General features: G+C 46.6%; 5 protein-coding genes across 7 annotated transcripts; 4 read left to right on the top strand and 1 right to left on the bottom strand.

Annotated features, from left to right (window-relative positions):
- Window positions 1-5,922: 5,922 nt before the first annotated feature.
- LOC311610273 (eukaryotic translation initiation factor 3 subunit K-like) lies at window positions 5,923-8,028 on the top strand. Its single transcript, XM_084861334.1, has one exon. The coding sequence runs from the start codon at window positions 7,321-7,323 to the stop codon at window positions 7,975-7,977; it is 657 nt and encodes a 218-aa protein (XP_084717460.1). The 5' UTR covers window positions 5,923-7,320; the 3' UTR covers window positions 7,978-8,028.
- A 3,206-nt stretch (window positions 8,029-11,234) lies between these two features.
- On the top strand, window positions 11,235-24,259 carry CLIP3 (CAP-Gly domain containing linker protein 3). Its single transcript, XM_084905207.1, has 14 exons — window positions 11,235-11,362; window positions 11,670-11,876; window positions 15,607-15,746; window positions 15,834-15,927; window positions 16,118-16,279; window positions 16,878-16,996; window positions 17,895-18,131; window positions 20,158-20,293; window positions 20,447-20,575; window positions 21,177-21,320; window positions 21,390-21,513; window positions 21,673-21,737; window positions 22,074-22,146; window positions 22,690-24,259. Exons 2-14 carry the CDS (start codon window positions 11,711-11,713, stop codon window positions 22,742-22,744), a joined length of 1,644 nt encoding a protein of 547 aa, XP_084761333.1. The 5' UTR covers window positions 11,235-11,362; window positions 11,670-11,710; the 3' UTR covers window positions 22,745-24,259.
- A 396-nt stretch (window positions 24,260-24,655) lies between these two features.
- Window positions 24,656-29,818, top strand: ALKBH6 (alkB homolog 6; the record flags this gene model as incomplete). The annotated part of the gene is given in 8 exon segments (XM_084861327.1): window positions 24,656-24,665; window positions 24,668-24,713; window positions 25,676-25,751; window positions 26,051-26,119; window positions 27,472-27,532; window positions 27,870-28,021; window positions 28,197-28,313; window positions 29,389-29,818. Coding segments are annotated over 8 exon segments (795 nt in total). The 3' UTR covers window positions 29,653-29,818.
- Window positions 29,819-29,954: 136 nt separating this feature from the next.
- Window positions 29,955-35,317, top strand: SYNE4 (spectrin repeat containing nuclear envelope family member 4). Of its 3 annotated transcripts, none has more exons than XM_084861325.1 (8): window positions 29,955-30,573; window positions 30,760-30,910; window positions 31,442-31,585; window positions 31,782-31,961; window positions 32,051-32,299; window positions 33,061-33,138; window positions 33,770-33,828; window positions 33,922-35,317. In XM_084861325.1, the coding sequence occupies exons 1-8, from the start codon at window positions 30,449-30,451 to the stop codon at window positions 34,091-34,093; spliced, it is 1,158 nt and encodes a 385-aa protein (XP_084717451.1). In that variant the 5' UTR covers window positions 29,955-30,448; the 3' UTR covers window positions 34,094-35,317. The 3 variants fall into 3 exon arrangements, with proteins under 3 accessions (XP_084717451.1, XP_084717450.1, XP_084717452.1); XM_084861324.1 differs by having other exon boundaries at window positions 31,782-31,976; XM_084861326.1 differs by lacking the exon at window positions 31,782-31,961.
- A 4,348-nt stretch (window positions 35,318-39,665) lies between these two features.
- On the bottom strand, window positions 39,666-41,914 carry SDHAF1 (succinate dehydrogenase complex assembly factor 1). The gene has a single exon (XM_084905238.1). It carries the CDS (start codon window positions 40,694-40,696, stop codon window positions 40,292-40,294), a length of 405 nt encoding a protein of 134 aa, XP_084761364.1. The 5' UTR covers window positions 40,697-41,914; the 3' UTR covers window positions 39,666-40,291.
- Window positions 41,915-69,946: the final 28,032 nt, after the last annotated feature.

The raw sequence follows: 69,946 nt of genomic DNA, 5'->3' as shown, positions 1-69,946 counted from the left end.
ATGAACTCCTTTAGCTTTTTAAAAAAATTTGTGAAGCTCTTTATCTGGCCTTCAATTCTGAGTGATAGCTTTGCTGGGTAGAGTATTTTTGGCTGTAGGTTCTTGCTATTCATCACCTTGAATATTTCTTGCCATTCCCGTCTGGTCTGCATGGTTTCTGTTGAGAAATCAGCTGACAATCGTATGGGTGCTTCTTTATAGGTAACTACCTGCTTTGCTCTTGCTGCTTTTAATATTCTCTCTTTGTCTTTTGCTCTTGGCATTTTATTTTTTTTTATTTTTTTTTTAATATATTTTATTGATTTTGTACAGAGAGGAAGGGAGAGAGATAGAGAGTTAGAAACATCGATGAGAGAGAGTCATCGATCAGTTGCCTCTTGCACACCCCCCATTGGGGATATGCCCGCAACCAAGGTACATGCCCCTGACCGGAATCGAACCCGGGTCCCCTCAGTCCCCAAGCCGACGCTCTATCCATTGAGCTAAACCAGTCCCGGCTGCTCTTGGCATTTTAATTATGATGTGTCTTGGTGTAGTCCTCTTTGGATTCCTTTTGTTTGGGGTTCTGTGCGCTTCCTGGACTTGTAAGTCTAATTCTTTCACCAGGTGGGGGAAGTTTTCTGTCACTATTTTTTTCAATATGTTTTCGGTATCTTGCTCTCTCTCATCTTCTGGGAAACCCATAATTCTGATGTTGGTTCTTTTGAAGTTGTCCCAGAGGTTTCTTACACTATCTTCAACTTTCTGGATTCTCTTGTCTTCTTGCTTCTGCGGAGGAGTGTCTTCTGGCTCTGTGATCCAAGTCTTTGACTTGATTCTTGCAATCTTCCATTCTGTTTTTAGGACTCTGTATAATATTTTTTTTTTTATTTCAGAGAATGTATTCTTTATTTCTAGTTGATCCTTTATTATTTCTAGTTGATCCCTTTTCATATCTTCATAAGTCTTGTTTATTTTATTGGCCTTTTCTAGGAAATTCTTGAAAAACCTTATAAGCGTGGTTTTGAACTCTATATCCAGTCGCTTTTTGTCCTCCATTTCTTTCGTTTGTGATTTGTTTCCTTGTCTCAGCATTTTTACTGCTTCCCTGAGTTGGTAGGGTGGGAGGATCAGCTATATCTATGCTAGGAGACAGCCTTATTCGACTAGACTTGGAAAACTGCAAGAGCCTCTGTGCTCAGCTTGGATGGGGCAGAATTTCAGGGTGGAGCCTACAGCCTTGGCTTCTGGTTAGCCCCACCCTATGAGGTTCCTGAGTCTCAGTGTTCCTCAGTGTCCTTTGGTACTCGCTGCAAGAACCCCTGAGAGAAAGGTGCCCTAGAGTTTCGCCCTCTACAAGACAGTCTAGTCTCTCCCCCAACGAGCCCACAATTGGGGTTCAGTGCAGTTGGAAGTGGGGTTAAGAGCAGTCCGGAGCTTGTGTCTTCTTCCCACTAGGGAAATCCAGTGGCTTAATCAACAGTCTGTCCTCTGCATGAAATGTGCGCGACTCGAGGGCTCTGCCTTTCGCATCTCCCCTGAGCTTCCGCCTTACAGCCCAGATTCCCTCTGTATGAGCCTGGGACCCGAGGGTCTCACCCAGAACTGGGGTTCAGTGCAGTCAGAACTGGGGTTCAGTACAGTCCGGAGCTTTTGTCTCCTTCCCACTAGGGCAATCTAGCAGCACAGACAACAGTCAGTCCTCTGCGCGCAATGTGTGCGACTCAGGTGCTCTGCCTTTTGCTGTTCTCCTGAGCTTCCGTCTTACAGCCCAGATTCCCTCTGTATGTGTCTGGGTCCCCAGGGTCTCGCTCAGAACTGGGGATCAGTGCTGTCGGAACTGGGGTTTAGCACAGTTCGGAACTTTTATCTCCTTCCCGCTAGGGAACTCCAGCCAGGCACTCAGCCGCCCCTCCTCTCTGGCTCCGTCCTCTCCAAGCATGCAATGTGTCTCCGTACTTTAGGCTTTTACAGCTCCTCTGATTTTCCTTCTGGTTTTCTCTTTCCTTCTTGTTGTAGAATTTCCAGTCAGTCAACTTTCCTGTAGTTCTGGATAATGTCCACTTTATATTTTAGTTGTATTTTTTGAAATTGTTGTGTGAGGCTGCAGTTAGGCGTTTACCTATGTCGCCATCTTGGTTTCTCCAGCCTATTTGCCGCTTTCTTCTATTATTAATATTAATAAACTAGCTAATCATGGGAGTTGAAACTAGTTTGACTGGGAGTTTAAAAGATGGAATGGTAGAATGCAATATGGGTAGGAGGAGGCAAAGAGAGCCTGAGGTGGGGGAGAGAGGTTTGGAACTGGGAGTAAGTGTTCTCAGAGAGGGTGGGGTTGGACCTAATATCACTGACCCTACCATCCCATTGACGGATGGCCCCTGGCTGTAGAACAAGGGCCACCAGCACATGTGCAGGTTGCACTCCACATCCTACTGCTTCCAGTGGTGCTGGGGTGTGTGTTATGGACAAAAATGGGCCATATATAAAATCTGGCAAGCCAGAGGGGCCTGTATGATGGCTTTGCAAACTCAGAGATTTAAAATAAACACATAGGCCGAAACCGGTTTGGCTCAGTGGTAGAGTGTTGGTCTGCGAACTGAGGGGTCCTGGGTTCGATTCCCGTCAGGGACATGTGCTTGGGTTGCGGGCACATCCCCAGTGGGGGGTGTGCAAGAGGCAGCTGATCAATGTATCTCTATCATATGGATGTTTTGATTTCTCTAAAATCAATTAAAGAAAAAAAAACACATATCCTCAGGTGAGAATTAAAAAACAAAAACTTCCCCTAATTAAAACCAGTTCATGGGGAGACAAAATGGTGGAAGAATAGATGGGCGGATTCTGAGCCCTGTCCCGAAGTGGAAAGAGAGAGCAGCTGAAGGTCTAGTGCTGTGAGTGTTTATCAGCAAGCTGGGAGACAGCGAACACCAGAAGAAATTACTGGGGGGCTGCTGACAGGGGTACCCCTCACAGGGTAGCACCTATGTGGGGCTACGTCCCTTCATGGAGCTACCTGCCGGCTTGGACTGGGAAACCTCGCCATCTTGAGAGGAAGATTGGATCATGTCAGAGGCCTGAATATCCACAGCCGCAGCGACCACCAAGCAGCTGTGACCTCCAGAACGCTGATCCCAGGTGGCGCGAACACTTGGGCTCACAGGAGTGCCCCACCGCTCGGCGAAAAGGTCAGATTTCTCGGTGAGAGAGGGTGGTGAGTGCTTGCGGCGAAGACAAAGACTGGCAAGCACAGAGCACGGAAGCTGGAGGACAGGGGAGGTGATTACAAGCAGAAGCCCCGGCTGTTGGGCGGGTGTCACCCGTGAAAGTGGACGGGGCTCCTAACAGGGGAGATATCTAAAGAGCAACACATTTGGATCTGGCTCGTAGGGATATCGGAGAGTTGCGGGAGATTGCAGTTGACTCGGACTTGCCCCCTCCCCGCCTCCATAGATCCTGCCCCAGGGGGGGAAAAAAGCTGGAGAGGCTTTAGAGCAGTGTTTCCCAAACTTCTCTCATGATGAGAATCACCTGGTGGAGTTGTTAAAACACAGATTCCTGAATCCCAACGAAGAAGTGCTAAACTAGAATTTTTGAGAACATATAGGTAAAATTGCATACCTAACTTAGTGCTCTGTATATAACATCTGTCTTAGAGCACTGGTTAAGTATACAATTTTACCTATATGTTCCCAAAAATTCTAGTTTAGCACTTCTTAGTTGGGATTCAGGAATCTGTGTTTTAACAACTCCACCAGGTGATTCTCATCATGAGAGAAGTTTGGGAAACACTGCTTTAGAGCTTGGGAAGTCAACCTAGAAACACTGCCACCTAGAGGATAATTCACAAATTGACTCTAGTGTAATAAAAACAAAGCAAAACCTGCTTAAAAATCAAGACTGGATCAATAGAGGAAGCGAATGACCTTCATTACTGCAAATTTTATTTAAATTTTTAAAATTTTATTATCTTTTTAAAAATTTTTAATTTTTGTTTTTTATTTTTGTTTTCTTTATTTGCAACGTTTACTCAAGAAACTATTTTTTCTTCTTTTTCCTCACTTGATTTTATCTTTATAATTATTACATTGTATACGTAATCAATATTATTACTACTACTATTTTACCTTTTTTATCTTATTTTCTTTTGTTTATTTTTATTATTTTTATTTTATTTTATATTTTTTATTTTTTTTATTTCAGGATTACTGTTCTACGGTCTATATCTATCTTTCCTTCTCCAACACTTTATTCTATCTCAACCCTACCTTTATGCCTTCACTCTCTTTCCAACCTTTGCCTTTGGTACCCTGTTTATCTTAACCCTTTCCTGCTCTAGATTTTCCCCATTCTTTCTGTCTACCCTCTCCTAAAATTTCACCCTAATTGTATATATCTAACTTCCAACCCCCTGCTCCAAGCCCATTCACACCTCCCTCGCCTCTGTCCTAAAAACAAAACAAAACAAAACAAAAAAAACAGTCTTTCTCTCTAACTCTTTGAAGTTGTATGTTGAATGTTAACTATACTGAAGTTGTATGCTTTTTTTTTTTTTATAAGATTGATTTGCCTATTCTTTTTGTTTGATTGTATGTTTTTGTTAGCTGGGTTCTAGTCACCTTTATTGGTGGTTGTTAATATCGCAAACACATTTCTATTCAGTGCCTTGTGTGTTTACCTGGTTGTGTTGTATTTTGTGCCTTTAAATCAAAAGCAGGAGAGAGAGAACTACACAACCAGACATCCTAAAAAGAGAGATCATGGGGAGACAAAGAAACAGCCCGCATATGAAAGAAAAGCAGGTTTCACCAGAAAAGGAAGTAAACGAGATAGAGGCAAGCAACCTACCAGAACAAGAATTCAGAGTAATGATCATAAGATGGCTAAAAAGAATGGAAGACAAATTTGACAATATGAGTAAGAACCAAGAGAAAATGAAGAAGAACCAAGAAGAAATGAAAAATGACATTGCTATTGTAAAGAACTCAATAGAAAGCATCAAGAGTAGACTAGAAGAAGCAGAGGACCGCATCAGTGAGCTAGAAGAAAAAAATACCCAATTAGAACAGCTTCTGGAAAAAAAAAAATTAAAAAGCAGGAGGAAAGTCTAAGGGAACTTTGGGACAATACAAAACAAAACAATATGAGAATAATAGGGGTTCCAGAAGGAAAGGAAATTGAGGAAGACATGGAAAACGTATTTCAAGAAATAATGACAGAAAACTTTCCTGAGATAGAGAAGAAAAAACCCACACAAATCCAAGATGCTTGCAGAGTCCCAAGCAAAATGAACCCCAGAAGACCAACCCCAAGGCACATTATAATTAAACTGGCAAACACCAACGACAAAGTAAGAATCTTAAAAGCAGCCAGAGAGAGACAGAAAGTTACATATAAAGGAACTCCCATCAGACTAGCAACTGATTTCTCCTCAGAATCTTATCAGGCCAGAAGGGAATGGGATGAAATATACAAAGTCATGCAAAGGAAGGGTCTGAATCCAAGAATACTGTACCCAGCAAGGCTATCAATCAAAATTGAAGGTGAAATCAGGAGCTTCACAGACAAAAACAGACTACGGGAATTTATCTCCACAAAACCAGCAATGCAAGAAATGCTAAAGGGTCTACTGTAAAATTAAAGAAATAGAAAGCAAAGAAGGAACACAGGGGTATAGAATAAAAATGGTGTCAAATAAGTACCTATCAATAATAACTTTAAATGTAAATGGATTAAATGCTTCAATCAAAAGACATAGGGTAACGGATTGGATAAGAAAACAAGACCCATATATCTGTTGTTTACAAGAAACCCACTTCAGAAAAAAAGATGCACACAGACTGAGGGTGAAGGGATAGAAAAAGGTTTTCCAGGCGAATGGAAATGAAAAAAAAGCTGGGGTAGCAATACTTATATCTGACAAATTAGATCTCAAAGTGAAGGACATAACAAGAGATAATGAAGGCCACTTCATAATACTAAAGGGAGCAATCCAACAAGAAGAAATAACCCTGGTAAATATATATGCACCCAATACAGGAGCACCCAAATACATAAAAAAAAAAAAAAATGCTGGAGGACATTAAGGGAGAGATTAATAGCAATACAATCATAGTAGGAGATTTTAATACCCCACTGCCACCCTTCGACAAATCATCTAAACAAAAAATCAGCAAAGAAATATTAATCCTAAATGACTCACTAGACCAGATGGAATTAATCAACATCTTCAGAACATTCCATCCCAAAGCCACAGAATATACATTTTTCTCAAGCGTACATGGGACATTCTCAAAGATAGACCACATTTTGGGACACAGGCAAAGTCTCTTCAAATTCAAGAAGATAGAAATCATATCAAGCATCTTCTCAGATTATAGTGGCATAAAACTGGAAATTAACTACAATAAAAATAATCCAAATAAATCAAACACATGGAGACTAAACAGCATGCTATTAAACAAGGACTGGGTTACCAGAGAAATCAAGGAAGAAATTAAAAACATCCTGGAAACAAATGACAATGAAAACACAACTATTCAAAATCTATGGGACACAGCAAAAGCAGTTTTGAGAGGGAAGTTCATATCCCTACAAGCCTATTGCAAAAAACAAGAAAAAATGGTAACAAATTATCTAACTCTACAGCTCAAAGAGTTAGAAAAAGAGCAACAAGAAAAGCCCAGTGTAAGCAGAAGGAAGGAAATAACAAAAATCAGAGCGGAGATTAACTACATAGAGACCAAAGAAACAATACATAAGATCAACAAAACCAAGAGCTGGTTCTTTGAAAGGATAAACAAGATTGATGAACCTCTAGCCAGGCTAACCAAGAAACAAAGAGAGAGGACTCAAATAAACAAAATTAGAAACGAAAGAGGTGAAATAACAGACCCCGCCAAAATACAAAGGATTGTTACAAAATACTATGAACAACTCTATTCCAACAAACTGAACAACCTGGAGGAAATGGACATATTCCTGGAAAAATACAACCTTTCAAAACTCAACCAGGAAGAATCTAAAAATCTCAATAGAGCAGTGACTTGGGAAGAAATTGAAACAGTCATCAAAAAGCTTCCAGCAAACAAAAGCCTGGGGCCAGATGGCTTCACAGGAGAGTTTTACCAAACATTCAAGGAAGAACTCAAACCTATCCTCCTCAGACTATTCCAAAAAAATTCAAGAGGAAGGAACACTTCTAAACTCCTTCTATGAAGCCAGCATCACCCTAATACCAAAACCAGATAAAGACAACTCGCTCTTCCTTTTCTGGTCCCCTAGGATGCCGCACTGGCCGGTACCGCGGCTCCATCCCCCAGGTGGGAAGCGACCGCAGGCATGGCCATGTTCGAGCAGATGAAAGCGAATGTGGGCAAGCTGCTCAAGGGCATCGACAGATACAATCCTGAGAATCTGGCCACCCTGGAGCGCTATGTGGAGACACAGGCCAAGGAGAATGCCTATGACCTGGAAGCCAACCTGGCTGTCCTGAAGCTGTACCAGTTCAACCCAGCCTTCTTTCAGACCACTGTCACCGCTCAGATCCTGCTAAAGGCCCTCACCAACCTGCCCCACACGGACTTCACCCTTTGCAAGTGCATGATCGACCAGGCCCATCAAGAAGAACGGCCCATCCGACAGATTTTATACCTTGGAGACCTGCTAGAGACCTGCCACTTCCAGGCCTTCTGGCAAGCCCTGGGTGAAAACATGGACCTTTTGGAAGGTGTAACTGGTTTTGAAGATTCTGTCCGAAAATTTATCTGCCATGTCGTGGGTATCACTTATCAGTACATTGATCGCTGGCTGCTGGTCAAGATGCTCGGGGACCTGACTGACAGCCAGCTGAAGTTGTGGATGAGCAAGTGCGGCTGGAGCATTGACGAGGTGGGACAGATCTTCATCTGTAGCCAGGAAGAGAGCATTAAGCCCAAGAACATTGTGGAGAAGATCGACTTTGACAGTGTGTCCAGCATCATGGCCTCCTCCCAGTAACTACAGGTGCTTAATAAAGATTTATTGCCTTAAAAAAAAAAAAAAAGACAACTCAATGAAAGAGAATTACAGGCCAATATCCCTCATGAACATAGATGCCAAAATCCTCAACAAAATTCTAGCAAATTGGCTCCAGCAGAGCATCACAAAGATCATACACCATGACCAAGTAGGATTTATTCCAGAAATGCAAGGATGGTACAATATCCGCAAATCAATAAACGTGATACATCACATAAACAAACTGAAAGATAAAAATCATATAGTCATATCAATTGATGCAGAAAAAGCATTTGATAAAATCCAACACCCTTTCCTGATAAAAACTCTCAACAAGGTGGGAGTACAAGGATCATACCTCAACATAATAAAAGCTATATATGATAAAAACCACAGCCAACATCATACTCAATGGGCAAAAACTAAAGCCATTCCCTCTAAGAACAGGAACAAGACAGGGATGCCCATTATCGCCACTCCTCTTTGACATAGTACTGGAAGTACTAGCCATCACAATTAGACAAGAAGAGGAAATAAAAGGCATACAAATTGGAAAAGAAGAAGTAAAGTTATCCTTATTTGCAGATGACATGATATTGTACATTAAAAAACCAAAAGACTCCATTAAAAAACTAATTGACTTAATAAATGAATTTGGCAAAGTAGCAGGATACAAAATTAACGCCAAGAAATCTATGGCATTTCTATACACCAACAGCGAACTTATAGAAACAGAGACTAAAAAAGCAATTCCATTTACCATCACACCAAAAAAATTAAGATACCTAGGAATAAACTTAACTAAGGAAGTAAAGGACCTATATGCGGAAAACTACACGACACTGAGAAAAGAGATAGAGGAAGATGTAAACAGATGGAAGAACATACCATTTTCATGGATTGGTAGAATCAACATCATCAAAATGCCCATACTTCGCCGAAACCGGTTTGGCTCAGTGGATAGAGCGTCAGCCTGTGGACTGAAAGGTCCTGGGTTCGATTCCGGTCAAGGGCATGTACCTTGGTTGTGGGTACATCCCCAGTAGGGGGTGTACAAGAGGCAGCTGATCGATGAATCTCTTTCATTGATGTTTCTAACTCTCTCTCCCTCTCTCTTCCTCTCTGTGAAAAATCAATAAAATATATATTTATTAAAAAAAAAGTCCATACTTCCTAAAGCAATCTATAGGTTCAATGCACTCCCCATTAAAATACCAACAGCACTGACCACCAGGGGACAGATGTTCAATGCAGGAGCTGCCCCCTGGTGTCAGTGTGCTCCAACCAGGGGAGTGCCACTTAGCCAGAAGCCTGGCTCACGGCTGGCAAGTACAGCAGCAGTGATGGGAGCCTCTCCTGCCTCTGTGGAGTGGGCCCAAGCCATCAGCTGGACATTCCCTGAGGGCTTCCAGACTATGAGAGGGCACAGGTGGAGCTCAGGGACCCCCTCCCAGGGCATGAATTTTGTGCACTGGGCCTCTAGTTATTAATAACTAGCTAATTACAATGGTATCAGTGGGCTCTGGGAAATGGCAGTTTTACCACTTTTTTATACATCAGAATCAAAAGTGAAGATGTATTGTACTAGTAAGGGGGTTACATGAAATCCATTGGTGATACATTAGGGAGGCAGGAGAAAGTAAAATGGGGAAATCTCTGAGACTGGATAAAAAGTAAAGCAAATAGACACATACCTTTTTGGTTTGTTTTCTAAATCTTCACCTAAGGACATGTTTATTTTAAAGAAGAGAGAGGAACATCAATCAGTTGCCTCCCATACACTCCCAATCAAGGAACAAACCTGCAACCTAGGTACGTGCCCTGAATGGGAATCGAACCTGCAACATTTTGGTGTGCAGCATTACACTCCAACCAACTAAGCCACCCAGCCAGGGCAGACACATGCTTCTTTACACAAGTAGGTATAGGATAGTTAACAGTTAACAACATGATATAATAACAATGAGGGGGATTTGTGGTCTGTCCTCTGGTGTGGTGGTTGCACTTTGGGGAGTGAGAGGTGGAGGAAGGAAATTACTTTGATATCTCAAAGGTATGTTATCTTAGATGCAAAAGACAACAGACAGGCTGGGGTTAAGGTGAATACTGACCTTTGTTAGAGAAAAATACCATCCTAGGACATAACTACCCACCATGAACTGATTTTATTTTATTTTTTAAATACTTTTTAAATTAAATTATTATCTGTGTACATATTTTAACATTGCCCCCCTCCCATACATACCCTCCCTCCCCAGAGTTTTGTGTCCATTGGTTGTACTTATGTGCATGTATACAAGTCCTTCAGTTGATCTCTTATCTCCCCCAGATCTCCCTACCCTCCCAGCTGTAATTTGAGTCTGCTTGTTGCTTTACTGTCTTTATATTTGACTTTTGATTCATCAGTTTATAATGTTCTTTAATATCCATAAACGAGAGAGGTCATATGGTATTTCTCTTCCCCATATCTCTCTTTATCTGCATCTTTCTGTGTCCTCCATATCTATGTCCCTGTCTCTCTGCTCCTACATTTCTTCTATCCCTATAACTGTCTCTCCATGTCTCTGTGTGACAGGCTAGTAACTGGCTTGATTCCTCATTCATTGTACACTGCTTCTGAATATCTAATTATTTTTACTTGTCTAAATAAAATGCATCTAAAAACCAACAAACTAACTAAATAAATAAGCTTTAAAAGATACAGGTTCTGAGAGGGTTGACAGATATATAGCAAGGTAATTAAAAGCCCAGGCTGTCTGTTTTCAAGTCTTCTCTCCAAAACCTACTTGCTGTGTGCCCTTGGGCAAGTGACTTAACCTCTCTGGGCCTGCTAAGGGCTGTGTGAACTCTCTGATGAGGATGATGATGATGATGATGATGATGATAATGATAGAAATCATATCTCTGAAACACCCGATATAGATGTCAGTTCTCAGATCTCACAGAGAAAACATCCATCACCACCAACACTGCCTGGTGTGGCCTGGTGTGCAGGCTTACAGGAAAGCTCCATCATGAGGGTGGGGTCAAAAAGCATTGAGTCCGCTTTCCCATTACCCTTGCCTCTGTTTCATATCTCTCCGTCTCCATGTCTCGCTCCCTTCTTCGTGTTCACTTCTTTCCTTTCTCTCCCCATCCTCTGTGTCAGTCCCCCTGCCATCGCCCGCATCCAGCCTTTCCAGCAGTGTGAGGAGCCTCCCAGCATCTCCTCCCCCTCGCCGGGTTGTAGGTAACAGTGCGCATGCGCCTTCAGCGCCCCTCCCTCTCTACCCCCCATCAACCCCCGGCTTGTTTCTCCTTCTCACCCATCACTTCCCCTGGAACTGACACCCATTTCTCCAGTCCCCCCAGTCTCAGCTTTGGTCTCCAGCCCCGTCTGCCCAAGGTAAGATGCGTAGAGGTGAGGCCCGCGGAGAAGGGGAGGGGCGAAGCACCCAGCATCCAGCATCCAGAGATAAACAAGCCCGGGGAGGGGGCGGCCTAGACCGAGGGCCCTGGCGCGATAAAAGAATGAGGGGCTGGGCCTGCAGGAAGTGGTAGACACTGGCCCACATATTAGGGTCCTCTGGTGGGTACGAGTATCCTTACGATTGCTCCACATCCAGAGCTGGGAATGCGAGGCCCTTGGAGCTTCTGTGGACTGGGATGCGGGAGCCTGTGGGGTGCCCTCTCTAGCTGACCTCTGCTTCCAGGATTTGCCTGAAGGCTGTCCCGCTGAGGGTCACCGAGGATAATGACTAAGACAGATCCTACCCCTATGGCTCCCCCGCCCCTGGACAAGGAGGAAGAAGAGGATGCGGAGGATGAGGAGGTTCCCCAGGTCCCCAGCCCCACCCAGGAGCGCCGACAGAAGCCTGTTGTGCACCCCTCAGCACCTGCCCCCCTTCCCAAGGACTACGGTAACCATTCTTCCACCCTAGAATCTAGCCCGGAGCCTTAGATGGAGTCTCTTAGCTGCTGAATCCTTGTATTCCAAACGCCTCCCTCCCTCACTCATTCATTCATTGGAGAATGGAATTGGAATAATTCAAAACTGGTTCATGATACATCATTTAGTCATTCAACAAACATTTGTTGAAAGTCTGCTGTGGACCTGGCTCTGTTCTAGAAGCTGGTAGCATAGCATGGAGCAAGATAGATAGAGCCTTTGCCCTGAGAGAACTCACAGACCTCTGTAACAAGTATAATATAATATAAATATGTAATTACATGACATGATGAGAAATTGTGCTTGCCAAGAACAGAATACTGAAAGAGTTTAAGACATTGTTTCTCTGAGGAAGTAACATTTGAGGGAGACCTAAGGATGAGTTGGGGGTTAATCAGGAAAGGGCTAGGGAGAGGGAATCCCAGGAGAGGTAACTATAGGAGGAACTGCTGGAGTGAAGGTTCTGAGGAAGGAGGGTGTGGAGCTGAGAGGGTGCTTCCTAGAGAAACTGGAAATATCTAATCATCAAACAATATTTATCTATTGCTACTACTCTGTGACAAACATTATGTTGGGTGACAGAGATTTAATGATGAGCAATCTAGGCATGATCCCTTCTCTCAGGAGAAAAAGAGAGACTGAATGATGAACAGATCAATAAATCAGGTAAGTTCAGATTAGAGTAAGTGCTATGAAAGAAATAAAAGATAGAGATACATAGAGCCCTAGTCGGTTTGGTTCAGTGGATAGTGTCAGCCTGTGGACTGAAGGGTCCCAGGTTAGATTCCCATCAAGGGCATGTACCATGTTGCAGGCTTAATCCCTGGTATGTGTCTCCCTCACATCAATGTTTCTCTCTGTGTCTCTCCCCTGTCTTCCACTCTCTCCAAAAATCAATGGGAAAATATCCTTGGGCGAGTATTAACAAAAACAAAAAAACAACAACAGCAAAAGAAAGAAAGAAGGGAAGGAAGAAAGGAAGAAAATAGAGAATGGCTAGGGAAGCAACTTGAGGCAGAGAGGTCAGAGTGGGTCTTGCTGTTGAGGTAGCATTTAGGCTGAGACCCAGAGCATGAGGAGAATCAATGGAGAAAGAGTTCCAGGCAGAGAGCAGGAAGTGCAGAGCCCTGGGTTTGGAACAGGACTGAGTTAGGAACAGAAAGCAGCTCATGGAGCTGTAGTTGGGGAGAAATCGGAGTTGAGGTGAGAGGTTGGCAATGGGGCTTAAAGGCCACAGTGAAGACTTCAGATACATTCTAAGTATGATTGGGAGAGAGCATTAGAGGGATTGTTTAAAATCAGAGAAGTGATGGGTCTCATTTATATGTTTAAAAGGTAGAGAGGGTGGGGCTCAGCTGGAGTTGAATATAAAGAGTTTTTAGAAGACATTGGCTGTGAGGGTCAGAAACTAGAGGGACATGTCACCCACTAGAGGTGGATCAGAGAGGCAACAGGTTAACCTCAGTTTGGTAGAAAAATAAGGAAGTTATCTGTATGTCTGGGACAAGGGTTCCACTTCAGGAAACTGGAAAGTCTCTTTGGAAATGCAGCTGGATACGGCCAGGGCGTTTGGTCTGGTGGGAAGTGAGAGGGTCTGGGCTGAAAACAAGCAGGATTGGTCACAGGTGAAGGAATCTGGAAATGTGGTGTAGGACAGAGAGAGGGCTACTGTGGACTCCAAGAGGAACTTATATATTTGTTTATTAAATTTGTACATTACTTCAGAGAGATTGACTGAACACCTACTCTGTGCCAGGTTTTGTGTTGGGCTTTGGGGATAAAGAGTGTGTGGGAGGATATAGGGTGGCCAAGGCAGATTGGAACATAGACTTATATCCTAATGAGGGATACTAGTGAGAAAGTAAGGAAGAAGGAAAAAGAGGAGAATAGGAAAAGAGGGAGGAAGATGTAAACAAGTTAAGTAGTGATATGTGCTGTGATTAAAGAAATAAAAATGGGTAGGAGATGAGAGAAGGGCAGAAGTGCTGATTTCAACAGGGTGATGGGGAAGCCTCTCTGAAGAGGTGATATTTGAGCAAAGACCTGCAAAGCCTTGAGAAGATCTTAGAGATGACTGCCCCAAGTAAGAAAAACAGCAAGCACAAAATCCTTAAGACAGAATTTGGTGTGTTGGAAGGACAGGAGGCCAGTGTGGAAGTTGAGAATAGAGAACAGCCAGGCCAGTTTGTGCAGGTCCTGTAGGCAGAGTTTCGGACTGTGGTCTATATTCTGAATGTAATGGGAGCAAGGTCAGGATTCTGAGCCATAGAATGCTGTTACTGGGGTTTTAAAAAAAAGCACAGGTATGATTCCTGGAGACGCTTTCTGTGCTGCACTTCTCCGGGCTTTATATCTGATGTTTCATTCACTCACCCAACATGTACTGAGTTTCTTCCATGTGCTTGGTCCTAAGCTGGGTGCTGATGTTACTACAGAGAGTAATACTCATCAGTCTAATAGGGAAGATGGAAGTTCCTCTGGGCACCACCCTGGCTGGCCACATATTGGATCCTAACCATGCATACATTTTATGTGGATTGCACAGCATTTGAAAACTTGGGGAGATTTTTCTTAAAAACCAGCATTTATGATTTAAATTATTTTATTCTTTTTAAAAATTTCTTCATTGATTAAGGTATCACATATTTGTCCTCAACCCCCCATTCCAAACCCCCACCCCACCCCCCACTCATGCCCCCATCCCCCTATTGTCCTTGACTACTGGTTAGGCTCATATGTATGCACATAAGTCCTTTGGTTGATCTCTCCCTTTTATCCCCACCCTCCCTTTGAGGTCCAACAGTCTGACCCATGGCTCCTTATCTCTGGGTCTGTTCTTGTTCATTAGTCTATGTTGTTCACCATTTCCCCTAGATGAGTGAGATCATGTCCTACTGGAAATATAAGAATCAAAAATGAGACAAACAATAACCGTTATGCTGAAAGGCATATGAATCAGTCTGTAGTGAGTTTCTTTCTGGGCCACCAGTTCTTTTGAGTCCCAATTTCAATGTCAAACAGTTCCTTATGTATACATGTCAGCAATGATATTTCAGTTCTGGATGGTGGGCAAATGGTGGTATTAAATTATTATTATTATTATTATTATTGAAATTTGTCCAAACTGTCCCCATGTTCTGTTAGGCAACAGTGCACTAACAGCCTCCTTGGGCACGCAGACATGAGGGTGCTACACTCCTTACCACACTCTTGTTTCAAGAGGTGGTGCTTGCTGCTCCATGGGGATTGCTCAGTCTTCCAGTTTTTATTTTTTTATTTATTTTTTATTTTTAAAAAAATATATATTTTATTGATTTTGTACAGAGAGGAAGGGAGAGAGATAGAGAGTTAGAAACATCAATGAGAGAGAGTCATTGATCAGCTGTCTCTTGCACACCCCCTACTGGGGATATGCCCGCAACCAAGGTACATGCCCTTGACCGGAATCGAACCCAGGACCTTTCAGTCTCCAAGCCGACGCTCTATCCATTGAGCCAAACCGGTTTCGGCAGTCTTCCAGTTTTTTAAGACATAGTGGGCATCCAGATTTTTATGTGAAACCTCCTGACTTTGAAACCTCATGGTCTATGCACCACTACTTTGAGACCCTAGTTAGGGAGGGTCTTAAAAGCAAAATCCTAAGCTCCTCTGGAGGAGGGGTCAGCTTGCCTTGGATGACTTTAGACCTCTCACCACCTCAGCTTTCACCTTCTTCGACCCCAATGACCCGGCATGCCAGGAGATTCTGGTTGACCCGCAGACTACCATCCCTGAGCTGTTTGCCATTGTGCGCCAGTGGGTACCCCAAGTACAGCACAAGATTGATGTCATTGGCAATGAGGTAAGAACACTGGGGAAGCCAAGGAGGGAGAGGATTGGGGTCCCTTGCTTGTTTGGGTAACCTTCCTTGGTCCTCTGGTACTCCCAGATTCTGCGTCGAGGCTGCCATGTGAATGATCGTGATGGGCTGACTGACATGACACTGCTTCATTATGCCTGCAAGGCTGGGGCCCATGGAGTCGGTGAGGGTCCAAACCCCAAACCACATGGCCCAAAACCCAGGCCCCAGACCCGACACCTTCAAAATCACCCAGAACTCTGGTTTTCAGATCCCCACCCTAAATCTGCAGCCTAAGATCCCAAATTGCCATCCCCGAAGCCCAGGAAATTCCTCATGCCCTGCACCCATGACTGACCCGGGCTGTTATGCAGGAGACCCCGCTGCAGCAGTGCGCCTCTCACAGCAGCTGCTGGCGCTGGGCGCAGACGTGACCCTGCGCAGCCGCTGGACCAACATGAACGCGCTGCACTATGCAGCCTATTTTGATGTGCCCGACCTCGTGCGTGTGCTGCTGAAGGGTGCTCGGCCTCGAGGTGAGGGGTGAAGTCCAGGCTGGGGTGGGAGGCCAGGACCCAGTGAGGGAAGAGGCCCTGGGAGCAGACGGAGGGTGCCCAGGGTTTTGGGGATGGGATGTGGTATGAAGAAGGAGGGATGCCAAATGATGGTGCCAAACTGAGTCCTGGGCTTGGCAGAAAGGAAGGAATAAACTGAGAGATAGTAGGAGACTGGAGACTAGAGGCATTGAAGCCGGGACCGGTTTGGCTCAGTGGATGGAGCGTCGGCCTGCGGACTGAAGGGTCCCGGGTTCGATTCCGGTCAAGGGCATGTACCTTGGTTGCGGGCACATCCCTAGTAGGGTGTATGCAAGAGGCAGCTGATCGATGATTCTCTCTCATCGATGTTTCTAACTCTCTATCCCTCTCTCTTCCTCTCTGTGAAAAATAAATAAAATATATATTAGAGGCATTGGAGATGGGGTTCAGTGGTTCATACCCTCGGACAGGGCTCGACCTTGCAGGGAAGGGCCAATTTTATGGAAGGCACTGGGGTTGGGAGGTTAAGAGCCTGTTAAGAGATGGAGGCTGGAAGGTAAAACACTTACCAAAATCTCTCCTCTCGCCCACCTCCCAGTGGTGAACTCCACATGCAGTGATTTCAACCATGGCTCAGCTCTACACATCGCCGCCTCTAACCTGTGCCTGGGTGCAGCCAAATGTTTGCTGGAGCACGGTGCCAACCCGGCGCTGCGGGTACTGCCACCTTGGCTCAGCACTTTTATCTTCCTTCTCTTTCCTCCCCCATTCCTTTCTGGCAGCGGGCCTCTGCGGAAGATGAGGGGGGCCCTGACCACCTGCATCTCTGGAAGCTCTCAAAACATTATAAAGATCATCTGTACATTCAACAAACGACATAATAGCTGACATTTAGTTAGTGTTCATGATATGGCAGTTGAACTATATTAGGAGTACTGTTTTACAATGGGGAAACTGAGGCAGGGTCACCCAGCAAGGACTTCTTTCAGTCCTGGCTGATGTTGTCACCTTGAGTAGACAGTATTTAGAGATCATGAAAAAAGTTGAATGAGACTCTTGGTGAATGAGAGGGTTGGGCCCAGCTTAAGCCCTCAATATGATCTTTGACCCAACCCATCCATTTTTAGGTCCTATCTTTAATATGAGTTACTCTGCAGCATCCCAGGAACATATATCTTGGGTTGTTACCTGTGCCCCTAAGATTTTGCCTCACCTGCTTTCCCAATGGCTCAATTGGAAAACTGACTCAGTATTATAGGAGTCTATTTTTAGTGTTCATTTCTCACATGGCCCCATTCCTGACCTGTGGTCTCTGGGAGCATGGCCTCCCTAAAGGTGTGACCCTACAACACTTGACCATAACCTTCAGTCCCTAGCAGCTCCACCCTAGTCCCACTCACAATTACTTGACATCTCTAGCCTGAGATCTCATGGATGGATTCCCTGGAACGTGGTCTGTACCTTAATGTCCCACCCCTTCTTAGTGCCATGTTGACCCAAAGTGTGACCTAGTCCCACCTCTGTTTCACCTGACCCAGGGTCTTGGGGCATGGGTTCAGTGGGGGTGCAGCCTGTGCCACTGAGTCCTCGTCCCTATTTTTCCATTGGTCCTCAGAACCGAAAGGGACAGGTGCCAGCGGAGGTGGTCCCAGACCCCATGGACATGTCCCTGGACAAGGCAGAGGCAGCACTGGTGGCCAAGGAGCTACGGACACTGCTGGAGGAGGCCGTGCCACTCTCCTGCGCCCTCCCCAAGGTCACGTTACCCAACTATGACAACGTCCCAGGCAATCTCATGCTCAGCACATTGGGCCTGCGCCTGGGAGACCGCGTGCTGCTGGATGGCCAGAAGGTCAGGGACTAGACCGGGTAGGGAAGGGCAGGACTCAGCCCTCATCCCTCAGGACTGGGTCACTGGGCAGTGTGCAGACTTTCCCTTTGTTGGCCCACCCTCTAATGATCCGCAGTTATTTCTTTCACCTAACAGTTGTTCTGTGAGTGCTTCTTTTGTGTTCCAATCTGGGCTGAAGTCTCAGTCCAGTGAGAAACAGATGCATCAACTGCCAGTGACAGTCCAGAGCAGTGGTGGCATCATGGGGAAGCACAATCAGAGTGGTCAGTGAAGCTCTGCTCCATCTGGGTCCCCTGAGCTTTGTGGTCTCCAATCAGGGCCCCCCTGCTCCCAGAGTAGTCAGTACTTTGGAAGAACAGTCAGGGGTGTGACACAAGGTGTACTTACTTGAGGATGAGGAGTGAAAAGAGGGTCTCAGGTAGGGGAGCAGGTAAAAAGGTCCAGAGAACAGAGAGAATCCTCATCCAGGCATTCCAACTTTGATTCATTTACCGTACTGGTGTCTCGTAAGCCCTTTGCTGGACCAAGCCCATTCTTGGGGATAAACTGCTCTGTCAGATCCAGCCCTACTCTCATGGAGCTTCATTTCTAATGAGAGAGAGTCAATAAAGTAAACAAGTTAAGATCATTTCTGATGGCAACGAGGGCTTTGGGAACCAGTAAATGCTTGGATTTAGTAAATTATCCCTGCATGAGGGTAGAGGTGGTTTTAGCTGGGAGTTCTAAGAGGGCTTCTCTAAGGAGGTGATGTATGAATTGAGATGAAAAAGAACTCATCCTGCAAAAATATGAAGACATAGCAGGTACGGAGGCCCCAGGGAAGATGAGGTGGAGAGGTCAGCAGGGACTGATCTTACTAGACCTGCATGCCATTGGAAGGAATCTGGATTTTATTTCTTGAGAAACCACAAGGGTTACATTTTGTTCCCTATCTTTCTGTATGCATCAGCCCCATCTGAAAAGCTTTCTGTGTGTGATCTAGTTAAATTCATGTGACAATTCTGAAAACAAGATGAGTTCACTTACCCCATCTTGCAATCCAGAAGACTCTAGGAAGCTCAGAGAGATGAAACCCTTTGTTTGAGGATATACAATAATCATCCCTGCCCCTTAGAAAATCAGCATAACACAGTAGTTATGAGTTTAGGCTCAGGGATTTACTCAGGCAAATCTTACCAACTCAGAGGCTTGGAGTCAGTGATCCTGCCTCACTGGGCATCAGTTGCTCCATCTGTACAATAGAGCTGATAACTACCCATGTCAGGGAGAAGTATGAGGTTTAAATTAGTTAAATGTATAAATTCCTTAGAACAGGGCTTGGTGCATCTGAGTGCTCTCTGTGCCAGGTACTGCTCAGATCCCCACACTAACCCTCCAAAGCGGCACTTGTTATTAGCCCATCCTATAGACAAGAACTGAGATTTAAGTAAAGGGGCCTCATGCTGTTATAATAACCACACTCCCTGAAGCTAAACAACTTTACATATTAGAAGTTTTCAACCAGTCAAAGCCTAGGAGGTGGATTGTTATCCCAATTTTTCAGATGAAATTGACCCAGGAGGTCCCAGGACCAAAGTTACATGATAATAGTAGTCAACACTCACTAATCCCTTACTCAGCACCTGGCCAATCTACGAACTTTAAATGTTGCTATAACTATGCTGTCCCATGAAGTAACCACAAGGCACATGTGGCTATTAAGCACTTGAAATGTGGTTGGTGTAATTGGGGAAATGAATTTTTAATTTAATTTTAAATTGTCATATATTGGCTAGTGGCTCTTTATTGTATTGAACAGGGTAGTTCTATAACAATCCTCTAAGGTAGGCACAGTTTCTGCTCCTATTTTGCAGAAGAGCACATTAAGGCACAGTGAGGTTATGTCATATAGCCAGTAAATGGTGATGTCTGAGCTGAGGTTTGAGTCTGGGGCTCCTTCACTTCCCCCTCCACGCTGCCTGTGAAACAGTGGCCTATCGAGGCCTCCTAAGGCCTCCCCACGCCACACCCTTCCTTGTTCTTCCAGACAGGCACACTGCGGTTCTGCGGGACCACCGAGTTCGCCAGCGGCCAATGGGTGGGCGTGGAGCTGGACGAACCTGAGGGCAAGAACGATGGCAGTGTTGGTGGTGTCCGGTACTTCATCTGCCCTCCCAAGCAGGGTCAGTCCCACCAGAGACCCAAAAGGAGTGGTGGGTGGGGTCCACTCTGTAGTTCTTACGTGGTGACTGGGTAATGGGGGTTGGAGGGTGATATGGAGCAGAGGCATTGGGCAGAGACTTGGACAGCTCTCAGCCCAGGCTCTATCCCTCCAGGTCTCTTTGCCTCTGTGTCCAAGATCTCCAAAGCAGTGGACGCACCTCCTTCATCTGTCACCTCCACACCTCGCACTCCCCGGATGGACTTCTCCCGTGTTACTGGCAAAGGCCGAAGGGAACACAAAGGTCAGAGGGGGAACCCGAGGAGTGAGGACAGCCAGTCTTGGACATAATCTGTGTATAACCTAGCTTCTGTGACTCAGTTTCTCCTGTCCAAACTCCCTAATTTTAGGAGATGACCTTTAGTTCTTTTAATTAAAATTTTTTTTTTATTGATTTCAGAGAGAAAAAGAGAGGGAGAGAAAGAAACATCAATGATGAGAAAGATCATTGATCAGCTGCCACCGGTACACCCTCCACTGGGGAATCTAGCATGCAACCTGGGCATGTACCCTGATGGGGAATTGAACCATGACCTCCTGGTTCATAGTTCAACGCTCAACCACTGAGTCACGCTGGTCGGGTTGGGTTCCTGACTTCTGTGACTGTTTTTTTCTATTGGCCCAAATATCCTCAGCTTTGAGAAAGGTTTTGGGGTCCTCCCAGTTCTTAACTTGGTTGGGACTGTTTCTCTCCACACCAAAGCCCTACAGTTCTAGGGAAGGTTCAAGTTCCTGATTAGAGCCAGGAGAGAATTTCTGCCTTTGGGCTTTCTGGTGCCATGGGGTCCCCAGGGCAGGTGCCTGGAGCCCCATCCTACCCTCACCCCTGCACACTCTATCCCCAGGCAAGAAGAAGCCCCCATCATCTCCATCTCTGGGTAACCTGCAGCAGCGAGAGGGAGCCAAGGCTGCGGTTGGAGACCAAGTCCTTGTAGCAGGCCAGAAGCAAGGGGTTGTGCGCTTCTACGGGAAGACAGACTTTGCCCCAGGTGAGTACAGGGATCTGGGCTGTGAGGCAGGTATGCAGGGCCTCAAGGTCTGACACTCTTCTGTTTCAGGTTACTGGTATGGAATTGAGCTAGACCAGCCCACAGGCAAGCATGATGGCTCCGTCTTCGGTGTCGGATACTTCACCTGCCCCCCAAAGCATGGAGTCTTTGCACCAGCATCCCGAATTCAGAGGTGATTCCCTCTTCAGGTGTCTCCTCTTCTTGGACTAGCAAGACAGTGTGGATATCCATGCCCACACCCGAGCTCTTTCCACATAGGCCCCTTGACCCATCTCCGGGTCAGACCCTGGCTTCTGAGGCTCTGACTCCTCCCCCTCTTCATGTCTCCTAGGATTGGTGGATCCACTGACCCCTCTGGGGACAATGTCGGAGCCAAAAAAGTACATCAAGTGACAAGTGAGTTGGGGGCTGGAGTGTGGGGAGGAGAGTTTGGGGACAGGAGGAAGTTTACAGAATCTTCAATATTAAACTGGGAACACAAAGTCCAGGAAAATGATGTAGCAGGAACCCCAAGAAGATAGGTGCTATGGGATATGGGGATGATGACAACAAGCTCTGGGCAGGCACCCGAGACATGGGTAGATATTGGAGGACACAGATTATTGACAAAAAAAGGTTCAGATGGATATTGGGAATGTGGGGTCCAGGAGGCTGGGTGGGTAGTCTGAGTGGGTATTGAGGGCACAAGTGGGTCTGTGATCCCCTCCCCTGAGACCTTGCCCTCCCCTTCAGTGACGCAGCCCAAACGCACCTTTACAACAGTCCGGACTCCAAAGGACATCGCATCAGAGAACTCAATCTCCAGGTGCGTAGCCAGGCCATTGGACACAGGGGTCTGGGGCTCTGGTTGGGGCCAGAAATAGAGGTTAGGAAAACTTGTGACTAGCTTATCAAGAAAAGTCTTTAGGGCGTGAGGCCCTGCACTAAATTCTGGAGACTTCAATTTAAAAAATATATATATTTTATTGATTTTTTACAGAGAGGAAGGGAGATGGATAGAAAGCTAGAAATATCAATGAGAGAGAAACATCGATCAGCTGCTTCCTGCACACCCCATACTGGGGATGTGCCTGCAACCAAGGTACATGCCCTTGACTGGAATGGAACCTGGGATCTTTCAGCCCACAGGCTGACACTCTATCCACTGAGCCAAACCGGTTTTGGCTAGACTTCAATTTTTAAGGGGCACTTAGGGGAGGCAGAACACCCTCCACAGGAGCCTGGGAAGGCACAGCCAAACAGGTAGAGGCAGAATCCAGCAAGGCCAAACATTTGGGGAAGAGCTGAGGGAGATAGATCCAGATGTTCCCATCCCTGCATTATGGAGTGACATGGTTCTCCTTTCCAGATTGCTCTTCTGCTGCTGGTTTCCTTGGATGCTGAGGGCGGAGATGCAGTCCTAGAGACCCTGGACATCTGACAAAGAGACAGCCCCTCTAGCATCTCCTGACACAAGGAGCCCCCAAGTCACCCTGAGATAGATATTCCTAGTAACACATCCAGAATAGAGATCCCCATTAGCCAACCCTTATTAATCACTGAGGCTCTATCATTAACAGATTCCCCCATGATAAATGCCCAAATACAGATCCCATGTTACCCAGAAAGATTTCCTGAGTGTAGCTCCTTCAGGCTAGTCCCTATCCTTAACCACTCAGAGCAGTACTCCCAATAACAGATTTCCACATCACCCCAAATGGTGACCTTCTCCACATAATGCTCCACAACAGAACATTCCTCAGTCACTCATCCCAGAACCTTCCCCCATTAAAAAAGACCCCATCAAATCCCCTTGAAATAAACACAAGTCACGCCTCCAGAGCTGCAGTTACAGACCTTTATGTCACTATGCTACATTTAACATCAGTCCCCTCAAGATGTAATTACCTATAGTTACCTGAAAACTCTTATACTGCAATCAGAGACTCCCTCCATTTACAAAGACCCCTGCTCTTACTCCTGAAGAAGAGACACTGACATCTCCAATTTACAGTTACCACAATAGTCCTGGAACTACGAATTACAGAACCCCCAAGTGTTCCTATCCTCTTCACCCTCAAGAATCCCCCAGTGCCTTGTATGAAGCCCACCCAACATGGCCCCAGTGCCTTGTATGAAGCCCACCCAACATGGCCCACAGCCACCCAACATGTATGAAGGCCAGATTCCCAGAAAATTCTCTATTTTTAAAGTAATGACTTTCCCTTTTGGGGGAACCAAAAATTTGGAGCCCCTATTTTGAGACTGGGGATCCTAAATTTTCCTGTGCTCCCAAGTCCTACAGCCTCTGGAATAACCCTAAGCCCTAGTTTCCAGGACCTCCAAACCATGGGATCTCCAAATTCCTAGGGAGTCCTAAATGTAAAAATCCAATCCCAAGCTCCCAGGAAACCCTAATCATGGAAGTCCTTGTGCCTGGAATGAAGGTGACTGCAGTCAGGACATGTATCCCAGGCTACGATGGCACCTTAAGCTCTATTCATAGGCATCAGGAGATTCCAAATAGGAACGCTCATCCTTGAAAACTAGAGGACTTCAATGCCCTGAGTCATAGATCTCAAGATACCCAAATCCTAAGAGTCCCAGCCCAGTCCCAACCCCAAAGAACCCCAAATCCTAAAGCCTCCATCTCATACATGAAGGGCACCCCAAGGCCTTGAGGGGATCCCAAATCCTGGAGCCCCCATTTCAACCCACCTTCTGGTCATAGGTCCAAAACACCAAATCTGAGTCACTGACCCAAATGACCTCACAGCACCCAGGCCAGACTAACAGCGTGAAAGAGACCCTGAGAGCTCAGAGTCTAGGACAGACCTGGGGGCCATCCTACCAAGGACAGCTCAGACTACCCCTTAACTGCATGTCCCAGAACTCAGCATGACCCCTCCGCCCCCTTCAATAAAGACGTTTCTATGGCTTCTCTGTGTCGGACCTGAGTTTGGGGATTACAGCCCTAACCCTGCACCGCTGTCGGGGAGGAAGAGAGAGGAAGTCCAGATTTCGATCTCGCCTCCCGCAGGCAGACCTGGACTGCGGGGAGTCCTGACAGCCCTTTCTTCTTCCGGTGGTTGCCATGGCTGGCCCTCCCACGGGCCCACTCCGCAGTGTGGGCCGGTTCGGTTCAGGAGCTGATTGGTCGGTGCCAGACGAAGACGGGTAACCGCAGGGCCGGGCGGCGCAGCCTATCACTGGACGAGGGTGAGGGGGCGGGATCACATTGGGCGAGAGCGCCAATTGGGTGGAAGGCGGACCCTGAAGGCCTGTGAGAGTTCCTATTGGCCTCAGGACTCTGCGTCGGAAATGAGGGGGCGGAAATGGCTGGGAAAGGAAAAGCGTGTTGAATTTGGATATTGGTGGGGACGTTGTTGGACGGTCAGTTTTGCGGGTGGCGGAGGGCGTGAAGAGGGGTCCGAGGGAGCTGAGGGTGGGGGCCGGGAAGCTCACATAGGAGTCCGAAGTGTGTGTGTGAGAGTGTGTGTGTGTGAGTGTGTGTGTGTGTGTGTGTGTGTGAGAGAGAGTGTGTGTGTGTGTGTGTGTGAGAGTGTGTGTGTGTGAGTGTGTGTGTGTGAGAGTGTGTGTGTGTGAGAGTGTGTGTGAGAGTGTGTGTGTGTGTGAGTGTGTGTGTATGTGAGAGTGTGTGTGTATGTGAGAGAGAGTGTGTGTGTGTGTGTGTGTGAAGGGGGCGCGGGGGCGGGCGGCTCAGGGATGCTGGGTAGAAAGAAGGCTTGAGAGGAGTCAGGCTCAGGGCTTTAGGTTCAAGAGCGCTGCAGTGAAGGGGTGCGCGGGAAGGGAAATCTGAGGGAGTCCAGAATGGTGGAATCCAAGGAGACAGCATGGATGTGTCAGAGGAGATTCGGTTTGAGGGTACAGGGCGTTCAGAATGTGGCATCTAAAAGGGCCTGAGGCAGGAGGAGTCCATAGGGACCCTTAATGTTGTTAGAGAGCGAGGCTCAAGGTTGCAAATCTGGTTGTTAGAAAGGGGTCTCAAGTTAAGATGTTTAAAGGGGTTCTGGGGTGCAGCCCTAGAAGCTGTGAAGCTCTTGAGAAAGGCTCCCAGTGGGGTCAGGATGTTCTCTGGGAGAGAGTGCTCTCTCTTGAAAGAACAAATATGTGTAGTTTGATAGGCTCTTGGTAGATGGAGTTTGCATGTTCTGGGTGCTTACTGTGTCCAGGCAAAGAGCCTGGGGACTCACTGGGTGGCTTTTGAGAGGCTGAGGATGCAGGTTTTAGAAACCCAGTGAGCTTGGTTAGAGCGCTGAGCTGAGGCCCTGACCCATGATAGAGCCTGAGGGTAGGAGGCTTGGTGACTTGAGCATATTCTCCCCTTCTCACAGGATCGTGTGCATGGAGTTGGTGTCGGAGGATCAGGACTCCAGGGTCCCAGCCCTGGAACCATTCAGGGTGGAGCAGGTTGTCAGGACTGGGGGTGCAGAGGGTGAAGGTGGGAGGACTGAGGGTGGAAGATAGAGTGGTGATAAAGCAGGCTGACTCCTGGGTTTGTGAGCTGGGCCGGCCCCCTCCAGATTCATTCTTCCCCTATCTCACTTCCACTTTCTATCCCTCAGATGGACATTGGTCCCTCAACTTCAGGCCCTGGCCTGTCTAGGGACATCCTGAGCCTCACTACAGAGGGTGGGGGTGCTTATCATTGCTAGGGTCCCCATGTAGATCAAAGGGCACCAGTTTCAAGAGGGATCTCTCCATCCTAGGCACCATCTGTAATCTACTATGTCCCTGACTTCATCTCCAAGGAAGAGGAAGAGTATTTGCTTCGACAGGTGATCTCAATGCCCTTCTGGTCTGTTTTTCCCATCTTTCCAGATCCTTCCCCAAACCCTGGTTCCTGCTTGAGAGCCCTGAGGCTATAATGGAGATTCTGGCAGGAAAAGAGTGCCACATGGCACCCATCCCTCACTCTCGGGACTTACTGGACCTGTCAGAAAGAGCTTTTCCCAGGAAGATAGGGAAAACCAAACTGATTCTTAGAAATAAAGTGATTATGGAGCTCAGACTTCCTGTGCTGAGATAGGCCAGTCCAGCTTCCAAAACAAAGATGTTATTGAGATCAGATTCCTTGTGCTGGAATAGGCTGGTACAAGCCCAGAGCCTCAGAAATAAGGACATTACAGAGCCCATATTCTCTGTGCTGACAGAGCCCAATCTTGCTATTTTAGAGAAAAGGAGATTATAAATATAGGCTGAGATAGCCCAGTTCAGGTCTTTGATGTTTGGGGAATGAAGGATTTCCAGTGCTGAGGTAGCCCAGGCCTCACAATGTTACAGAGTATACTCTTTCCTCTGCTTAAATAGCTCAGCTTAGACCTAGATTCTTGGGAACAAGATTTCTAAACACAGACCACTGTGCTGAGATAATCTAGTCTGTATTCTATTTAAGGTTTGGGGAAATAGACTACAAAGGTCAGTCCTTGCACTGGGATAATCCTTATTGGCCTTAATAATAGAGTGTGCACTCGCACACTAATATAGCACAGTTCTTTCTTGTGCTATTCCAACTAATCTAGGTTGAGTCTCAGGAAAAAGTTAGCCACAGAGCACAGACTCTTGTGATGAGATAGCCCATTCCAGCCCCATAACCATAAAGGGAACAAGGAGATTATTGAGTATAGACTTCTTGAAGATGGCCCATTCTAGAACTTTGGTATCTTGGCAGTGGAGACTTTTCAAAGTACTCTCTTTGCTATGCTGATATAGCCTAGTGTAGCACGTCTTCCCCAACTCCCCCTCTCCCCCTAACCCTCAGGTGATAGAAACAAGGAGGTCCCAGAAGTTAGACTATTCTGAGATAGCCCAGGAAATTACAGGGTGCAGACTATTTACTGGGCTAAAAGAGCCCAGTGCAGACCAGAGTTCTAAGTAGATTCAGAGCGCAGTTGTGTAGCCCTGGTTCATTTTCTTGATCCCAATAGACATAGGGTGGGCTTTGCGGCTAGCAGCAGCTGCCACAGGGGAAAGAGCAAACATAAAAATCTTGAGAACATCTCAGAAAACCATTCCCACAGATACTGAGAGAACCCATTTCCACCCCAGGTAAAGACCTCTATATTGGCCTGGGTGGGAGAATCAGAGAGGACAGTCCTGAAAAATGAGTAACCACCTCCCCACTTCCTAGGTCTTCAATGCCCCAAAGCCAAAGTGGACTCAGCTCTCGGGGAGGAAGTTACAGAATTGGGGTGAGTATTCCTGCCTGGGGGTACGGGTGGCTTAAGGATGTGGGTTAGGGCAGGTGCTTCAGGTTGGTTAGTTCAAGGAGTCCCAAGGACCAGAGGATTCAGAAGTGTCAGCAGAGGTTCTATGGGATTAGGAATTTCCATATAAGTTGGGAGTCTCAAAGGTTCCAGGAAACCTTTGAGGCATTAGGAAACCTTTGGAGGGTTGGGTGGTGATCTCCAAAGAATCAGGCATCCCTGAGAAGGTCAGCATGCTACCAAACCTGGTATCAGTAATGAGGGCTCGAGGTGTGAGGGTTCCTTGGTTAGGTGCTCTCAGGACCCCATTGCCCTCCTCCAGGTGGGCTCCCACATCCCAGAGGGATGGTTCCTGAGCGGCTTCCTCTGTGGCTTCAGCGCTACGTGGACAAAGTATCTGATCTCAATCTTTTTGGGGGTCTCCCAGCCAACCATGTCCTTGTGAACCAGTATCTGCCTGGGGAGGGCATCATGGTAACTACACATCCTTACCCCAATCCCCAGACCTCTGATCCATCATGGGGCAGGCCATTGCTACATACCCCACCAGGCATTCATCTCCCTGTCCCCAGCTGGGAGACCCCCTTGGACCTTGGAGGGTGGGGGGTGTGAACTCCTGCCCTGTCCAGCCCTGATGCCAACTCCCCAGCCCCACAAGGACGGGCCACTGTACTACCCGACCGTCAGCACCATCAGCCTGGGCTCCCACACCATGCTGGATCTCTACGAGCCGCGGCAGCCAAAGGATGATGACCCTACAGAGCAGGTGGGCCCTGGGATACTGCCCCAGTCATTTGTGGGCACTCTCACATCCACATCATCTAAGAAGCCCCAATCCCACCTGCCTGCAAAATACCTGTGATAACCTCCCAGAATCCTTCCCCTGCTCCTCATAGAATGCAACCCATCTGCTTGCCGGGTGCCCTAGAAAGCTTGGTATCCACAGATCCTCCAATATCCCTACCTGCTGATTGGAATGTCCTGACACCCTAAAGATCCCTTAGCCCACACGTTCAGAGTGCTCCAATAACTCATGCAGGGTTTCCCAATACTCCAGCAGACACTGATATCTTCAGATACTCCAACACCATTCATTTGTGAGTGTTCTTGATATCCTTCCAGATATCCTATTTCTCTGCCTACTGTACAGAGCACCCCAATACTGACCTCCTGCCTGTCACCACATTATGTGATCTGTCAGGGCACACGTTGGCACCTGGCTTGCTCAAAGACTCCTAGGATAGCCTGACTGTCCTCCTAGGGCTGCTCATGACAGCAGCTTCCCTGACCTCTTTCTCTGAGTGATGCATTTCTGACTCTACAGTGCTCACAGAAGCCCCTGGACATCCTGGCCCAGCTGTTTCTTAGGTCCTTTTTTAGTGCTGCATGCTCCTGGTTACCCCCATATCCTGCCTGTCATGCCAGTTACCTCAGAAATCGTGATGTCTGCAGATGCTCCCAGACTATACCAGATCATCTCTGCCTCATTCTGCCACCCCCTTCCTGCCCACCCCAACTCCTGACTTCTGTCAAGCCCTCAACCTAGTTCTCCCCAGTTCCCTGTGACCACTGATACCTTGGTCCCGCTTCAGCCCCTTGGAGATCCCAGCTGCAGCCTAGTTCCTCCCTTTCTGGAGGGACTGCTGACCCTACCCTCACCCTGTTCCCTGTAGCCCTGACTCTGGGACCCGCTGATTTTCAGTCCGAAGTGAGGGGCACACTTGCCCCTCAGTCTTTGTCTCTAGGGGCACACTGACCCTCGCTCCCCGACTCTCGAAGTCTGCTAACTGCTCCCACCCTCCTATTTTTGGGGACCCACTGACCATTTATATTCCTTACAGCCCCGGCCCCCGCCCCGGCCGGTCACTTCGCTGTTGCTGGAACCCCGCAGCCTCCTGGTACTTCGTGATATTGCCTACACGCGCCTCCTCCACGGCATCGCAGCGGCCTGTGTAGATCCACTTGACACCGCCTCCCTACCGCTCAATGCTGCTGCCTGCCCATCGGCAAGACCTGGAGCCCACCTGGTCCGTGGCACCCGTGTCTCGCTGACCATCCGCCGGGTGCCCCGTGTGCTAAGGACTGGACTGCTCCTTAGCAAGTGATGCCTGGCCCCAGGACCTGCTGGGCTTCCCAGACTATCAAGTCCTGGACAGCTGCAACCTTGCAGCCTTGAAGTCCTGGGCAAAGGCGGCTCCCATGAGTCATTTTCCCTATAACTTTATGGGAACCACAGAAAAAGGCTTCATTTCAAATAAACCAACAAAAATCTTTCTTTGGTTTTAGATTGGGGGTGGGAGGACAGATGCTTGTGTTCTTGAGGGGTGCTAAGTCTGAGACCCTAAATGGTGTGGGTTCTGGGGGTCAGAAGAATGGTTCAGATGAGCTATGCAGAATCCAGGACTCTTGAGGGGGCAGGATTATACCCCATTGGGTGGGTTGGGGTGAGCTTAGGAAGTTCAGTTACTTGTTTGCTAGGGAGTTAAAGTAGTGCCACTGTCACCTGAGCTGGCATCAAGTTACCTGGGCCCAGGTTTCACTTAAAAGGAGGTAAAGCTGAGCCTGCTCCTGGGCCTCCTTCTGCCTGGGGCCTGGGTGAGTCCTGTGGATGTCGGAGGGGACACCATTGTCTAGGAAAAGGCTGGATACCTTGAAATTAGCTGATTTTGGGAGTCAGGGAGCAAGGGTCAGTGTGTCCCTAGAGACAAAGACTGAGGGGCAAGTGTGCCCCTCACTTTGGACTGAAAATCAGCGGGTCCCAGAGTCAGGGCTACAGGGAACAGGGTGAGGGTAGGGTCAGCAGTCCCTCCAGAAAGGGAAGAACTAGGCTGCAGCTGGGATCTCCAAGGGACTGGGGCTGGGACCAAAGTATTCTCACTGACTATTCCCAGGCCCCCAGCTATGGCCCTCCCCCCATCTCTGGACCCTGGACCCCGCTCAGAGCCCCTCAATCATCCCCCTGGAGCTCCTAGGGAACTGGATATTGCTGAATGCACCATCTGCCCTTCTGAAGAGGAAAGAATCAGGTAGGAGCTGGGCTTTTGGAACTTGGGTCCTAAAGGGGTGGTGGCAGTAACGGGCACTATGAGGGTAAGAGGTACTGTAGCTATGATCACCTGGGGATGTGGGAGAGGAAGCTGGGATGGGTAGGCTAAAGTGGATAATGGGCACCTAGGTTCACCCAAGGTCTGCCAATGCCTCCTCCCTCTCAGGCCAGAGCAAGCCCAGACACCGGGGCAGGACTCTTTGTGCCCTTCTGAGCACTTACAGGGTGGGCCGAAGAACACTGAGCCTACATCTGGTCACCCCAGATTGCCAACGCCTTATTCCCATGAGGACTCCACTGGGGGCAAACACCGTGAGGTGAGCTGAGGTAACCCAGGCCCCTTGTGCCCCACCTCCTCTCTTTCCCCTAGAATCTGGCCTCCACTCTGGGGATGAATTGATGATTCAGGAAAAGTGTTGGGCACCTGTGGCAGGAGGGACACTATAAATGATTCTTTGTCAATCATTATAGAAGTATTTCAAACTGAGAGAATTATTTCATGATTGGCCGTGGTGCAGCCTCATTCCTTGTAGGGGTATCCAGCTCTATCACCCCCTTCCAGTAGATGCACTGCTGGTGTTCAGTGAGGGGCTGGCACAGCAGAGTGATCCTCAGACCTCCATGTCCTGCATGTCCCAGGTTTTTAGGAGCTTTGAAAACCTTGAGACTTTGAATTAGAGGTCCCCAGGCCTTCCACTGGGAAGGACCTTAGGTGCAGAGCCAGAGATAGACTCTGCTTCAGAGAAGCATCCAGAAAGCAGGAGTCTGCAAAAGAGGGGTGGCAATGAGAGTGGGAACAAGGTCTTCGTTGGCCCATTGGCACTGACTCAGCCCTTTGTGTTTCCCAGAGCCCTCTCTCTGGCTGGGAGGTCCTGGAGGCTGAGCAGGATCGCCTGCACCTTTGCCTATTGGGCCTGGGTCGCCGGCTGCAGGACCTAGAGCGAGGCCTGGGGCCCAGGACATTGGCCCAGAATGGGATGGTCCAGCTGCAGGTGGGCAATGGGAGGCCAGGCTGTGGGAAGGGGGGCAGGGCCTCAGGAGGGATACCAGCTCCTTTGGGTGAAAAATGGGTTTACTCAATGTTCTAGGTATCTGGGTAGGAAAGGGGGCCATGTAATTCCAGGTCCTAGGTTTCTGGTTTCCTGGTGTATGTGGGGATAGTGGTGGTGTCCAATCATGTGTTCCCAGACCCTACAGGCAGACCTACGTGGGACAGCTGAGTGTGTAGATGCACTGCTGACGTTCAGTGAGGGGCTGGCACAGCGGAGTGAGCCTCAGGCTTGGGCATCCCTGCAGCAGGTCCTAAGGGCCCTTGGAGCCCACCGAGACAGCATCTTCTGGCGGTTGTGGCGGTTGCAGGCCCAGCTAGTCAGCTACAGCCTGGTATGGCCCAAACTGGTGATCCCTAGCACTGGTGCCAATTTCACAACCCCCCATGACCTCTATCCTCTGACCAGGTATTCAAGGAGGCCAACACACTGGACCAGGATTTGGAGACTGAGGCGGATTCAGACTGTCCCGGACCTGGTGGGATCTGGGGGTCCTGGGAACCCAGTAGCCTCCCCACTCCCGCAGAGTTAGAGTGGGACCCGGCAGGGGACATTGGGGGCTTCGGGCCCTTGGGGCAAAAGACAGCCTGGACACCAGGGGCTCCCTGTGAGCTGTGTGGCCACAGGGGCCCCCAGAGCAGGGGACAAGGCCTTGAGGTGAGAGCAGGTGGGGGACATCCCCACCCGGGCACCCACAGGACACCTCTGTGCATCTCCTAGCAGGGTCTTTTCCTTTCAAGGCGATCTTGGCGGTTCTGTCTCTCCCTCTGCCTCTCCCTTTCCCTCTTGGTGAGTCAGTGCTTTTCTCATTCCCTCTGTCTCTTGATTTCTTTATCTTCCTCTATCTTATTCTTTCTGTTTTTCTTTCTCATCTGTCTATATGTACATTTCCTTGTTTCCTCTCACTCTCCCCCCCATCCCCTTGCTCAATCTGCTACAGTCACACTAGCTTCTTGACTCTTCTTTAAACATTCCAAATTCACTCCCATTTCAAAGCCCCAAGATGCATGTCCAGCTTGCTTCCTACCTTCATTCCAGGATCCTGTAAAGTGTCACCTCTTCAGAGAGGCCTGATCTGGCCTCCAAACATTATCCTAACCCTCTTACTTTATTTTCTAATGGCACTTAGCACATCTTGACATTATATAGACTTTGCCTGTTTCCATTGCCACTGTGTCCCCAGCTCCTAGAACACTGCATGGCATGTAATAGACACTCATTAAATATTAGTTGAGTGAATGAATGAATAATGTTTCTCCTCTCAGGTTCTTTGGCTCTGCCCCTCTCTTTGTGTCTTCCCAAGATCCTTCTCTTCCCCTGGCATCACATCTCTGTGACACCCCTATCTTTGCTCTTCCCCATCTTGTGTCTCTCTATCACTGGTTGTCCCAGGACCCCACAACTCTCTCTCTCTACAGGACATATTCATGTTGGGTCTCAGCCACCAGAAACACTTAGTAGGTCATCAAAGACTCTCCCTGCTCCAGAAGTCTCAGGTCAGTTGGTCCTCAGGTATATCAATTTGTGCAAGTGACCAAAATTGAATTACACAAAAGAGGGGATGCTATTTTTTCATATAACCGAAAAGTCCAGGTACTATTGAATTCAGGACTGCTAATGCTATCACGGCTCAGACCCTTGCTCTTGAAACTCTACTTCCCCAAGGTGGATTCCTTCTCAGAAAAGTGGCTGCCCCAGTAGCTACATACTTTCTACTGGTTACCCACCCAAGAGAATACCATGGACCAAGGCTAATTTCACTCCCCTTGGGTCCTGAACCAATTACAGTGGCCAACCTGATGGAAGGCTCTGATAGGCCATATCTGGGTCATATGTCTAGTCATGGAAGTAGAGGTGTACTGTTAGGAAAGTGGGGAAATGTGATACCCCTGTACACTAAATTAAGCCCCTGTTACCAGAAAAAGGGGAATTGGTTGGAGGATAGCCACAGATAGACATCCACTATACTTAGAGATATTCCAAGCCCATGAGGGGCCCTGGGGAAGAAGGGGGATACTGGGAAAGGAGGAGAAATAAGCTCAGCCCTGAAGGTCTATGGTAATAAGGGAAAGTCCACACTAAGTGTCCCTTCCATGTATCCTGCTTCTGGTTACTATCTACCCTTAGGACAAGAAGACTCAAGCATCTTCCAGTCTCCAGGATGTGATGCTGGAGGTAGATCCTGGGTGAGATGCCTGGGAAATGGGCCTGGGGGTGTAGGGAGACAGGGTTCATGATGGCAGCCCACTGTATATTTAACACTGCATTTTCCTTTACAGAGCCCCCACTACTGCATCCAGGCGGCCCCTGACCTTCCTTCTTCTCTTCCTTCTCTTGGTGGGTTTCACATTGCTCCTGTCCCAGTCAGGGGGCCCCTGCTGTTCTCCTGCCCCACTGGCCAGGACACCTTACTTGGTGCTCAACTATGTCAATGGTCTCCCCCCAATCTGAGTACATAGCCCAGACATATGTAATAAACGGTCACTTGTCTAAGGATGTGCTTCAGTCCATTTGAGCTGCTGTAACAAAATAACATAGACTGCATGGCTTATAAACAATAGAAATTTATTTCTCACAGTTCTGCAGACTGAAAAGTACAAGATCAAGGCATTGACAGATTCAGTATCTGGTGAGGACCTACTTCCTGGTTCATAGATGGCTGTCTTCTTGCTGTGTCCTCACATGGCAGAAGGAGCAGGGAGCTCTCGGGGGTTTCAGAGATTAAGACCAGTAATCCTTCCCATGAGGGCTGTACCCTCAGACCTAACCACCCCCAAAGGCCTTACCTCCTAACAGTCACATAGCAGGTTAGGATTTCCACATACATATATAAAGGGATACAAACATCAGTCTATTGCAGAATGTGTAGATATTGGGTACTTGCGTACTCAGAATCTAGGATACAGCCCTGATATATGTGGACAGCCCTCTCCACAGATTCTTTTGCCTTGAGTACAGGATGCAGAACTGAATCAGCCCATTAGACTCTGAGACAAAGATGCAAGCACAGTTTTTTTAGGAGGTGATCCTAGGCAGATTGGTAGGGGTCTGAGGAAGTGAGCCAGGGAAGGGAGCGCTGAGCTGGTTGCTGCTTTGGGAACCTGGGTGCCATCCCACTAGCGACCTGTAGGAGACTGTGTGGAACACAAAGTTATTCCACCCAAGAGTCAAAGAAATTGGCATTTATATAAACGGCTCTCATTGGTTCCTGAAACTGTCAACTCCCCAGAACTTCCAGCTTCTCCTGTTTTTAAAGATCTCTAGGGCAGAGCAGCAAGGTGCTTTCCATAGGAAGCTAGAGGTGTGTACAGAAAAGGCACAGGTGGTATAAGCGGGCTACACCTCATTTATACATGTGGTGTCTACATGGTGGGCTCCCAGGCTGGGCCATCAGTGGTGCAAGGTGTGAAATTCTTCCATGGGTCATGATAACAATCAAGTGGAGTTTCCAGGATTCAGTCCTGGAGTCCAGTATCCAGGTGTTTAAGATCAACCACTTCCCAGAGCTTAAAGTATTGGGACAAGAGGTGGAATAGAATCAGACTCAAGCCCTAACTGGTTTGGCTTAGTGGATGGAGCATTGGCCTGCGCACTCAAGGATCCCAGGTTTGATTCCGGTCAAGAGCATGCATATATCTTGGTTGCAAGCACATCCCCGGTAGGGAGTGTGCAGGAGTCTGCCTCCTGCACACTCCCTACCGGGGATGTGCTTGCAACCCCCAATGTTTCTCTCGCATTGATGTTTCTAACTATCTCTTTCCCTTCCTCTCTGTAAAAATCAATAAAAGAAAAAAAGAATCAGACTCAAGAACAGAGCCTTGTGCTAGGGTCCTGGATGAGCATTTAAGAAAGATCTCTTCTTTAATTTTCATGGCCAATGATATGTCCCCACTTAACAGAATGGGAAACAGGCTCTAGTGGGGAAGTCACCGAGGACACACAGGGAGCCCGTGACTGAACCCCAATCACCACTGATTTAAACAGAAATGGGAATTTGTTTTTGTGGGTAACTGAAAGTTAGGGACTGTGAAAGGGCGCAGATTGGGCTGAGGGGACCTCCCCCCGCAAGAGTGTACGAATTTCTTGCACTGGGCCTCTTGTAGAAATATGTGAGGCATAAATATAATTTAAAATTTTCTAGTAGTCCCTATTAAACAATAGAAACAGATGAAAAATAATTTTAATAATTTATATTTTAACCCAATATATACAAAACATCAATGTGTAATGAATATAAAAATACATGAGGATTTATAATCCTTTTTTCTTACTGTCTTTGAAATCTGATGTGTATCTCACTCTTTATAGCACATCTCAATTCAGACACTTAATTTCCAACAGATTAAATAAAATGTAGTCCTACCCAAAGAGGAATCTTTTGCACGGCATCCCTTTTAAATTACTTAAAAAATTTATTAAAAAATTTGAAAAATTCCTCAGTCACAGTATCTCTCAGCTACCATCCTGGGCAGTGCCAACCTAGAGGAAGTGCATTCCAGGTAAGAAAACAGTAAGTGCAAAGGCCCAGAGGTAGGAGTATGCTTGGCACATGGGAAAGCTAGTGTGGCTGGAGTGTGAGTGCTGGAGCGGGAGAGTGGGAGAAGGTGAGAGAGAGGTTATGGGGCCAGATCAGCTGAAGCCTATGGACCACAGTGAGGACTTCCAGTCTGAGTGAATTCGTTTCGTTTTTTCAACTTCATTCTGGTACTTTTTGAACTTGTACAAAAAAAATAAGGAATAGCATTACAGGTCCTTGTGGACTCTTCACCAGTTGTAATTACCAACTCAGGGTCAATCCCTTTAATCCTTCCAGGTGCCCACTCTCCTTTCCTAATTCTTCTCAAGTCTACTCAGCATATCCTTTTACCAACAATTCAGGAAGTGTCTCCAGGTGAGGATTCTGTTTTAAAATTTAGTCACAATTCTTTTATTACCCTAAAGAAAATTTCTTCACATCATTAACACCGTGGATGCCACTGTTTGAGAGGGTACTGAGCAGGGAGTGGTAGGAACTTTCTTCTTTAGGAACTGTGAGTTCCCAGAATTCCCCAAGTCCCTGCCCCTCCCCTGAATCGCCTCATGCATCTGGCGTGGACCCTTGGGACAGCAGTTTGTGACCTAAGACAACAACATATTCTAGTAACTTGTCATTCCCAATAGGATGAAGATCAGAATCTGCCAGGGAAACCAGACATTATTTTTTCAAAGGTAAAAAATACATAACTTTATTATTTATCCTCACCCAAGGATATTTTTCCATTTATTTTTAGAGAGAGTGGAAGGAGAGAGGAAAGGGGGAGAGAATACCAATATGAGAGAGGCGCATCGATTGCTTGCCTCCTACACCTGCCCCAACAACAGGACACCAGGTCATGAACCTCACCACGGTTGGGGCCCATGCAGGAGGCAATCAATCAATGTTTCTGTCTCACATTGATGTTTCTGTCTCTCCCCCTCCCTTCCACTCTCTCTAAATATGAAGGGGAAAAATATTTTTATTGATTTCAGAGAGAAAGGAAGAGGGAGAGAAACATCCATGATGAGAAAATCATGAATTGGCTGCCTCCTGCAGGTTCCCCACTGGGGATCAAGCCCACAACCTGGGCATGTACCCCTGACCAGAATTGAACCTGGACCTTTCAGTTTGCAGGCCGACACTCTATCCACAGAGCCAAACCAGCTAGGGCTCAAGGGAAAAATTATCCTCAGGTGAGGATTAACAAAACAACAACAAAAAACATAGCAGACACAGAGTATCAACTGTGGGCTTTACACACAGCACAGAAATCCAAGGACTTGGGTACGGTGCTTTATTTAAGACTTGATTCCAGGACGCAGGAGGCAGGGAATGGGGTGAGATAGGTAGGGTGTAAGCCAGAAAAGATGCTTACAGAGTGGTAGCCACTGTGGGAAAGGGTGGAGGGGATGGCTCTTATGAGGATCCTATAGAATGCTGTTGCAATCTCGGGACCAGACAACAGGAAGTATGGGGCACTCATCCAGTGACTGATATCCACTTTAGGCTGAGAGCATTAGCTCACTTCCCATAACTTCCAGAGAACTCTCAGCAGAGCAGATACCAGAGCTCAGGGCTGGAAGTAGAAAGCCTCCTTTTGCAGCTGTAAGTGAACTGAAGTAGGCAAGAGGATCCTGGGGTTGGATAATATCATCTGCCACACTTAATTCACTGTATCTTCACAAAAGTCACATGAGAGAGGCACTATTATGATGTCCATTTCACAGATAATGTTGAGGCACAGAGGTTAAATCACTTGCCCAAAATCATGTAATTGGTGTTAAAACTGGGGTTAAATCTAGGCATTCCAGTTTGGAGTGCAAGCTCTTAAAAAAAAAAATTTTTTTTTAATAGATTTTTTAAAAATATATATTTTATTGATTTTTTATAGAGAGGAAGAGGGAGGGATAGAGAGTTAGAAACATCGATGAGAATCATCAATCAGCTGCCTCTTGCACACCCCCTACTGGGGATGTGCCTGCAACCAAGGTACATGCCCTTGACCGGAACTGAACCCCGGACCTTTCAGTCCGCAGGCCGACGCTCTATCCACTGAGCCAACCGGTTTTGGCAAAAAAAAAAAAAATTGATTTCTGAGAGAGGGAGAGAGAGGGAAACATCAATGATGAGAATTGCAAGCCCCACACTAGGAAATGAGCCCACAACCCAGGCAGTGACCTCCAGTTCACAAGCTGATGCTCAACCAGAGCCATGCTGGCCAGGTAGGAGTTCAAGCTCTAAATTACCACTCATCTACAACCTCAAATCAAGTATTCCCCTTCCTCATCCTCACTACCAAGCAAACTGCACATCTGTAATACCCCAGTGAATGTCTCATGATCTGGGAGCCCAGCCCCAGTGGAAACTCACCCATTGCCTGCAGCTCCAGAAGCTCCCATCCTGAAGCTTGTTAGGTCACAAGATCTGGAGCCAGGAGTGAGCCACTTTGACTTTTGCTTTTACTGAGATGGAGCCAGGGCAGGACTAACAGGGCCACCCTGATGAGAAACACTGAGGCCAAGATAGATAAACAAAGGGCCTGACAGAGGTTAGGTGAATATTAACCAGAGACAAAGCAGAACTAGAAGCCAGCCTGTGCCGTGGGGCACCCCAGGTTCCCCCTAGGACCCTGCATGTCTCCCCTTTATCTCCTCTAGGACTTTGCCTACACTGGTCCTCCAGCTTAGAAGCCTATCCTTACCTTATAATTCTTCAAATTTCAAACCCACTTTATAATTATTGGGTACCCACTGGGATTAGGGAAGACTGTTTCTCTTTTATACATCTTCCCTTTGGTTTGAGGTCTCCCCTCCTTTCAACTGTATCTGCTTCCCACTTATTTAACTGACCTGGGTGTAAATACATCTCAGGATTGCAAAAGGTAGTACTCCAAAGAATGTCTAAAGCAAGCCCATATGGGGACATGGGAGAGATTCTGCCTGTGGCCTAATGTTCCATCTCTCCTCCCTAACCCCTGAGTCTTGCTGACAAAAATCCAAGGAGTCCTGAGGCCAGACTCCTCAATCAGGCTTAAGACCCCCTCACTATTGCCTGAGGGGTTACCAGCCAGACCTCAGCTCTACCATCCCTTCTCTTGCCTCTTCATTAAAGAGTCAACTGGGATTTCTTTGGTGTCTCTTATGGATCTGCCAATCTACAGGGCTCCAGAGGGGAAGACAGGTCCGAACACCCATTCCTCCTAGAACAGTGGCTCTCAACCTTCCTAATGCCGTGACTCTTTAATACAGTTCCTCATGTTGTGGTGAACCCCAACCATAAAGTTATTTTTGTTGCTACTTCATAACTGTAATTTTGCTACTGTTAAGGAATCGTAATGTAAATATCTGTTTTCCGATGGTCTCAGGCGACCCTACTAGTGGTTCTCAACCTGTGGGTCTTTAGGGGTAACCACATGAGGAACTGTATTAAGGGTTGAGAGTCACTTCTTGGTGTGTGTGCCTCTTCAAATATTCCCAAACACATAAAATCTTTAAGACCACCAACAGGAAGTAAACACATCCCCAACTTTATTCCATTTGTTTGAAGTCCTGAGGGTGGAGGGGTAAAGGAGTCAGGGTTCGCCCTCAGAAACAGTAAGTGTGGAGGTCTTGAGGGGTCTACAAATGGTCAGCTGGGATGAGACCCCTAGTCCCTTCCTCACTAGTCCTAGTTTTCTGTAATTAGTGGGAGGAAAGTTTTCCAAAGGGATACGGGGCTTCTCACCGTCGTCCATCAGGGCATCTTCTCAAATTCCTCAGCAAAAACAAACACAAAAACAGAATGAAATACAAAGAGGGGAGTTCAGGAGCCAGAGGTGAAGAGAAGGGTGTTTCAGTCTCTTTCGGTCCAACGGGGCGGGGAGGGGGGCATCCTGGCTCCCCATGCCTTCTAGCAGTAGCTCTCACTTGACATAGTCCAGCCAGCTGGCGAAACAGCCCGCCGCAAGCTCTCATGAAGGGGTAGACAAGTGACTATGAATAGTACAAGGGCAAGCATATCTTGCCATCCGTCATGGTGGTCTTTAGACCCTACATCGCCAGGACGGCTCTCCGATTCCCCCAATCCATCGAGCTAGTCTCTCAAGACCTCTCACCTTCCACCATGCGGGTTCCCTGGTCCCACCACACACACAGTCAAGCGATCCCGCCCCATCGTTCCCCTGCTCCATCTGAGCTCTTCGGCCTGTCACCGTCCATCCGGCGGGATTTCCGGTGACTCCATTCGAGAGGGTTCCTCGAATCGTCACTCTCCTGAGGCCGAGTCGTAGGGGCCCCCGCTTCGCCTGGCTCCTCGTTCGCGCCCTGCCGGCGCTCGAAGGCGTCCAAGGTCTTGGCGTGGCCGGAGCGTAGCAGCTGGAGCTGGCGCCTTCCGCGGCGGTACAGGTATTCGATGCGCAGGACGTCGGAGCGCGGCAGGCAGGCGTGCTGCCGAAACTCGGCCCGCACCCGCGCTTCGGCCCCCGGCTTTCCGCGCCCGGCGCGCAGCAGTTCGCGGTACAGGCTAAGAACCTGCCTCTGCAGTCGGCTGGGCCGGCTCATGGTAGAGCCGGACCGCGGGCGCGCGCAGGCGACGGCCCAGAACAGTGGAGCGGCCCCCCGGTTGGCATACGCCGGGTGCTAGGCAATAGGCACTTCCGCTCCGCTCTCTAAAACCTCCGCCCCCAGCCTCCCGCTCTCCGGCGCTGTCGCGCCTCATTGGCTGTCGCTGAGATTACGTCACAATGTTGCGCGAAGGGCCGGGACTTCCGGTTTGCTAGCCTGGCCCTCAGGGAGTAAGTGTCCTTGAGGACACCGCAGTTCATAGGACCCGGAAGAGAAGGGCCTAGGCGACTGGGGGTTCTGACCTGAATTCCTGAGTCCTGGCAGAGGAAGATTAGAGGTTAGGACACTTGTCCGTCCCCTCCTCCGGGCGCAGGGACGCTGGGAGAGAACACAGGCACTGCCATTTTTTAATCATCGCTATTAGTCTCGGGAAGCTCCGTGCGTCGCTGGTCCCAGCCCTGGGGACGTGCAGAGAAACGTGGTCACGCAGTTAGTGTTGGGCACGGAGGGCAAGGCCAGCTTCCCGAGGACGTGGGAAGACAAGCAGAGAGGTGTTGGCTCCCAGCCGCCTAACGCAGCCTGTGGCGCGGAGTTGTGATGACGGCAGCCCCGGCCTGGAAGGACGGGGTCGACGGGTCACCAGGCACGAGGAGGGTCCTCACCAGCTGTTGAAGCCCCGTCACGTCTGGAGCATGTCGACTAGCCTGGCACCCCAAAGTCCTGGGAGTATCAAATCGTCCGCTGCAGTTTCGTTGTAGTCACGCACGCAGCCAGGAGGCGCCCTGGTAGCGCGGGGGAAGCCCATAGGCCCACAGCCCCCTAAGACTCCAACACCACCCAGAGCGAGGGGTCCTCTCCATGGTAAGCCAGGAGGCCTCCGCCTAGCGTGCAACCACCACCCCACAACCCTGGGCAGTTAACCTGCAAAGAGAGGAGGCGAGTTAGGGGCAGGCAATAGGCCTGGAGCTCGGGAGTCAAGGGCCGCTCAGAACCACTGTGAATCTTGCTGATGTCTCTATCAGAAATACATATCTCAAGTCTTTGCAAGCAGAATAAGGACTGCGATTTACTTTAAAATTCTCAAGCAAGACTAAAACAAAAAGAATGAGAAGAAAGATGAAAGCAAGAATGGTAACATTTTTGTAACTATAACGGGGTTTCATAACAGTATTCTCTTTTGTGATGCTTGAAAATTTCCGTAGTAAATAAACACTTTCCTAAAAGAGAACTTTAAAGGAAAAGAAAAAACTTGATATTAATATAATATGCAATAAAATATGTTGTAATTGATATTTTAACATAGTCTCACCTAATTTATGTTATTTATATAATGCATTTTTCTAAAACAGTAAGTATTTAAAATACTTTAAGCATTTATTTTATTTTTTAAGCATTTATTTTAAATGATACTAAGTTCTCACCAACACTCTGACAAGATAGATCTGCAGTACTATATGTGTAGTATACTACATGCCTCTGCTGGATTTCCAACCCTGTCTTGTCTGGTTTCTCTCCATGAGCATTTAAACATCTCTTACTGATAAAGAAACTGAAGCCCAGAAAATAACATAGCTTGCTTGGGTTCACATGGCTGATAAGTGGCAGAGCCAGGATTTGATCACAGAGGTTCTGATTTCTTTTTTTCTTTTTCTTTTTTAAATAAAATTTTATTGTTCATATTATTACAAATGTTCCTTTTCCCCCTCCCCCCTCCATTACTCTCCTCCACCAGGTTCCCATCCCACCCTTTGCCCTTTCCCCACTCCCCATTGTCCTCATCCATAGGTGCACAGTTTATGTTCAGTCTCTTCCCACATCCCCCTCTCCCCTTTTCCCCAAGAATCGTCAGTTCACTTCCCTTCCATACCTCTAATTATATTATATTCAACAGTTAATATTGTTCATCAGATTTTTTTTAATTTCCTTAGTTTTTAGATTCACTTGTTGATAGTTACGTATTTGTTGTTCATAATTTTTATCTTTATTTACTTTCTCTTCTGAAAGAACCCCCTCCATATAATTCTGGTTTGGCGGTGATGAACTCCTTTAGCTTTTTTTTATTAGTGAAGCTCTTTATCTGGCCTTCGGTTCTGAGTGATAGCTTTGCTGGGTAGATTATCTTTGGCTGTAGGTTCTTACTATTCATCACCTTGAATATTTCTTGCCATTCCCGTCTGGCCTGCATAGTTTCTGTTGAGAAATCAGCTGACAATCGTATAGGTACTCCTTTATAGGTAACTACCTGCTTTGCTCTTGCTGCTTTTAATATTCTCTCTTTGTCTTTTGCTCTTGGAATTTTAATTATGATCTGTCTTGGTGTGGTCCTCTTTGGATTCCTTTTGTTTGGAGTTCTGTGTGCTTCCTGGACTTGTAAGTCTAATTCTTTCACCAGGTGGGGGAAGTTTTCTGTCACTATTTCTTTCAGTATGTTTTCAATATCTTACTCTCTCTCATCTTCTGGGACCCCCATAATTCTGATGTTGGTTCGCTTGAAGTTGTCCCAGAGGTTTCTTACATTATCTTCAATTTTCTGGATTCTCTTGCCTTCTTGCTTTTTCAGAGAAGTGTCTCTGGCTCTTTATGTTCCAAATCTTTGACTTGATTCTTGCCATCTTCCATTCTGTTTTTAGGACTCTGTATAATATTTTTTATTTCAGACAATGTATTCTTTATTTCTTGTTGACCCCTTATCATTTCTCATTGATAAGATTTAGATTAGAATTAATAAGATCCCTTATTAATTCTAGTTGATCCCTTTTCATATCCTCATAGGTCTTATTGACCTTTTCTAGGAAATTCTTGAAAAACCTTATAAGCGTAGATTTGAACTTTATATCCAGTCGCTTTTTGTCCTCCATTTCTTTCGTTTGTGATCTATTTCATTGTCGAATTTTCGCAGCTTCCCTGATGGGGCGGAGTTTCAGGGTGGAACCTACAGCCTTGGCCCCGCCCTATTCAGCTCCTGAGTCTCAGGGTCCTTCAGTACTCGCTGCAAGCACCTCTGAGAGAAAGGTGCCCTCGATTTTCACCTGTTACCATAGTCTAGGTAATTATCCCCCAATGAGCCTGGAACTGGGGTTCAGTTCAGTTGGAAGTGGGATTGGAGGTGGCATTCAGAGCAGTCTGGAGCCCCAGTCTCCTTCCCGCCAGGGCAGTCCTGCGGCACAGCCAACTGTCCCTTCTCTGCGCGCAATGTGCGCGCCTCCGGGACCTCCTTTCGCCGCTCCCCCGGGGTTCTGCCTTACAGCCCAGCTCCCTATGGATGAGCTGGGTCCCTGGGGTCTGGCCTAGAACTGGGGTTCAGGGCAATTGGAACTGGGGCCCAGCACAGTCGGAGCTTTTATCTCCTTCCCGCTAGGGAACACCAGCCAGGCACTCAGCTGCCCCTTCTCTCCAGCTCCATCCTCTCCGTGCGCGCCATGTGTCTCCATACCTTAGGCTTTTACAGCTCCTCCGCGCTTCCTTCTGGTTTTCTCCTTGCTTCTCGTTGTAGAATTTCCAGTCAGTCGACTTTCCTATAGTTCTGGGTAATGTCCATTTTATATTTTAGTTGTATTTTATTGAAATTGTTGTGTGTGGTTGCGGCTAGATGTTTACCTGTGCAGCCATCTTGGATTCTCAGTTCTGATTTCTTGACCTGTGTTCTTCTTTTTTTTTTTTAATTAACTTTTTTATTTTATTGAGTTTTTACAGAGAGGAAGTGAGAAGGTTAGAGAGATAGAAACATCGACCAGCTGCCTCCTGCACACCCCATACTGGGGATGTGCCCACAACCCAGGTACATGCCCTTGACTGGAATCGAACCTGGGACCTTTCAGTCCACAGGCTGACGCTCTCTCCACTGAGCCAAACGGGTTTCAGCTTGACCTGTGTTCTTAACCACTCTACTATATATACTGCCGCTTCAATAATTTATAATAATAAAAGTATAATATGCTAATTAGACCTGACAACCTTCCAGACAAAGCCGGGCTGCAGGGGAAGTCTGGGTCCCGCCCGGGTAGCAGAAGGAAGCTGGTGCCAGCAGCCAGGGGAAGAAAGGCCTACTCTTGCATGAATTTCATGCATCAGGCCTCTAGTAATATAAAAGTGGCAGCAAGAGCTTAGACTTACTGGGCACTTATTATATGCCAACCATGTATCCTCACAGCTACCCTATGTGGTGGGCACTATTTTTAAAAATATTTTTATTGACTTCAGAGAGGAAGGAAGAAGGAGAAAGAGATAGAAACATCAATGATGAGAGAGAATCATTAATCGGCTATGCCCCATCCTGGGGACTCAACCCATAAGCAGGGCATATGTCCTGATCCAGAATCAAACCATGAACATAGGTTAATGCTCAACCACTGAGCCACACTGGCTGGTTGGTGGGTACTATTATTACTATTTTTTGTGGATGAGCAAATAGGCACAGAGAGAAGTTGAGTCACTTGAGCAAAGTTACACTAGAAATTTAAAAGACATAGTCAGGGGTCTCTTGACCCTTTAATCAAAGGCGTTGGCTTAGCTTACCTGCCAGTTTGTGACAGATACCCTCACTGTTCTCTTGCTGGCCCATCCTCCTACTCCTACAATTAGCCTCGAACTCACAGCTGGTTCTATCTCTCCTATGGGACTTCAGGTTTGTTTTTTTCTTATAAATACTACCCATTTTTTTCTACCCAGATTCCAATTCTGCTGCTGCTCGCTGGCTCCCATGTTCCTTGGAGAGCCAGGTGGCCTCCACCCTCGCATCTCTCTGCTGGATTTCCAACCCTCTCCTCGTCTGGTTTCTTCCCATGAGCACTTAAACATCTCTGAGTTTCTCCCATCTCAAAATCATCATCATAATAAATCAGTTGTATGATAACCTAGCCTCTTCCTGGCTGATTTCTCTCCCCCTTTGTCAATGGCGGTGTCTATGCCTGCTGTCTCCTCTTAAGTCTCACTCCTCAACTTTGCAATCCAGGTGCTGCTCCATGGATCTTGTGATTTCTTAGGTTGTCAACAACCTCCTTGGCCTTAGGTCCATAGACATTTAACAGGCTACTTAATACTCAGTTGAATTTCACTACAGTCCCAAAATATAGTCCCTCCTTTTTCCTGGCCTTGTTCTGCGATGCTCCTACCTGCTCTCTTTCACAGCCTAACTTGAGGTCTCAGCTCGTTTGTCACCTCTTTCAGAAAAGGTGACAGAAAGCTTTCATTGACCCCCTAAAGGGGGCACTTCACCTGGGCTCCCACATCCATCTACGTACCTGTGCCTCCCATATTACAGCTTTGATTATTCAGTAGTTGCTAGGAATTCAGCAGGCCTTGGGAAAAGGTGAGGTCAGTGGGTCCTGACAAGTCCAGGATGGTTTATTTGGGGTCTTAGAGGGTCATGGGAAACCAGGGCAAGGTTTGAACCAATGGAGGATCATAGGAGAACAGTTCTATGTCAGGGATCAGTGTCAGGTTACCTAAGATTTTGGTAGAATTGGGGAAGTCCCTTACTGATATTATCTGATTGATTCCCACAGCTGCACAGCCATCCCTAACACCAAGGATTACCCATGGTTGGAGGAAGTGCAGCCAGGACAGGGTGGGAATTCAACAATGACATGGAACCAGTCAAGATCTTGAGGCCTGGAACCCACCAATGTAGCTAGCTCATAAGTATGAGGCATAATAGGCATTGGTACAAGCCCACTGAAGTCATCAAAGGTGTTGAAGAGGCCCACAGGCACTAGGCAACATGTGACATCCTCTTTAGGATTCAGCCTGTACCCTGTGGGCAGGAAAAAGGCCAGTACTGGAGGCCTTGGTCACTCAAACAATTACAGTGTTCCTGGCAGCCAGGCCGAAACAGTGCCTCCCCAACTTTCAGAGACAGACAGACTCAAAAGCAGATCCAAAAAACTATTATGAATACAACAATGAAGCATATGTGTAACACATCACAGAGGATCAATTTCCCTAATATATAAAGAATTCCTAGAAATTAAAAAGATCAATAATCCAATGTAAAAGAATGGGTAAAGTCTTTTCAGAAAGTTAATAGAAAAGGAAATACAAATGTTTCTTAGGCATTTTAAAAGGTACTCAGCCTTCTAATAAGACAAAGTAAAAATTCATTGAGATATTTTTCCTTATGAGATTGTGGAAAAATAAAAAAAAATTTATGTTTCTCCAGTTGTTTCTTAAATATCTATAACTTTTATTTGAACCAGGATGTAATCAAGCTTTTGCACTGCATTTGATTGTTGTGGTTTTTTAGTCACTCTTAACCTAGGACATTCTTCCGCTTTCTATCTGTGTATGAAAAGTCCTAAGAACTCTCTAAAGATTCTTTTTTTTTTTAAATAAATTTTTATTGTTCATATTATTACAAATGTTCCTCCCCCCCCCCCCCCCCCGCTCCATTGCTCTCCTCCACCAGGTTCCCACCCCACCCTCTGCCCTTTCCCCACCCCCCGTTGTCCTCATCCATAGGTGCACAGTTTATGTTCAGTCTCTTCCCACATCTCCCTCTCCCCTTTTCCCCAAGAATCGTCAGTTCACTCCCCTTCCATACCTCTGATTCTATTATATTCAACAGTTAATATTGTTCATCAGATTTTTTTTTTAATTTCCTTGGTTTTTAGATTCACTTGTTGATAGTTACGTATAATATTTGTTGTTTATAATTTTTATCTTTATTTACTTTCTCTTCTGAAAGAACCCCCTTCAGCAATTCATATAATTCTGGTTTGGTGGTGATGAACTCCTTTAGCTTTTTTTTATTAGTGAAACTCTTTATCTGGCCTTCGATTCTGAGTGATAGCTTTGCTGGATAGATTATCTTTGGCTGTAGGTTCTTACTATTCATCACCTTGAATATTTCTTGCCCCTCTGGGCTACATGGTTTCTGTTGAGAAATCAGCTGACAATCGTATAGGTGCTCCTTTATAGGTAACTACCTTCTTTTCTCTTGCTGCTTTTAATATTCTCTCTTTGTCTTTTGCTCTTGGAATTTTAATTATGATTTACTAAGGACTCTCTAAAGATTCTGGTGTGTGGATAGCATTGTAAGAACTGGCATGGGCCGAAACCGGTTTGGCTCAGTGGTAGAGCGTCCATCTGCGGACTGAAAGGTCCCAGGTTCGATTGATCACAGAGGTTCTGATTTCTTGACCTGTGTTCTTTTTTTTTTTTTTTTTAATTAATTTTTTAAAATTTTATTGAGTTTTTACAGAGAGGAAGGGAGAAGGATAGAGAGATAGAAACATCGACCACCCCGAAACAGGTTTGGCTCAGTGGTAGACCGTTGGTCTGCGGACTGAAGGGTCCCAGGTTCGATTCCGGTCAAGGGCATGTACATTGGTTGCGGGCACATCCCGGGTGGGGGGTGTGCAAGAGGCAGCTGGTCAATGTTTCTCTCTCATCGACGTTTCTGGCTCTCTGTCTCTCTCCCTTCCTCTTTGTAAAAAATCAATAAAACATATTTTTTTTAAAAAACTGGCATGGAGTGGATTTGCAATGGCAGACGTATCTGCTTTTATGCCTTGTCCCAGTGTGGGCATCTCTTCATTCCCAGGTTGCCCTGAGGGGTAAACATCCATGTTTTCCTATCTAAGGGCCCCTAATCTTCAAGACAAACTATCTTTGGGGGCTTTCTTTATTTTCCAATGGACTCAAGGCGCTGCAAAACTTTGATGGGAACACTTGCCTGCCCAGGATCCATCCATAATTTCTGGTAACAGCCTCCAGTTTCTTCTGGGAACTAGCTCCACTTTCAGTTTATGGGGTTTCCTAGGTAATATACCTACCCACTGGCTTCTGGGCACATGTCCCAGGCCTGGCCAATCAGATACAAATCATAGTACTACATTTCCTGGCCTCTGTGGACAGTTTAAGAATAGACAAATGGTCTACACCGGGACAATGATAGCCAGTGCTAGGACTTCTGCCGGACACTGAGGGAGAAGTGCTATTGAGATTGCTAAACTATATGTCATAAATCTGAAGCAGTAGGAGACCACCACTGCCCCACTAACACAGAAGTGGTTTGAGAATAAGGTTATGGTTGTCTTCAAATATCCATTTTCCATTTATTCCCTAGAATTAAAATTTTTAGCTGCACTTGGCCACCTAGTTAAAGATACATCTTTCAGTCTCCTTTAAATATTTTAAAAAACAAACAAAAAAACCTAAGTTGAATAGAGCATTCTGGTGTTCTGGTGTTCTGTCATGGGGGGGGGAGGGGTCAGTTGTCTGCTGCCCCCTGTCTGGGGTAAGCCTGATTAGCTCCTGGTTGCAAGCCGGCATTGGAGAAACCCATGCCTAGTAGGAGTTGGGGCACCTGTTGCTCATATATAGAATTATTACATTTATTTTGGAAAGAAAGTCATATATAGGGATCTTTATATGTTGATACCCACTGCTCCGTGCCAGCACAGCCAAGGGTTCAGTGAGCCTGAGGGAGGGCCAGTGAAGGATGAAGAAAAAGATAGAGAATAAGCTGGGTCTACATGGATCTTCTGTGCCTGGTTGAGATCACAGAACAGATCCAGATTGCAAAGTTGATGCTTTGTTTATAGTCAGTGACAAACAAGGTAATTTACAATGTTCTTGTAAGTTTCACTTATTTTGGCAGCACTTGCTGCCCCTCCCACAGCCAATTAGTTACCCAGGAAAGAACTAGGGAGCAGTCACAAGATCAAGCTTAATTATGCTTAGAGGACTGTCCCCTCTAAGCTGGGACTTGTTTGCAGCTTTGCCAGCAGGTCAGTCCGAGGCTTAACCCTATAACCGCTCCCTACAACCCACTGTTTGGGAAAAGGATGCAGGAATGCTTTTTCTAAAGGTTGCTCCAGTAGCTTCCTATGGTGAATGTCTGACTTGTACCAGGTGTTCTAGCTATTGTCTTTTAAGTATCTAATAACTACTACATAACCTGTTCTGATAAATTCACCCTCCCTTATTGTAATGGACATACTAAGCTGCTGGCTGGGTGGTTTCTGATATGTGAGGTAGTTGTTTATTCATATACTAGAGGCCTGGTGCATGAAATTTGGGCACAGGAGGGTGTGTCCCTCAGCCCAGCCTGCACCCTCTCCAATCTGGGACCCCTCAAGAGATATCCAACTGCTCATTTAGGCCCAATCCACATAGGATGGGGCCTAAATGGGCAGTCAGACATCATTCTAACAATCCAGGACTGCTGGCTCCCAACTGCTTGCTTGCCTTCCTGATTGCTCCTAACCACTTCTGCCTGCCAGCCTGATCACCCCCTAACCACTCCCCTGACAGCTTGATTGATGCCTAACTGCTCCCCTGCCAGCCTGTTTGCCCCTGACTGCCTTCCCCTGTAGGCCTGGTCCCTCCAACTGCTCTCCCCTGCAGGCCTGGATCCCCCACAACTGCCCTTCCCTGCAGGCCCAGTCACCCCTAACCTCCCTCCTCTGTTGGCCTGGTCACCCCTAACTGCCCTCCCTTGCAGGCTTGGTCCCTCCCAACTGTCCTCTCCTGCTGGCCTGATTACCCACAATTGCCCTCCATTGCAGACCTGATCCCTCCCAACTGCCCTCCCCTGCTGGCCATCTTGTGGCAGCCATCTTGTGTCCAAATGGGAGCAGCCATCTTTGACCACATAGGGGTAGCCATCTAATAAGCACATGGGGGCAGCTATCTTGTGTGTTGGAATGATGGTCAATTTGCATATTACTTTTTTATTATATAGGATCCCTGCCAATAGCACCAGAGGGCCTTGTTCCTTAGGATGACTGACCATCTTTATACCCCAGAAACATCACAGGGTCCAAACCAAAGGAGACCTTCTCAGGGCCCTGATACTGGACTACAATGATGATCTCCACCTGTGGAGCCCTGTTGGCTATATTGCTTTAACCATTTTTTTTTTGTTTTTTTTGTTTTTTTGTTTTTTTGTTTTTTTTATTTTATTTTATTTTATTTTATTTTTTTTAAATAAATTTTTATTGTTGATATTATTACAAGTGTTCCTTTCCTCCCCCCTTCCCACCCCACCCTCTGCCCTTTCCCCAACCCCCATTGTCCTCATCCATAGGTGCACAGTTTATGTTCAGTCTCTTCCCACATTCCCCTGTCCCCTTTTCCCCAAGAATCATCAGTTCACTCCCCTTCCATACCTCTGATTCTATTATATTCAACAGTTAATATTGTTCATCAGATTTTTTTTTTTAATTTCCTTGGTTTTTAGATTCACTTGTTGATAGTTACATATTTGTTGTTCATAATTTTTACCTTTATTTACTTTCTCTTCTGAAAGAACCCCCTTCAGCAATTCATATAATTCTGGTTTGGTGGTGATGAACTCCTTTAGCTTTTTTTTATTAGTGAAGCTCTTTATCTGACCTTCGATTCTGAGTGATAGCTTTGCTGGGTAGAGTATTTTTGGCTGTAGGTTCTTGCTATTCATCACCTTGAATATTTCTTGCCATTCCCGTCTGGCCTGCATGGTTTCTGTTGAGAAATCAGCTGAAAATCGTATAGGAGCTCCTTTATAGGTAACCACCTGCTTAGCTCTTGCTGCTTTTAATATTCTCTCTTTGTCCTTTGCTCTTGGAATCTTAATTATGATTTGTCTTGGTGTGGTCCTCTTTGGATTCCTCTTATTTGGAGTTCTGTGTGCTTCCTGGACTTGTAAGTCCAATTCTTTCCCCAGGTGGGGTAAGTTTTCTGTCACTATTTCTTTCAGTATGTTTTCGATATCTTGCTCTCTCTCATCTTCTGGGACCCCCATGATTCTGATGTTGGATCGTTTGAAGTTGTCCCAGAGGTTTCTTACATTATCTTCAATTTTCTGGATTCTCTTGCCTTCTAGCTTCTGCAGGGGAATGTCTTCTGGCTCTTTATGTTCCAAATCTTTGACTTGATTCTTGCGATCTTCTATTCTGTTTTTAGGACTCTGTATAATATTTTTTATTTCAGACAATGTATTCTTTATTTCTTGTTGATTCCTTTTCATATCCTCATAGGTCTCATTTATTTTATCGGCCTTTTCTAGGATACTCTTGAAAAACCTTATAAGTGTGGTTTTGAACTCTATATCCAGTCGCTTTTTGTCCTCCATTTCTTTCGTTTGTGATCTGTTTGGTTTAGGCATTTTCGCAGGCAGCTTTTCTGATGGGGCGGAGTTTCAGGGTGGAGCCTACAGCCTTGGCTTCTGTCAGCCTCACCCTATGCGACTCCTGAGACTCAGGGTCCTTCAGTACTTGTTGTAAGCACCTCTGAGAGAAAGGTGCCCTCGATTTTTGCCTGCTACCAAACAGTGTAGGCTCTCCCGCAGTGGGCCCGAAACTGGGGTTCAGTTCAGTTGGAAGTGGAGTTGGAGATGGAGTTCAGAGCAGTCTGGAGCCTGTCTCCTTCCCGCCAGGGCAGTTCTACGGCACAGCCGGCCGGCCCTTCTCTGCGCGCACGCAGTGTGCTCGCAGCAGGGACCTCCTTTCGCCACTTCCCCGGGGTTTCGCCTTATAGCCCAGCTCCCTATGGATGAGCCTGGGTCCCCGGGGTCTGGCGTAGAACTGGGGTTCAGAGCAGTCGGGGGCCCAGCACAGTCGGAGTTTTATCTCCTTTCCGCTAGGGAACGCCAGCCAGGCACTCGGCCTCCCTCCTCTCCGGCTCCGCGTGTCTCCGTACCTTGGGCTTTTACAGCTCCTCCGCGCTTCCTTCTGGTTTTCTCCTTGCTGCTCGTTGTAGAATTTCCAGTCAGTCGACTTTCCTGTAGTTCTGGGTAATGTCCATTTTATATTTTAGTTGTATTTTATTGAAATTGTTGCGTGCGGCTGCGGCTAGGTGCCTACCCGAGCAGCCATCTTTCTGCTTTAACCATTTTTGTTATGCTGGTAATGGGAGGCTCCTTTAGTGTAGAAGTGACCTGGCTGGCTTATGGCATGCTAAAAGCCCAGAATGCCACTTCCAGAGCTACACAGGGGACAAATAAAGAGTGGAGCCAGGTCAGGGAGGCAGTTCTAGAGAATCGGGCAACAATAGATTATTTGTTGTGGCATAACCACGGTTGTGAGGAATTTAAAGGAATGTGCTGTTTTAATCTTTCTGACAATTCTCTACTGATAGGAAACAACATTCAACAAATTAGGAAGACTGTCTCCCAAGATCCTGCATTCACTGTGTTCCATCCCTGGGAACTGCTTTCAAGACAGAAGCAAATACAGTCCAGCAAGATGAGATTTTTCATCTAAAATTAATCTCATAGATTTGAGATGATAGAAAAAGCAGTGACGAAAGTTAGGAGCAGAAATAGAATATTGGGGACCAGCTACAATTAGAAGAAATATTAATCATGCTCTTAACCATATTGGTTCTGTTCTGATTAGAGAAAGCACATTCTAACCTGGCTGGGAGTTATATGCCAGAGAGCTAACAACGAAACGCAATCCATCCTCCTGTCCCAAGAACTGCTTATCATTATGGAAAGATTTACAATCTCATTGCTGAAACAATATAATGTTGGAGGAACCTGCTCTTTATACTTCTCAGCCCCCATTTGCCTGTAATCTGGTCCCAGGTGCTCAGAGGCACCCGTTGTCTGCGACCATCCCTCCAGCCCACATGACATGGCTCTTCTTGTAAGCCCACAACCTGCTTATAACCTGTAATGATTGTCCTGTACTTACTTTTCTGTGTAATCTTTGTCCTTCTATCCAATATAAGCAGCTGATGTATAGGGAGAGGCAGAGCAGATTTTTGTTGATGACCTGCTACTCTCCCAGACTGCCAGTATTAATGAAATAAATATTTATATATGATTCAACCCTCTCTCTGCTTAATTGGCTTAAGCAGATTGGCTGGAGAAAGCTTCATTCCTATTGATTGGAATAGGACTCCAGGAAACCTTTATAAGGGCTGTCTCAGCCAGCAGAAACACTGTAGGCAGGAGGGAGGTTTAATGTGCAGAAGCTTCTCTGTGAAGTGCACATTGTGTGAGAGGCTCTTGTGCAGAAATGGCTGCTAGGCTCTGCTTTTTTTTTTTCCTGCTTTTTTTCCAGTTAGCCATCAGGAACCCTTCTTCGTATATGTCCTTTATTTTCTTCTTCTTCTCAGGGTTCACATAATCCTTTTGCCTCCTGCCCCAGTCAGGGTAGCTTCCCATTGATATTTTCCAACCTCCACATCTTTGTACTTATAGTTTTCTTTCCCTTGGGTTCTCTTCCCATACACTCTCCTCAGCCAATTCCATTCATGTTAAGACTTTTCTGACCTCCATCAGGAGATGAGGCTCTTCTTGTCAGCCCACAACCTGCTTGGATGCATCTCAGACCCAGCCATAGCATTCATGGCAAAGCCTGGGCCACTCCGAGGCTTCATGGGGAAGCCCAGCCTCCTGGCAGGCTACAATACTCATATAAGCTGTGAGGGAATCACAGAGGCAAAAGTGCTGGCCATGGGTACGACATACATCATGTAGGCAAATCCTGAGAAAAAGTTTGGGGCTGCTATGGCCCAGGCAACTGCCAAAGGGCACATGGGTTGCCTGTAAGAGTCCACACAATTTGGGAGTCTTGAAGATCTGGGCAAGCTGCATGAGGCAACTGATCCTAAAGCCAAGGCCTGGCTAGGACAGCAGCAGGCTCTTGGGCTAGGATCTGGTGTCCAGATGCAGGTCTAAGGAGTCAACATCACCACCAAAGGCCCCCTACAGCTCCACTAGCCAACTATGGGAGATGGAAGACACAATTAAGTGTACCTGCTGCCTCAGTCATACATGAGATGCAACCCATAGGCTTTGAGCTCCACCACATGATGGTCGCTAATGTAATCTAGGTCCAGGCCTACTAGTGCCCAGAGCAGCTGGCAGCACTCACCATCCACCTGTGGAGGAGGAAAGGGCTGAGGAGGTTGAGCCTGCTCCCATGTCTCCCAGCAACCTGGATATCCCTCCCAGTTGTGCCACAAACAAGGTATTAAATATAGTGGCAACCATACTTTGGTAAAAACTGCTGCTTGAATTTTAACTCTGCTAAGTCTGGCCCCTGCATCTGATTAAAACAGGGTACTTACCTCAGCTTCCAGGTGGAGACCTGGAGGCTAAGGCAATTTTCCCTTGCCTGGGACCAGGACCACAGGAGATTGATTCCCACTGACTCAGTAGCTTCAGGGATAGAAACTGTAGATGACCTTTAGAGACTAACAGCTGAGCTCTGCTTCTGTGTTATTTGCTATCGCAAGATAGGGCCACATTCCAATGTCCAGTAGGATGTGACTAACATTGACCCTGCGGGCAGACCCCAGTCTTTAGAATGTAGTCTTTAGGATTTAAAATTTAGAACAAAGGAAAATTCCTGTGGTTTGAACCTTTAAAAGGGATTGCCTACCCCTGAATCGGGGCGGTCGTGTGGGGCCCACCTGCGTGTGGTGCTCCCGAAGCCATCCTGGCCAGGCCAGTTTTTCAATAAATCCTTGCCTGCTTTTTTTAAATTAATCATCAGCCTCTGGTGGTCTTATTTTGAACCCAGATTTCGACCCCACAACAGTATGAAACTTGGGTGAGGGACTTAGTCTCTCTAAACTTCAGTTTCTCCATTTGTAAAGTGGGAGTATAAGATTATCTACTTCATATGGTTGTTGGGAGAATAAAATGAATTAACAAAAAGAGCTTAGAGCAGAGGTTCTCAACTTTTCTAATGGCTCGACCCTTTAATACAGTTCCTCAGGTTGTGGTGACCCCCAGCCATAAAATTATTTTTGTTGCTACCTCATAACTGTAATTTTGCTACTGTTATGAATCATAATGTAAATATCTGTGTTTTCCGATGGTCTTAGGCGACCCTGCTAGCGGTTTTCAACCTGTGGGTCATTCTCAACAGGTTGAGAACAGTTGCTATAGAGCCTAAGACTATTGGAAAACACAGATATTTACATTATGATTCATAACAGTAGCAAAATTACAGTTATGAAGTAGTAACAAAAATAATTTTATGGCCGAAACCGGTTTGGCTCAATGGATAGAGCGTCAGCTTGGGGACTGAAAGGTCCCGGGTTCGATTCTGGTCAAGGGCATGTACCTTGGTTGCGGGCATATCCCCAGTAGGGGGTGTGCAAGAGGCAGCTGATCGATGACTCTCATCGATGTTTCTAATTCTCTATCTCTCTCCCTTCCTCTCTGTACAAAATCAATAAAAAATATATTAAAAAATAATAATTTTATGGTTGGGGGTCACCACAACATGAGGAGCTGTATTAAAGGGTTGCAGCCTTAGAAAGGTTGAGAACCACTGGCTTAGAGAAATGCTGAGCATATGGTAAATGCTTTATGACCCAGGCAGAGATCAGCCAAATGCCAGTCAACTCACAGACATATGAATGAAAAAGCTGCTTGGGACAAGTCACGGAGATTTTTGAGGTTGTTTGTCATGCAGCACTAGTTGACTAATACAACTGCTGTAAGGATTACATGAAATTGTAACAGGCACCTCTCACAGACACCAGAGAGATGTTACCAGACAGCCACCTGAGTCAGAGGGAGAGGGGTGTCCCCACTCCAGTTCTTGTCGTTAAATGAATTGAAATGAGAGACCCTGATTGCATTGTGATAAAGCTGGTTTATTAAGAAAATAATTTATTAAGAAAGTAAAACGTGAAAATTTATTAAAGAAGCAAGGCAAGCAAATCTATACATCTGGCTTATGAATCACAGAAAGGCTGTCAGCCAATCTGAAGAGTGAGTTGGGTGGGGGTCCGAGGCATTATATACCCTCCTGTCTAGGTTTCAGAATTCCTCTGCCGACTATTTTGGTACAGATTAATTCCCAAAGTCCCTTTTTACTTTACTGTGGCCTTCCCACAATTCATGAGAAGCACCTGGCGATTTTACCTTGCCAAACCTTGAGACTGCTGGCTTTTCTGCTTAGGGAGTAAAAGTGTCCTTTTTCCTTTCCTCTTTTCCCCTCGTTTCCCGCATTCTTTCATTTGGGAGGTTTTTAACCATTTGCTCTCAAGTGTCCTTGGTTTGGGTAAATAATGGCTTGCTATTCACAAGCTGGCTGCAGATTGCCCACACTGCTTGGCCTTGTTTTAATTTTCTTATCTCAGTTTTCCTATTCCTCTTGCCCTGGAATTTTCCTAGCTTTTCACTGCCCTGTAACAAAATGATGCAAAATGCTCAGAACAGTACACACACAGAATAAGCACTAAATAAATCTTAGCCCCCCTTCTCTGGCATTATCTTCCTCATGAGCATGGACCACACACCTTTTTGAAGCTTCCTCTACTTCTGGATGCTGAATTTCACCACACTTTTGCTTTTCCTGCTACTACTCTGCCAATTCTTTACTTCTGCTCACTCTATAAGTCTCTAGTGGTCTGGCCCCTGTCTCTTCTCCGATTTCATCATCTCCTCCTCCTCAACCTCTTCCTCAGCACAAGCTATACTGGCCTCTCTTGCTATTCCTCTAGCACACTAGGAACCTTCCCAGTCCCTTTACCTTTGCACTTGATGTTCTTTCTGCCTTGCTCCTTCTTCATTTACCTCCTTTAGATCTTGAGTCAAATATTGCTTTCTCGATCAACCAAAGGACTTGTATGCATGCATATAAGCCTAATCAATGGACACAGGGGGATGATGGCATGAGTGTGTGTGTGTGTGGGGGGGGGGGGGTAATGGGGGAATAAGAATACATATATAACACTTTAATCAATAAAGAATTTTTTAAAAATTGCTTTCTCAGTAGGGTATTCCTCATCACCTTACTTAAAATTCTAAACCTCTGTACTCTTTGTCTCTCTTTCTTGATTCATTTTTTCTTTATCATTTTCATAGCCACCTGTTTTACCCATCTCTTTACCCAGAAGAATGTGAGTTCCTCCAGGACTTCTCAACATCCAATTCTCCAGGGCTTATTGTTAGACATGAGCAGAGCAAGGACAATGGGCCCGGTACAGAAACTCACCAGGGTAGAAAGCTCCGAATGCCTAGCAAGGGACAAAACTGGGAAAGCAAGAACCTCGCCCTCAGGGTAACCTGTCCTCTCCTAGCATATCATTGGTCATGCAGTTTGGACCCCTAATCTTTCATATTGCTGGTCAGGCAGTGTAGACTCCCTAACCTTTTCATCCTTAAGGATAACATTTAGGTCTCAGTTGTATTTCAGCTCCAGACCAAGAAAAGCAGAAAAAAAAACAAAAAAAAAAACAGACAGGTGGCGCCATGGCTGCCTCAGGACAGCTACATTGACTGACACCCTGGCCTGGCACCAACCAATCAGTGGAGACAAGGATCCTAAAAGAGCATACCTGGAGAGCTTATACATTTTCTATTGAGACCCTCCCCAGACCTCCCCTAAGAGTTCTACTTGCAAGAAAGAGATAAATATGCTCAGACTTGAACCCAAAAGGACCACATGCTAACCTGACTAAGTCAGGGAAGGCCTGTGTGGCGGCCTTGCAAAAACTCAAGAGATCTGCCGGGACCGGTTTGGCTCAATGGATAGAGCGTCGGCTTGGGAACTGAGGGGACCCGGGTTCGATTCCAGTCAAGGGCATGTACCTTTGTTGCGGGCGCATCCCCGGTAGGGGGTGTGCAAGAGGCAGCTGATCGATGACTCTCTCTCATCGATGTTTCTGACTCTCTATCTCTCTCCCTTCCTCTCTGTACAAAATCAATAAAATATATTAAAAAAAAAAAAAAAAAAAAAAACAAGAGATCTAAAATAACCACAGAGGATGGTCAAAATTAAAAACCTTTAATTAAAAAGCAGTTTATAGTGGATAGTCATGTCCTAGGCCAGTATCTTCCTTGACAAAGATCAACTTTGATCTTTACTGAGCCTATTTCTTTTTGCATCTAAGATAACATACCTGTGAAATATCAGGGTAACGTATAACTTCCCTTCTTCTGGACTCCTCAGGGCATAACCTGGGCATGTGCCTTGACCAGGAATTGAAGTGTGATCTCCTAGCTCAAAGGTCTATGCTCAACCATTGAGCCACACTAGCCCCTATCATTTTATTTTTTACCCAATCCCAATTCTCTGCTTTGCTTTTTTCCACCTCCCTAGTCTATCACCAATAGATTTCATGTAACTCACTTACATGCCCTTCATTGATTGTAATGTATAAAAAAAAAAAAAGTGAAAAACTCATTCTCTGGAACATTATCACAATATGTTGAGATTTTGCATCCCAGAAATTGTTGACAGTTTGGCTCAAACAAACTCACAAAAAAGATTATTTATAGGTTTGAATATTTGTTTTTTTACATTAATGGGACAAAGGACCCAGTGTGTACTCTCCCTCCAGGGAGCACACCTGTGCCATTCCCATCCTCCCTTCCCCCACAGGCACTTATCCCCTAATCTCTAAGGGACCCCATGAGCCTTGCAACAAGGGGAGCAATAGGCAGTGGCAGCTCATGCTGGGCTAACCCCCTGAATCTGTCTCCAAGGCCCCCCTTTCTCTGTCTTCTCAGTGAGCCAAAGCAGCCCAGCCAAAGCTCTCCTATTGCTTCTTCTATGCCCTTCCTAGTTTTACTTTCCTAAATATATTTTTGCTGCCATTATAGGCCTTTTGCTGCCTTTGGCTCAGTGCTGTGTAGCCTTTCATTAAGGCATGGTCTTGCTGCAGATGCTGCCGGGAGAGGTTGAGGTGCAGACTGAGCAGCCTGGCAGGTCGCCAGGTGTGAGGTGCAGGCCAGCATGGGCACAGGGTTGAAGGGCACAGACAGGGGTAGCGTGAGCAGGCCGCCGTGAAGCAGGCAGTGGCACATGCCTCCATGGAGGCCGCACACGCACCCCACCCGCTGGACCACCGAGCCCATGTCACCCAGGCCGGAGCGGCCACAGCGTGTGCAGCCTGGCAGGGCTTGGGTACCTGAACACGTCTAGTGGCCTGCACCAAAGCAGTCATAGATGGCTGCAGGCACACAGAAGGCACTGCTCAGCACAAAGCTTACGTGGCACACATGGCTCTCACAGCAGCAGCTGTCACGTGAGCAAGTGACTGGGCAGCACCTGACACACAGCTTGTAGTGTGAGTGCCTGGCACTGCAATGCTAGGGGGATTTGGGGGAAGGGGAAGGTAGTGAAAGACGGGAGAGATGGGGTAACAGACCCAAAAGCAGAGACGGAGCATTTTTAATGCAACCCAGGGGTATCAGGGAAGAGAGAAGGAGGAACAGATAAAATAGGACTTCCAGGAAGAAATAATGAGGATCAAAGAGAGAGGCACAAGACAGAGAGATAGTGAGGCACAATGGGTCTCCCTCCCAGGAGCATACCCCCACCTTTCCCTTCCCCCACTTCTTCCCCCACAGGGTGCATCTCCTAAACTGTAAGGGTCCCCAGAGACTTGCAACCAAGAAAGCAATGGGCAGTGGCAGCTCATCTTGGCTAACCCCCTGAACCTGCCTCCCCCTTTTCTCTGACTTTCAAGTGAGCTAACAGTAGCCAGGCTCAGGCTCACTTCTTTCCCATAAGTGTTCTGGAGAGCCAAAGCAGTCTTCCTCTCTCCTAGGCCCTTCCTTATTTCACCATTCCCAGCATTAATAAAAGTAGTCTTAGAGAGAGAGAGAGAGGCAGGCACAGTAAATGCAAATGCTTCCCCTCCAGGTCTGACCACTTTTCAACTCTAGTCCTAACTCTTCTGCAAGTCCCATCTTTCTTTGCTTGTCCTCATCCACCCAGGAATGAACTCTCGCCTCTGTCCACTAATGGCCCAAGTTGGAGTTCTGAGATTCACCTGTCTTTGCCAATTCCCACATACTCATGACAGAAGTCAGTATCATCCAGGGCCACAGACACATGCCCAGAGCCTGACAGGTGACAGTGTACATGGCCAGGGCAGGGTAAGCCATGTGGCAGGTGCCACAGTGGCAGCATACATCATCCAGCCAGTCATTTAGGAACAGAAGTGGGTTCAACATGGCCTCAGGGAGCCTCAGTTCCCTCCAGAAGCTGGAAGTACATGTCCCCTGTGAATTGAAAGAGTGTGCTGCCGCTGGGCATGGACCAGGGCAGAGGGTCCACAGACTGGGCCACAGCCTGGCATCTCTGCCATCTTCCAGGTGTCTGGCAAGGGCACAGGACAGTCTCTTGGGTCTCCTGGGCCACAGAGTTCACATAGTTAAAGCTTTCACAGCATCACATGTGCCAGGCTGTTCCAATTTTAAGACAGCAAGAAACTGAAGTATGTCTAGATAGAGTTGGAAGTTCTAGCAGTAAATATGGAGGCAGTGATCCCAGAATTCTGTCCATCTACAGGGAGGGCATGTGGGTGGGGAGAACAGCTGGGGAAGGGGTAGCAGTGGTTAGCAAACATTCTTGGAAACATCAGAGAGGGATCAAGGAGAATATTAGTGGTTGGTTAATGTGGGAAGTCATTAGGGGTCACAAGAGGGTTCAATAGGTTAGTTGGAGGCTAAATGGAGGGTCAGTAAAAGATTTAATGGGGGATCAATAGTAGAGTAGATGATCAGAGTTAAAGAGGGGTCAGTGGGAGCTCAACGAAGATAAAAAGAATAATTAGGGAGTCAATGGAGAGGGGTCACATGAGGATTAATGGGAGGATCAAGAAGAGGGCAAATGGAGGAAGTGGATGAACAAATTTATGGGTCATTGAGGATCAAAAGTAGGCTTAGTAGGTGGCTTTGGGTGGTAATGGGGGGGCTCAGTTAGAGGGTAAATGGGGGTGGGGTCAGAAGGTGAGTCAAGGAATAATGGAACACTGGAAGACTCAGTGAGCGAGAAAATTAGTCAAAGAGAGGCTCAGTTGGGATAATAAAAGAAGTAATAGAGGAGTGAATATCAATGGGAAGCTTAATGGTCAAATCAGATGGTGTGGGAGCTTGCTCAATGGTAAGATCCACATGGGTGTAAATGTGGGCATTAATTAGATCCCTGAGAAGGCCAATGGACAGCTCAGTGCAGATCAATGGGGTAGGGGAATGGGGTGAGGTCAACAGGATAGTAAGTGAGGTTAATAGCAAAGTTAATTTAATATAGTAGGATCATTTTGCGGGGGGGGGGGCAATGGGTTAATAGGATGTTCAATTGGGGTGAGAAGGAGGGTCAGTGAGAAAGTCAAGGATGAGCTTGTGAGTTAAAAGGGAATCAATTAGGAGTCATTGAGGACTCTGGGTAGTTAATAAGAGGGTAATAGAAGTCTCAAGGGTGGTGAATGATGATAAGTGGAGAGCCAGTGAGGAGTCAAGAAGCAAGTCAATGAGTGGGAGTCAGTAGCCATTGGTAGGAGATGAATAGGGCCGCTGGAAGTTGGAGCAGACATCTTTGAGGACCCAAATGGGAGAGTCAAAGGGTGTATCAGCAGGAAAAGAGGGGTCACTATGGGTGACCTGAGGGTAGTGAGGATAGTGAAGGATGGTGGGTGGAGCCTGTGGAGCCTCATCTGGAAGTGGTTGAGATCTTTTGAACTCATGTCCAGCCACAGACCACAGGCTGAGAGGATCAGGGTCTCAGCACAACCATATGGCCACAGAAGGGGGTAAAATCCAGACTAAAGGGCTCAAAGTTGGCATGGGCTATGCCACAGAGACTTGCCAGGCAATAGACAGGAGCCAAAGAATTCATAGAGGGTTCCTCCAAATGTGTGTAAGTGGAAATCTCCAGTGACAGTGCAGAGCAGTGGCTTATCCAGGACAGGGGTTTGCTGAGGATTGGGCTAACAGGCAGTGGTGCCAGCCACCTGTGGAGGCCTGGCAGCAACCACAGCACTAGTCAGGCCAGCACCTGTGTACCTTCCTCACCAAGGTTCCCAGGGTTAGGCAGGGCTGTGCTGAGTTCACTTGTCTGTTTAGAAAGTATGGTCTTAGAATAGGAAGCAGGAGCAGTGGGCAGAGGATACATAGCCCAAAAGCAGCAAACAGGTAGCCAAGCAGGCACTGGCAGGTAGAGGCATAAGGGTGGCTACTACAGTGCTCTGATTCTGCGGGGCTGGCATATGTGGCTGGGCACACAGAGCCACATGGGACAAAGTGGGAATTTGCTGGGGACTGGGGCTCTGCAGCAAAGGTAGGGAAACTAGCAGTGGGGCCATAGGGCTCAGGGAAGGGACCAAGGTACCTGGAGGGCAAAGAGATGGTCAGGGACCCATAAGTCACAGGAGTCTAAGTCATCGGTCCCCTTATTCCAGAACTCAGGGAGGGTTAGGGTTAGGGTATGGCCCAATCCCTGACCCCTCAGATCACAGCCCTAGTCATCTTGCAATCATCAGTCTAGGATTCATCTGTGATGCCACAGTCTCTTCATAGGACAGCTGAAGGGGACACAGGTCACACCTAGTTATAAGAGAATGAGCAATTCTTGATGAAGATGTTCTAGCCAGGCAGTGGAAGAAGGGAGGGAGGGTAAAAGGAGAGGTGAATTGAAGGGAAGGTGCAGCTCAGCTCGAGGTTTTGAGATAAGACCCATACAAGTACATGGAGATCAGAAGCAAAGTGGAAGGATCCAAGTGAAACTCTTAACAAGGAAACACAGGGAAGTACTGGCCATTGCACAAGCAAGAACGATGGTCCACAGGAACACAATCACCTCCAGCCAGGAAGAATCCATCATCACACAGGAAGTTGGGAGCTATACCAACTCTTGAACACCCTGACAGGCCACAGGGCAGGGGTTCACACACAGGCTACAGTGGCTGTGTGGAGGGCACTGCATGGCTGGAAGAGGCAGTTTGTTAGCATCAGGTAAGCTAGGGATTGGCTATCCATGCAACCAGCACCCCCAGATTGCATCTTTCCCAAGAGACCTCTCCCTTGGATTAATCATAACAGCCAAAGTACCCAGAAATGATTGAGGATATCTGCACATATGCAATGTGCTACCTATTTTCACAAGCCCTAGATATTATTAACATGACTGCCCTGTTCTTTGTCTTTCTCCCTTCCCCAGCACTTGCTGAAGGGGATTATCTCTTGAACCAAGAGATCCCACCTTCTATCATGCTTGAGTCAGTGGATTCCAGCATGGATGTCTTTTTTTGCCCTTATTACTGTTATAAAATAATACCTCCTCCTTTTTGGCAACCATTATCCTTACTTTCACCATGTGGACTGACATAATTCCACATCTACACTTAAGGGGTGGGTACAGAATCCCTGGCTGGCTAAGCAGATTTTTCTTCTCTCCTCTGGGTCCCCCAAATTGGTCAGTTAAAGCTAATGGGTGGTGAACCTGGTGCTTTTTCTGGGGCCAGTGAGAATGGCTGTTACATTTTTAGGAGGACTGGTAGAATTGTCAGCTTGAAGTTGCTGAAGCCTTGCTACTATAAGGGGAGACTCTTCTTGAGAATAAAGATAACACACAGAGAAGGAAGGCAAGACCAAGACAGAGAAGAGAAAACAAGACAGAAGAAAGATTTCTTCTATAACTGTATTTGAAATTTCTTAATCTAGCTAAGCCCCAAAATAGAAATACCCTTGGTCTTTGCAATGATATGTACTCCAAGTCCCTTTTTCTTTCTCCCCAACTTGGAATTGGGATTCTGACACTGCCATTAAGAGTCCTGCCTGGTATAGTGGCTGTATTGTGTCCCTATGACCTCACCTCTGCCACAGCTGATTGGAGGGCTGGATTAATGACCATGGCAGGCAGAGGTCACCAATCTTTAAGTAAATAGCAAGTCAAATAGATTCCTGTCGGAGCATTTAAATCCAGAGGCAAAAAAGATCAGAAAGAGATGGACACTGAAACAAAAATGATGTGTCAGGGTGGGGCCAAGGATCCATGAAAAGCATTGAGGAGACATATGGACATTGAGACTCAGAATTTATAGTTATTTGTTAAATAAGTGAACAAATGTTCAGATGCCAAATTATTTTCTAGACATGAACCATTGGGCAAACTCCTTATCATTGATGCTTTGGTTTCCCTCATCCATAAATGTACCTGCATCATGAAGTTGTCGGGAGAATTGAGGTAGTGCAAGGCTTAATTCTGAGCAAGTATTCAATACTAGAGGCCCAGTGCATGAAAACTCATGCACTGGGGCGGGGGGGGGGGGGGGGGGGGAGGGCCTCAGCCCAGCCTGCCCCCTCTCATAGTCCAAAAACCCTCAGAGGATGTCCTCCTCTGAGGGAAGCAACAGGGTTGATCAGGGGAAGGCACTGCCCCCATCACCATGCCACTGCCAGCTACCGCAGCTGCCCACCCTTGGCCTTCACTGGCCTTCACTTGGCCTTAGCGCTGGCCCTGCTCCTCCTCCCACTGGTGGGTGGGGAGTGATCTGGGGCCAGGCCTGCTGGGAGAGGGGCTGTGGGAGGTTGAGGCACAGCATGTTGTACCCTGTTCAGCCTCTGCGGAGGCATGACTAGGCCCATGCTGCTGTCTCTGTGGCTGCCTTTGCAGAAGGGGCAGCACTGGGACCTGACTGCGCCTTGTGTCCTGTGCTGCCTCTGTAGAGGGGGCACGGCATTAGACTCCTCTGCAAAAAGGGTTTGCGGCACTGGACCAGTGGTGCTGAACCGGTCCACGGCACTGCCCTCTCCTCCTGTGTGGTTCCGCCCGCCTCTTTTACAGTGGGACCTCCCCCACACACCTGGTCCGAGGCCCTCGTAGCCCCTGTGTCTTTGTCCAGATGGACATCTGGAAGACATCCTAATTAGCATGTTACCCTTTTATTAGTATAGACTAGTGGCCTGGTGCATGAAATTCATGCACTAGGGAGGGTTCCCTCAGCCCAGCTTGCCCCCTCTCACATACTGGAGCCCTCAGGGGATGTCCTATTGGGAGTAGACCTAAGCCACAGTCTGACCTCCCTTTGCTTGAGGCGACCTGGCTGATCAGGGGAAGGCGCCAGCCCCATCACCCCCCCTGCTGCAGCCACTGCCAGTCACCACAGCCAAGGCTTTTTCATCAACAAGGGCTCCAGTCCCTTCACCAAGAAAAATGACAACTTTCTTTAAGCATTTTCAAGATGTGTCTTTCATAGGATATGACATTTCTTTCCTTATTTTTCTTTTTATCCTCACCTGAGGATATGTTTCCATTGATATTTTCCCTTTCCCTCCAATCCCAAGCTTAGCCCCTTCCCAAGTCAAAAGCCTCCGCCCTAGGTTTAGGCTTGGGAAGGGGCCCCCCACCATGTCTGATCGCAGGCTCAGCCCCTCTCCCAAGCCTAAAGCCTCCACCCCAGGTTTAGGCTTGGGAAGGGGTCGTCCCGTCCCTCCCTCCCCCATAACCCCCAACCTCTGATCGCAGGCTCAGCCTAAAGCCTCTGCCTGATGGCTGGCTGAAAGTGACCTGGGTGCTGAGGAGGTTCCCTGGACCCAGGTATGTATGCAAATTAGTCACCATCTTTGTTGTGTTAATTTGCATACTAACTCTGATTGGCTGTGGGCATAGTGAAGGTATGGTCAATTTACATGTTTCCCTATTATTAGGTAAGATTATTAGTATAGATAGTTCAGCTGCTCTTTTTATGTTATTGCTGGAACTATTTTTACATTATTGTTGGAGAGATACTATAGCATAGGAGGTCAGAGCAAGGATTCTGGAGCCAGGTGGAAAGGACTTAGCTTCTTTGTGCCTCAGTTTCCTCAACTGTAGATGGCAAACAACTATTGTCCCTATCTCCTAGAGTGGTTTGAAGGTGGGTGAGCAAACCTAAAGCAGGTAAAAGAGAGGTTCTCAGACTTAGCCTTGCATCGGTGTCTCCTGGAAAGCTTTTTAAAACACAGGTTGCAGCCGAAACCGGTTTGGCTCAGTGGTAGAGCATCGGTCTGCGGACTGAAAGGTCCCAGGTTCGATTCCGGTCAGGGGCATGTACATTGGTTGCGGGCACATCCCCAGTAGGGGGTGTGCAAGAGGCAGCTGGTCGATGTTTCTCTCTCATCGGCGTTTCTAGCTCTCTATCTCTCTCCCTTCCTCTCTGTAAAAAAAAATCAATAAAAATATATTAAAAAAAAATAAATAAAACACAGGTTGCTAGGTTCCACTCCAAAGTTTATGATTCATTAAATCTGGGGCAGGGCAAGAGTTTACATTGTAAACAAGTTCTGGATCTTGCTGATGCCACTGGTTCAGAGATAATTCTAGAACCACTGTCTGATATAAAATAACTACTCTGTAATTTTCAAGGAAGATATAAAATTAAATCTGTTTTCCCAACAAGAATGTATGCAAGTCTTGCCAAAACCAGTTTGGCTCAGTGGATAGAGCATCGGCCTGCGGACTGGAGGGTCCCGGCTTCGAATCCAGTCAAGGGCATGTACATTGGCTGTGGGCACATCCCCAGTGGGGGTGGTACAGGAGGCAGCTGGTCAATGTTTCTCTTTCATCAACATTTCTAGCTCTCTATTCCTCTCCCTTCCTCTCTGTAAAAAATCAATAAAATATATTTAAAAAAAAGAAAATAGAATGTATGCAGGTCTCTGCCCTGTTTGGTGCTGTATCTCCAGTGTGAACCTGGCACATAGTAGGTCCTCAACTAGTACCAGTGGGATAACAAGACTAGAACAGGGTTTCCAGCCCCTGGCCTCACCCTGCTTGGGCTCCGGATGCCCTTGGGCAAGGGATTTAAAAGCAGCCTCACAGAAGACCTGAAAATACACCTCTCCTTAGAAGACATATAAATAGGTATATGAAAAGATGTTCAACATCACTAGCAATTAGGAAAATGCCAATCAAAACTACAATAAGATATTACCTTACACTTGTTAAACTGGCCATTATCAACAAGACAAACAATAACAAGTGTTGGAGAGGCTGTGGGAAAAGGGGGAACCTCATTCACTGCTGGAGTGGAAATGAAGGTATTGGAGAGGGAAGGCATGGGTGCCACTATGGGAAGCAGTATGGCATTTCCTCAAATAAAATTAAGAATAGGAGAAACCAAGATGGCAGCATAGGGTAGACACCTAAATGCAGCCTACCATAACAATTTATTTATTTATTTATTTATTTATTTATTTATTTATTTATTTATTAAAATATATTTTATTGACTTTTATTTTTAAAAATATATTTTATTGATATATTTAAAGCTTACCTGCACCACCCAGAGACTCAGCCCCACCCAAGCAGAGCACAGAAGCCCTCCTAGCTGAGACACTGCTGATCCTCACAGCCAATTGACTTGGAGATCAACACTTCCCAGTGATACCAACAACAAGCAAGGCTTAACAACAAGACTGCACACACAACCCACAAAGGGCTGCACCAAGGCTGTCCACCTCAGGGAACTGGGAAGGCTGTGCTACTGGGCTCTTCCCTGATTTGATGGAAGCACACAAAACTATTCCATCACATCAGGGAAGCAGCAAAAATGCAGAGAAGAGGCAGGACACAAAGGAAGGAAATGGAGGAAAGTAAAAGAATGGACATTGAGTTCAAAACCACAGTTATAAATTTTTTCAAGAATTTCCTAGAAAAGGTCAATAAAATAAACAAGACCTTTGAGGATATGAAAAGGGATCAACCAGAAATAAAGAATACATTATCTGAAATAAAAAATATTATACAGAGTCCTAAAAACAGAATATAAGATCGCAAGAATCAAGTCAAAGATTTGGAACACAAAGAGCCATAGGACAGTCCTCCGCAGAAGCAAGAAGACAAGAGAATCCAGAAAGTTGAAGATAGTGTAAGAAACCTCTGGGGCAACCTCAAGCGAACCAACATCAGAATTATGGTGGTCCCAGAAGAAGAGAGAGAGCAAGATACCAAAAACCTATTGGAAGAAATAGTGACAGAAAACTTCCCCCACCTGGGGAAAGAAATAGACTTACAAGTCTAGGAAGTGCACATAACCCCAAACAAAAGGAATCCAAAGAGGACCACACCAAGACACATCATAATTAAAATTCCAAGAGCAAAAGACAAAAAGAGAATCTTACAAGCAGCAAGAGAAAAGCAGGTAGTTACCTATAAAGGAGCACCCATATGATTGTCAACTGATTTCTCAACAGAAACCATGCAGGCCAGACGGGAATGGCAAGAAATATTCAAGAGGATGAATAGCAAAAACCTACAGCCAAAAATTACTCTACCCAACAAAGCTATCACTCAGAATTGAAGGCCAGATAAAGAGCTTCACAAATTAAAAAAAAAAAAAGCTAAAAGAGTTCATCATCACCAAACCAGAATTATATGAATTGCTGAGGGGGTTCTTTAGGAAGAGGAAGAAGATAAAGATAAAAATCATGAACAACAAATATGTAACTATCAACAAGTGAATCTAAAAAACCAAGGGAATTAAAAAATCTGATAAATAATATTAACTGGTGAATATAATAGAATCAGAGGTATGGAAGGGGAGTGGACTGACGATTCTCGGGGAAAAGCGGAGTGGGAGTGCAGGAAGAGACTGAACAAAAACTGTGCACCTATGGATGAGGACAATGGGGGGTGGGGAAAAAGCAGACGGTGGGGTGGGAACTTGGTGGAGAGGAGCAATTGAGGGGGGGAAAAAAGAGGAACATTTAAAATAATCTGCACAATAAAGATTTATTTTTTAAAAAATTAAGAATAAAGCTTCTATATGAGCCAGCAATATATACCCAAAAAACTCAAGTCTTGTATTCACAAATATATATGCATCCCTGTGTTCATTGCATCATTATGCATGGTGGCCAAGACATGGGAACAACCAAAGTGTTTCTGATAGAAGACTGGATGAAGAAGATGTGGTATGTACACACAATGGAATACTACTCAGACATAAAAAGGATGAAACAGTACCATTTGCAACAACATGGATAGACCCTGAGAACATTATGCTAAGTGGCATAAGTCAGATAAGAGCTAAGAGCTATACAATTTCACTTGTATGTGGGATATAAAACTGAAACTCATGAACACAAACAGCAGTGTGGTGGTTGTCAGAGGGAAGGGGTAGGGGAGGAAAGGGGTCCTAGTATATGGTGACAGATTTGACTTTGGGTGGTGAGCACACAGTGCAATATACAGATCTTGAAACAGAGAAACCCGCACCTGAAACCTATATGTTCATGTTGACTAGTGTCACCCCAATATGTTTAATAAATAAAATAATAAAAATTACAAAATAAAAGCAGCCTCAGCCTCTATGCCCTGTGAGCACTTAGATACACAGACATGCCCACTGTCCTTATAGCCTGGCAGTGGCTCTAGTCCTACAACCCCCCCCCCCCACATGATGATAGTTGTGATGCATGGGAGGGTGCACAACTTTTTCTTCTCCAGGTGGAGGGGAAAGACACAGATGAAGACTGGGGGGCCGCAGGGGTGGGAGAAACAGGTGAGTGGGCATGCTGGGTGGTGAAGAGAGGAGTAGGTGAGACAGAGAGCCTGGTCAATATGGAGTAGAGACATGCAG

The sequence above is a fragment of the Pipistrellus hanaki genome (genome assembly GCF_964339955.1).
Source record: "Pipistrellus hanaki genome assembly, chromosome: 15".
Classification (NCBI taxonomy): domain Eukaryota; kingdom Metazoa; phylum Chordata; class Mammalia; order Chiroptera; family Vespertilionidae; genus Pipistrellus; species Pipistrellus hanaki.
This window is presented reverse-complemented; position numbering and strand designations above follow the sequence as displayed.

What these genes read in the sequence shown, in the direction of transcription:
- SYNE4 (XM_084861324.1), top strand. Translation starts at nt 30,449, where the DNA reads ATGGCCCTCCCCCCATCTCTGGACCCTGGACCCCGCTCAGAGCCCCTC. An exon ending in GCAGGGGACAAGGCCTTGAG is followed by an intron (nt 32,300 to 33,060) that starts GTGAGAGCAGGT and finishes CTCTCTCTACAG; the next exon opens with GACATATTCATGTTGGGTCT. An exon ending in CCCTGCTCCAGAAGTCTCAG is followed by an intron (nt 33,139 to 33,769) that starts GTCAGTTGGTCC and finishes ATCTACCCTTAG; the next exon opens with GACAAGAAGACTCAAGCATC.
- CLIP3 (XM_084905207.1), top strand. Translation starts at nt 11,711, where the DNA reads ATGACTAAGACAGATCCTACCCCTATGGCTCCCCCGCCCCTGGACAAG. An exon ending in CCCCCTTCCCAAGGACTACG is followed by an intron (nt 11,877 to 15,606) that starts GTAACCATTCTT and finishes TCACCACCTCAG; the next exon opens with CTTTCACCTTCTTCGACCCC. An exon ending in AGGCCGAAGGGAACACAAAG is followed by an intron (nt 20,576 to 21,176) that starts GTCAGAGGGGGA and finishes CTCTATCCCCAG; the next exon opens with GCAAGAAGAAGCCCCCATCA.
- LOC311610273 (XM_084861334.1), top strand. Translation starts at nt 7,321, where the DNA reads ATGGCCATGTTCGAGCAGATGAAAGCGAATGTGGGCAAGCTGCTCAAG.
- SDHAF1 (XM_084905238.1), bottom strand. Translation starts at nt 40,696, where the DNA reads ATGAGCCGGCCCAGCCGACTGCAGAGGCAGGTTCTTAGCCTGTACCGC.